Genomic DNA, 72,089 nt, shown 5'->3' with positions numbered 1-72,089 from the left:
GCGGCAATCTCCCTTGCCAAGGGGTAGGTGTTCCGCAGTCTGGCATTTTTTTTTTAGGAAAGTGCGGACGATAAAAGAATAGACATTTGCAACTTGTGCCGTACCAAAATGAGCAGGGGTGTGAACTCTAGCAACCTCACAACCACCAGCATGATCCACCACATAGCATCAAAGCACCCAAATAGGTGGGCCGAACGCCTGGGTCCACAACCAGTGTCTGCGGGTCACACGCTCTGCCTTCTCTTACCCTGTGTTACGTGCTGCCCAGTCCCCTGTCCAAGGCGCAGGCCCGGATGCCTCCTGCCATGCACCTGGACCTTCACAAGCGCCATCAGCTAGCACATCCACTTCTGTTTCACAGATGTCTATACCCCAGGTCTTTGAACAAAAGCGCAAATACCCAGCCACCCACCCACAAACCATAGCACTAAATGCGCACCTTTCCAAATTGCCTGCCCTGGAAATGTTGCCATTTAGGCTTGTGGACACTGATGGCGGCGGCTGTCCCACAGTACTGTGTCCTCAGATGCCAATATTTTTCCCGGTGTGCAGTCCGAGCCGTACACCAGCATGTGCCCCATAACATCACCCGTGCCCTGACCAACGCAGTTATTGGGAAGGTCCACTTAACGACTGACACATGGGCAAGTGCTTTTGGCCAGGGATGCTACATTTCCCTGACTGCACACTGGGTGAACGTTGTGGAGGCTGGGAGCGAGTCATACCCTGGGATGGCACAGGTGCTAACGATGCCAAGGATTGCGGGCCCTCCTTCCATCAGGGTTTTCCGCCGTCACCTACGTTAGTGGCTGCAACCTCCCCTTCTCCTCCTCTGCCTCCTCCTCCACTTCCACCTCTGAATTATCATCTTGCAGCACCAGTCAGCCATTAGCTGGAAGCAGTGTAGCACTGCAGTGGGAAAGCGGCAACAGGCCGAGCTTAAACTGATCTGCTTAGGTGACAAACTGCACACCGCCGCAGAGCTGTGGCAGGGGATAAGGGACCAGACTGAGTTATGGCTCTCGCCACTCAACCTACAACCAGACATGGTTGTGTCTGATAATGGCGGTAACTTGGTGGCGGCTTTGGAGCTCGGCAAGCTCACACACATACCATGCCTAGACCACGTGTTCAACCTAGTGATTCAGCGGTTTCTCAAAACCTACCCCAATTTGCCTGAGCTACTGGTGAAGGTGCGCCGCGTGTGTGCCCATTTGCGCAAGTCATTGACAGCTTCCGCCGGTCTGGCAACGCTGCAGCAGCTCTTGCAATTGCCAGCTCAGCAACTGTTTTGCGACGTGAGCACGCGTTGGAACTCGATGTTCCACATGTTGGCCAGGCTTTGTGAGCAGCAGAGGACAGTAGTAGAATACCAGCTGCAACATGGTCATTGCCTTTCCAGTCAGCTTCCGCTCTTCACAAGCGATGAGTGGGCATTGATGTCTGACCTCTGTGAGGTTTTACGCTACTTTGAGAAATCAACACAGATTGTAATCGGCGATAACGCTATTATCAGCGTAACCATCCCACTTCTGTGTCTACTGGAAAGCTCGCTGCTCACAATTAAGGTGGACGTTTTGCATTTGGAAGAGGTGGAAATGGGGGAAGAAAGTACACAGGGTGATAGCCAGACCACCCTATGTTCGTTTTCTCAGCGCGAATTGGATGATGATGAGGAGGATGAGCAGGAGGCGGTTAACTCCGCTACAGATTGTAGTACCCATGGAAGTTTTATTCCATCTGTTCAGCGTGGATGGGTAGAAGAGGAGGAAGAGGATGAGGATATTGAGAATCATCCTCCTGATGAGGACAGCAAAGTCTTGTCTGTTGGGACTCTGGCACACATGGATGATTTTATGTTAGGCTGCCTTTCCCGTGACCGTTGCGTTGTCCGCATTTTGGCCAACACTGATTACTGGTTATTCACCCTTCTCAACCCACTCTACAAAGAGAACTTCTCATCTCTCATTCCTGTGGTGGGGAAGATGAGCAAAATGGTGAAATACCAGAAGATCCTTGTGGAAAAATTGCTCCAAAAATTTACAGCTGACAACGCTGGCGGCAGAGTACGTAGTTCCTTGGGAAACTGAGGAGGAGAGATGAGGGGAACACACAGCAGTTTCAACGGAGGCAGGGCAACACTCTCCAAGGCCTGGGACAGTTTCATGACACCCCGCCAGCACCCTCACCCTGATACGTGGCCTACTTTTACAAGGAGGGAAACATTTTGGAAGATGGTGAAGGAGTACGTACAGTCAGGTCCATAAATATTGGGACATTTACACAATTCTAACACTTTTGGCTCTATACACCACCACAATGGATTTGAAATGAAACGAACAAGATGTGCTTTAACTGCAGACTGTCAGCTTTAACCACTTAAGGACCACAGGATTATACCCCCCTAAAGACCAGGCCCTTTTTTACAAATCGGCACTACACTACTTTCACCGTTTATTGCTCGGTCATGCAACTTACCACCTAAATGAATTTTACCTACTTTTCTTCTCACTAATAGAGCTTTCATTTGGTGGTATTTCATTGCTGCTGACATTTTTACTTTTTTTGTTATTAATCGAAATTTAACGATTTTTTTTGCAAAAAAATGACATTTTTCACTTTCAGTTGTAAAATTTTGCAAAAAAAACGAGATCCATATAGAAATTTTGCTCTAAATTTATAGTTCTACATGTCTTTGATAAAAAAAAAATGTTTGGGTAAAAAAAAAATGGTTTGGGTAAAAGTTATAGCGTTTACAAACTATGGTACAAAAATGTGAATTTCCGCTTTTTGAAGCAGCTCTGACTTTCTGAGCACCTGTCATGTTTCCTGAGGTTCTACAATGGCCAGACAGTACAAACACCCCACAAATGACCCCATTTCGGAAAGTACACACCCTAAGGTATTCGCTGATGGGCATAGTGAGTTCATAGAACTTTTTATTTTTTGTCACAAGTTAGCGGAAAATGATGATTTTTTATTTTTTATTTTTTTTTCTTACAAAGTCTCATATTCCACTAACTTGTGACAAAAAATAAAAACTTCTATGAACTCACTATGCCCATCACGAAATACCTTGGGGTCTCTTCTTTCCAAAATGGGGTCACTTGTGGGGTAGTTATACTGCCCTGGCATTCTAGGGGCCCAAATGTGTGGTAAGGAGTTTGAAATCAAATTCTGTAAAAAATGACCTGTGAAATCCGAAAGGTGCTCTTTGGAATATGGGCCCCTTTGCCCACCTAGGCTGCAAAAAAGTGTCACACATCTGGTATCTCTGTATTCAGGAGAAGTTGAGGAATGTGTTTTGGGGTGTCTTTTTACATATACCCATGCTGGGTGAGATAAATATCTTGGTCAAATGCCAACTTTGTATAAAAAAATGGGAAAAGTTGTCTTTTGCCAAGATATTTCTCTCACCCAGCATGGGTATATGTAAAAAGACACCCCAAAACACATTCCCCAACTTCTCCTGAATACGGAGATACCAGATGTGTGACACTTTTTTGCAGCCTAGGTGGGCAAAGGGGCCCATATTCCAAAGAGCACCTTTCGGATTTCACTGGTCATTTTTTACAGAATTTGATTTCAAACTCCTTACCACACATTTGGGCCCCTAGAATGCCAGGGCAGTATAACTACCCCACAAGTGACCCCATTTTGGAAAGAAGAGACCCCCAAGGTATTTCGTGATGGGCATAGTGAGTTCATAGAACTTTTTATTTTTTGTCACAAGTTAGTGGAATATGAGACTTTGTATGAAAAAAATAAAATTAAAATAAATCAGCATTTTCCACTAACTTGTGACAAAAAATAAAAAATTCTAGGAACTCGCCATGCCCCTCACGGAATACCTTGGGGTGTCTTCTTTCCAAAATGGGGTCACTTGTGGGGTAGTTATACTGCCCTGGCATTTTCCAGGGGCCCTAATGTGTGGTAAGTAGGTAAATGACCTGTGAAATCCTAAAGGTGCTCTTTGGAATATGGGCCCCTTTGCCCACCTAGGCTGCAAAAAAGTGTCACACATGTGGTATCGCCGTATTCAGGAGAAGTTGGGGAATGTGTTTTGGGGTGTCATTTTACATATACCCTTGCTGGGTGAGAGAAATATCTTGGCAAAAGACAACTTTTCCCATTTTTTTATACAAAGTTGGCATTTGACCAAGATATTTCTCTCACCCAGCATGGGTATATGTAAAATGACACCCCAAAACATATTCCCCAACTTCTCCTGAGTACGGCGATACCAGATGTGTGACACTTTTTTGCAGCCTAGATGCGCAAAGGTGCCCAAATTCCTTTTAGGAGGGCATTTTTAGACATTTGGATACCAGACTTCTTCTCACGCTTTGGGGCCCCTAGAATGCCAGGGCAGTATAAATACCCCACATGTGACCCCATTTTGGAAAGACGACACCCCAAGGTATTCAATGAGGGGCATGGCGAGTTCATAGAAAAAAAATTTTTTGGGCACAAGTTAGCGGAAATTGATATTTTTAATTTTTTTCTCACAAAGTCTCCCGTTCCGCTAACTTGGGACAAAAATTTCAATCTTTCATGGACTCAATATGCCCCTCACGGAATACCTGGGGGTGTCTTCTTTCCGAAATGGGGTCACATGTGGGGTATTTATACTGCCCTGGAATTTTAGGGGCCCTAAAGCGTGAGAAGAAGTCTGGAATATAAATGTCTAAAAAATTTTACGCATTTGGTTTCCGTGAGGGGTATGGTGAGTTCATGTGAGATTTTATTTTTTGACACAAGTTAGTGGAATATGAGACTTTGTAAGAAAAAAAAAAAAAAAATTCCGCTAACTTGGGCCAAAAAAATGTCTGAATGGAGCCTCACAGAGGGTGATCAATGACAGGGGGGGTGATCAATGACAGGGGGGGTGATCAATGACAGGGGGTTGATCAATGACAGGGGGGTGATCAATGACAGGGGGTTGATCAATGACAGGGGGGTGATCAATGACAGGGGGGTGATCAGGGAGTCTATATGGGGTGATAACCACAGTCATTGATCACGCCCCTGTAAGGCTTCATTCAGACGTCCGTATGCGTTTTGCGGATCCGATCCATCTATCAGTGCATCCGTAAAAATCATGCGGACATCTGAATGGAGCTTTACAGGGGGGTAATCAATGACAGGGGGGTGATCAGGGAGTCTATATGGGGTGATCACCACAGTCATTGATCACGCCCCTGTAAGGCTTCATTCGGACGTCCGGATGCATTTTGCGGATCCGATCAATCTATCAGTGGATCCGTAAAAATCATGCGGACGTCTGAATGGAGCTTTACAGGGGGGTAATCAATGACAGGGGGGTAATCAATGACAGGGGGGTGATCAGGGAGTCTATATGGGGTGATCACCACAGTCATTGATCACGCCCCTGTAAGGCTTCATTCAGACGTCCGGATGCGTTTTGCGGATCCGATCCATCTATCAGTGCATCTGTAAAAATCATGCGGACATCTGAATGGAGCTTTACAGGGGGGTAATCAATGACAGGGGGGTGATCACCACAGTCATTGATCATGCCCCTGTAAGGCTTCATTCAGACGTCCGGATGCGTTTTGCGGATCCGATCCATCTATCAGTGCATCCGTAAAAATCATGCGGACATCTGAATGGAGCTTTACAGGGGGGTGATCAGGGAGTCTATATGGGGTGATCACCACAGTCATTGATCATGCCCCTGTAAGGCTTCATTCAGACGTCCGGATGCGTTTTGCGGATCCGATCCATCTATCAGTGCATCCGTAAAAATCATGCGGACATCTGAATGTAGCTTTACAGGGGGGTGATCAGGGAGTCTATATGGGGTGATCACCACAGTCATTGATCATGCCCCTGTAAGGCTTCATTCAGACGTCCGGATGCGTTTTGCGGATCCGATCCATCTATCAGTGGATCCGTAAAAATCATGCGGACGTCACAATGGAGCTTTACAGGGGGGTAATCAATGACAGGGGGGTAATCAATGACAGGGGGGTGATCAGGGAGTCTATATGGGGTGATCACCACAGTCATTGATCACGCCCCTGTAAGGCTTCATTCGGACGTCCGGATGCGTTTTGCGGATCCGATCCATCTATCAGTGGATCCGTAAAAATCATGCGGACGTCTGAATGGAGCTTTACAGCGGGGTAATCAATGACAGGGGGGTAATCAATGACAGGGGGGTGATCAGGGAGTCTTTTTAGGGTGATCAGGGGCTAATAAGGGGTTAATAAGTGACGGGGGTGTAGAGTAGTGTAGTGGTGCTTGGTGCTACTTTACTGAGCTACCTGTGTCCTCTGGTGGTCGATCCAAACAAAGGGGACCACCAGAGGACCAGGTAGCAGGTATATTAGACGCTGTTATCAAAACAGCGTCTAATATACCTGTTAGGGGTTAAAAAAAACACATCTCCAGCCTGCCAGCGAACGATCGCCGCTGGCAGGCTGGAGATCAACTCTATTACCTTCCGTTCCTGTGAGCGCGCGCGCCTGTGTGCGCGCGTTCACAGGAAATCTCGGCTCACGCGAGATGACGCCTATTGGCGTTAGCGTAGCCTGGGGGAGCCGCCGCAATGACGCCTTTCGGCGTTAGCGTGGCGGCAAGCGGTTAATTTGAGGGTATTTACATCCAAATCAGGTGAACGGTGTAGGAATTACAACAGTTTGCATATGTGCCTCCTACTTGTTAAGGGACCAAAAGTAATGGGACAATTGACTGTTCAGCTGTTCGGTGCCAGGTGTGTGTTATTCCCTCATTATCCCAATTACAATGAGCAGATAAAAGGCCCAGAGTTCATTTCAAGTGTGCTATTTGCATTTGGAATCTGTTGCTGTCAACTCTCAAGATGAGATCCAAAGAGCTGTCACTATCAGTGAAAAAAGGTAAATATCTTTGAAATAGCTCACCGACTCCACAACCACAGGAGGTGCCACATCATCACAAATTCTTTTCTAGCAGACGAATGCCTAATTTTTGGGGCCTGTACTCCAGTGGCCTACAGTAAAAGTTGTATCCAGTGACCGCCTAATGCTCCTCCAGACACATCATCCCAAGTTCTGTTCTGTCAGGTTCATGCCTAATTTTTGGGGCCTGTACTTGCCTACAGTAAAAAAAATTCCAGTGACCGCCTAATGTACCTCCAGACACATCATCACAAGTTCTTTTCTTTCAGGTAAATGCCTACTTTTGGGGCATGTACTGGCCTACAGTAAAAATTTTGTCCAGTGACCGCCTAATGTACCTCCAGCCACATCATCACAAGTTATTTTCTGTCAGGTGAATGCCTAAATTTTGGGGCCTGTACTTGCCTGCAGTAAATTTTTTATCCAGTGACTGCCTAATGTACCTCCAGCCACATAATCACAAGTTCATTTCTCTCAGGTGAATGTCTAATTTTTGGGGCCTATACTCCAGTGGCCTACAGTAAAATTATGACTTTGACACACATACACCTACCTCCTGGAGAGTGTTCTTGATCTGGCCAACTGTTGTGAAGGGTGTTTTCTTCACCAGGGAAATAATTCTTCGGTCATCCACCACAGTTGTTTTCCGTGGTCTTTTGGTTTTGCTGAGCTCACCGTTGCGTTCCTTCTTTTTAAGAATGTTCCAAACAGTTGTTTTGGCCACGCCTAATGTTTTCGCTATCTCTCTGATGGGTTTGTTTTGTTTTTTCAGCCTAATGATGGCTTGTTTCACTAATAGTTGTCAATATAAGATTGGCACACTCATACATGCGGAGCCCCACAGAGTTGGAACAATTTATTATAACTGTACTTAATTAAAATATAATAAAATACAATAAAATGCACATATGATAAAATATCAAAGAATAAAAATGAATTAAACATGAATTAAACAGTAATTTCAGTTACTCCTATGTTGTTCAGGTGTGCTTATTGCAGACACCTGGAGGTGCAGGTGTCCGAAATAAGTACAAATGCCCTGGATATTTCTTTGGCTTATTCTACCAGTTACAATTGCACATAGATTATGGATACTTCTTACAGACATGTAGTTTCTTTATGTCTAGATGGTATATATCACGTAATAAAGATGCACTCATTTGTAAGTATCTACTGAATTTCAGTGGCGAAACACCAGCATACAAATATATAGTACTTCTAATCAGTGTAGTCCATATATTTCCCAAATATTCAGTAGTTAATTTCTCATGGGAATCTTCACATAGACTTTCGGTAAAATTTTCCAAGTTTTCCTAAAAAAATATTTGAAGGTTTCCTAAAAAAATTATTTCGAAAGATTTTTTCACATAACCTCTCGTTTATATTTCCATTCGAGACAACGGCATCAAAGAGTTAGTACAAAGATCACATGCGATAATTCTCTGCAGGCAGGAACAGTACTGGTGATTTTTCGCAAGATGTAAGTTAAAGTCAGTACCAATAACCCACACTTGTGGGCTTACCTTTCCTTTTTGTTCAGCTGGTTTCTTTCGAGTAATTGTTAGTTCCGATTGCAGGCCGGCGTCCCGGATTTTGCTGTGTCGGCGTCTCGATAATCTGTATATCACATAGGTTGTGCTCCCAGTGATAGCTTTCAGCTGATTAAAGGTAGGTATGTGCAGAGCGTCTTTCTTGAATCCTCGATATCCTTTATAGTTGTAACAGTGCACTGTCCGATCGGGGTTCAAGTCTTTCAGCGGTGAAACTTTCGCCAGACGTATTTCGGGGATAACTCTCCCCTTCCTCAGTGGCATCACCCCTAGAAGTGAATGGTGGGTTTTTATACCCTTCAATGGTCTCATGAGAAAAAGAGTATCATGGAAAAAAAAAAGAGTATCATGGGAAAAAGGTATCATGGAAGAAAAGGAGTCTGGATTCCTTCAATGTGGATCATTCCCATGTATAATTATTTTCTCAATATTGAGGATATTTCTTCTTACTTCAAATGCCCATAATTGTTTCAAAGTTCATAAATAATATGATTTTATCATTTTCAAGTGTTTTTTGTACATGCGGTTTTTTGATGCGGTTTTTGTGCATTTTTTCTTATGATGCGTTTTTTCTCTATTGATGCGTTTTTTTGATATTTATTGCATCTATTAGTACTGAATCAACTGTATATCATATTTTCTTAAAATAACATTCTAGTTATAAGACAGTTTCTATGACTAAGTGTCTCTCCTTCAAAAATCACTATCTTCAAAGTCAGGCCAAATGTTGGCCAATTAGTAATATGTCTGACACATTCAGACGCTACATCGACGACGTTATCTTCATTTGGAGAGATGGTGAAAATGGATTACAACAATTTATGCAGGACCTTAACAAAAATCTATATAACTTGTGTTTCACGGCAGGCATAAATGGAGAGAAGGTAGACTTCCTATGTATACAAATAACAAAAAAAGATAATAAATACCTGTGTAGCACCTATCACAAACCAACATCCAAGAACGGGTTTATTTTTTTCTCTAGCTGCCATTTACCAAAATGGCTCATAAATGTCCCCCTCGGACAGTTCCGCCATATCAGGCGTAACTGCACTGAAAACAAAAATTTTGAGGAGGAGGTTACAAAAATGAGTCTGCAGTTTAGAGAAAAGAATTACCCTGTAAAAATACTAGAGGAAGCATTGGGAAAAGTGAGACAGCTGGACAGAAGATCCTTTTTTGAAACTAAATCCCCACAGGACTTTGATAAAGTTCAGAATAATTCTGCCCTATAATGCTCAATCAAGACAAATATCACAGTTGATTAAACAACACTGGCATCATGTGTTATATGATAAAATAATTGGCCCTATATTACCGGCCCAACCACTTATTACCGGCCCAACCACTTATTACATATACCAAGGCTCCAAATTTGGGTATACAGATAGCCCCCTCAATAAAAGACAAAAATAAAAAAACAAGTACATTAGGTTGGCTGAACCCCAATGGTTTCTTTAGATGCGGGTCGTGCATAGGATGTAGGAAAACAAAATTTCCTAAAAAAACAACAGAAATTTCCTCAACTCAGAACGCCTTCTCGATGACTGTAAAACAATCTCTGACATGCAATTCCTCCAGCGTGGTCTATCTGATCCAGTGCCCCTGTTCTAAACAGTACATTGGCCAAACTAAAAGACAGCTCAAATTTAGAATATCAGAACATCTCAATAACATCACAAAAGGATGTGAGAATAACCCACTATCCAAACATTTTAAAGAGATGTATAATAAGAGCTGTACAGGCCTGTCATTTATGGCGCTGGAGAAGATAGACACACACTGGAGGGGGGAAACCACATAGAAAAAATGTCAAGAGCTGAATCTAGGCGTATCTATGACTTCGGGAGCCAATGGGGCTAAACTCAGAGCTGGAAATTTTCGGCTTTCTGTAGATATAGGGTCGTCCACCCATGTGTTCACAGAGGATCACATGTCTGGCTGTGTATCAGCGCTGTGATCCTCTCTGTACTGTGGGTGTGCGTCACCTGATTCTTCCCTGAATGTGTCAGACATATTACTAATTGGCCAACATTTGGCCTGACTTTGAAGATAGTGATTTTTGAAGGAGAGTCACTTAGTCATAGAAACTGTCTTATAACTAGAATTAGGAATGTTATTTTAAGAAAATATTATATACTGTTGATTCAGTACTAATAAATGCAATAAATATCAAAAAAACGCATCAATAGAGAAAAAAACGCATCATAAGAAAAAACACACAAAAACCGCATAAAAAAACTGCATGTACAAAAAACACTTGAAAATGATAAAATCATATTATTTATCAACTTTGAAACAATTATGGGCATTTGAAGTAAGAAGAAATATCCTCAATATTGAGAAAATAATTATACATGTGAATGATCCACATTGAAGGAATACACACTCCTTTTCTTCCATGATACCTTTTTCCCATGATACTCTTTTTCTCATGAGACCATTGAAGGGTATAAAAACCCACCATTCACTTCTAGCGGTGATGCCACTGAGGAAGGGGAGAGTTATCCCCGAAACGCGTCTGGCGAAAGTTTCACCCCTGAAAGACTTGAACCCCGATTGGACAGTGCACTGTTACAACTATAAAGGATATCGAGGATTCAAGAAAGACGCTCTGCTCATACCTACCTTTAATCAGCTGAAAGCTATCACTGGGAGCACAACCCATGTGACATACAGAGTATCGAGACGCCGACACAGCAAAATCCGGGACGCCGGCCTGCAATCGGAACTAACAATTACTCGAAAGAAACCAGCTGAACAAAAAGGAAAGGTAAGCCCACAAGTGTGGGTTATTGGTACTGACTTTAACTTACATCTTGCGAAAAATCACCAGTACTGTTCCTGCCTGCAGAGAATTATCGCATGTGATCTTTGTACTAACTCTTTGATGCCGTTGTCTCGAATGGAAATATAAACGAGAGGTTATGTGAAAAAATCTTTCGAAATAATTTTTTTAGGAAACCTTGGAAAATTTTACCGAAAGTCGATGTGAAGATTCCCATGAGAAATTAACTACTGAATATTTGGGAAATATATGGACTACACTGATTAGAAGTACTATATATTTGTATGCTGGTGTTTCGCCACTGAAATTCAGTAGATACTTATAAATGAGTGCATCTTTATTACGTGATTATTACCATCTAGACATAGAAACTACATGTCTGTAAGAGAAGTATCCATAATCTATGTGCAATTATAACTAGTAGAATAAGCCAAAGAAATATCCAGGGCATTTTTACTTATTTCGGACACCTGCACCTCCAGGTGTCTGCAATAAGCACACCTGAACAACATAGGAGTAACTGAAATTACTGTTTAATTCATTTTTATTCTTTGATATTTTATCATATGTGCATTTTATTGTATTTTATTATATTTTAATTAAGTACAGTTATAATAAATTGTTCCAACTCCGTGGGGCTCCGCATGTATGAGTGAGCCAATCTTATATTGACAACTATTAGTGAAACAAGCCATCATTAGGCTGAAAAAAACAAAACAAACCCATCAGAGAGATAGCGAAAATATTAGGTGTGGCCAAAACAACTGTTTGGAACATTCTTAAAAAGAAGGAACGCACCGGTGAGCTCAGCAACACCAAAAGACCACGGAAAACAACTGTGGTGGATGACAGAAGAATTATTTCCCTGGTGAAGAAAACACCCTTCACAACAGTTGGCCAGATCAAGAACACTCTCCAGGAGGTAGGTGTATGTGTGTCAAAGTCATAATTTTACTGTAGGCCACTGGAGTATAGGCCCCAAAAATTAGGCATTCGTCTGCCAGAAAAGAATTTGTGATGATGTGGCTGGAGGTATATTAGGCAGTCACTGGATAAAAAATTTACTGCAGGCAAGTACAGGCCCCAAAATTTAGGCATTCACCTGACAGAAAATAACTTGTGATGATGTGGCTGGAGGTACATTAGGCGGTCACTGTACAAATTTTTTCCTGTAGGCCAGTACAGGCCCCAAAAGTAGGCATTTACCTGAAAGAAAAGAACTTGTGATGATGTGTCTGGAGGTACATTAGGCAGTCACTGGAATTTTTTTTACTGTAGGCAAGTACAGGCCCCAAAAATTAGGCGTGAACCTGACAGAACAGAACTTGGGATGATGTGTCTGGAGGAACATTAGGCGGTCACTGGATACAAATTTTACTGTAGGCCACTGGAGTACAGGCCCCAAAAATTAGGCATTCGTCTGCCAGAAAAGAATTTGTGATGATGTGGCTGGAGGTATATTAGGCGGTCACTGGATAAAAATTTTACTGTTGACCACTGGAGTACAGGCCCCAAAAAATAGGCATTCACCTGACAGAAAAGAACTTGTGATGATGTGGCTGGAGGTACATTAGGCGGTCACTGGATACAAATTTTACTGTTGGCCACTGGAGTACAGGCCCCAAAAATTAGGCATTCACCAGATAGAAAAGAACTTGTGATCATGTGGCTGGAGCTATATTAGGCGGTCACTGGATAACATTTTTACTGTAGGCCAGTACAGGCCCCATAAATTAGGCATTCACCTGATAGAAAAGAACTTGTGATTATGTGGCTGGAGGCATATTAGGCGGTCACTGAATAAAAATTGTACTGTTGGCCACTGGAGTACAGGCTCCAAAAATTAGGCATTCACCCGATAGAAAAGAACTTGTGATGATGTGGCTGGAGGTATATTAGGCGGTCACTGGATAACATTTTTACTGTAGGCCAGTACAGGCCCCAAAAATTAGGCATTCACCTGACAGAAAAGAACTTGTGATTATGTGGCTGGAGGTACATTAGGCGGTCACTGGATAAAAATTTTACTGTAGGCCAGTTTAGGCCCCAAAAATTTGACATTCAACTGACAGAACAGATCTTGTGATTATGTGGCTGGAGGTACATTAGGCGGTCACTGAATAAAAATTGTACTGTTGGCCACTGGAGTACAGGCCCCAAAAATTAGGCATTCACCCGATAGAAAAGAACTTGTGATGATGTGGCTGGAGGTATATTAGGTGGTCATTGGATAAAAGTTTTACTGTTGGCCACTGGAGTACAGGCTACAGGCCCCAAAAATTAGTAAATCGCCTGATAGAAAAGAACTTGTGATGATGTGGCTGGAGGTACATTTGGCGGTCACTGGATACAAATTTTACTGTTGGCCACTGGAGAACAGGCCCTAAAAATTAGGCATTCGCCTGACAGAAAAGAACTTGTGATGATGTGGCTGGAGATACATTGGGCGGTCACTGGAAACAAATTTTAGTGTAGTCCACTGGAGTACGGGCCCCAAAAATTAGGCATTCACCTGACAGAAAAGAACTTGTGATGATGTGTCTGGGGGTACATTAGGCCTTCACTGGAAAAAATGTTTACTATAGGCCAGTACAGGCCCCAAAAATAAGGCATTCACCTGACAGAAAAGAATTTGTGATGATGTGGCTGGAGGTATATTAGGCGGTCACTGGATAAAAATTTTACTGTAGGCCACTGGAGTACAGCCCTTAAAAAGTTGGCATTCATCTGACAGAAAAGACCATTCATGCCGCTGTATATACACAAGACAAGGACCATTCTTTGTTCTGATTGGTGGAGGATATGTGTGGGCTGGCATGAGGAAATTCAATTACATGTGGTCGTCACAGGTGTTGAATTCCTCTGAGATCAATGCCTTATTCATTTTTAGAAATGTGAGGTAGTCCACACTTTCATGAGCTAGGTGAGTGCACTTATCGGTCACGATCCCCCCTGCTGCGCTGAACGTCCTTTCGGACAGGACATGAGGGGGGAGTCGCAGAGAGCGACGAGGAGAAAGCAAAACTGTTAAATATTTTTTTCTCCAGTGTATTCACTGAGGAAAATAAACTGTCAGATGACATGCAGAATGTAAAAATAAATTCCCCATTAAAAGTGTCCTGTCTGACCCAGGAAGAAGTACATCAACGACTTAAAAAGATAAAAATAGACAAATCGCCAGGACCGGATGGCATACACCCCCGTATCCTAAGGCAATTAAGTAATGTCATAGCCAGACCCTTATTTCTGATATTTGCGGACTCTATACTGACAGGGAATGTTCCACAGGATTGGCGCATGGCAAATGTGGTGCCATTATTCAAAAAGGGTCCAAAAACAGAGCCTGGAAACTATAGGCCGGTAAGTTTAACATCTGTTGTGGGTAAACTGTTTGAAGGTTTTCTGAGAGATTCTATCTTAGAGCATCTCAACGCAAATAAGCAAATAACGCCATATCAGCATGGCTTTGTGAGGGATCGGTCATGCAAAACTAATTTAATCAGTTTCTATGAGGAGGTAAGTTCTAGACTTGACAGCGGCGAATCAATGGATGTCGTATATCTGGACTTCTCCAAAGCATTTGACACTGTACCACATAAAAGGTTAGTATATAAAATGAGAATGCTCGGACTGGGAGAAAACGTCTGTATGTGGGTAAGTAACTGGCTCAATGATAGAAAACAGAGGGTGGTTATTAACGGTACACACTCAGATTGGGTCACTGTCACTAGTGGGGTACCTCAGGGGTCAGTATTGGGACCTATTCTCTTCAATATATTTATTAATGATCTTGTAGAAGGCTTGCATAGTAAAGTATAAATTTTCGCAGATGACACTAAACTGTGTAAAGTAATTTACACTGAAGAGGACAATATACTACTACAAAGGGATCTGGATAGATTGGATGCTTGGGCAGATAAGTGGCAGATGAGGTTTAACACTGACAAATGTAAAGTTATGCACATGGGAAGGAATAATGCAAGTCACCCGTACATACTAAATGATAAAACACTCGGTAACACTGACATGGAAAAGGATCTAGGAATTTTATAAAACAGCAAACTAAGCTGCAAAAAACAGTGTCAGGCAGCTGCTGCCAAGGCCAATAAGATAATGGGTTGCATCAGAAGGGGCATAGATGCCCGTGATAAGAACATAGTCCTACCACTTTACAAATCGCTAGTTAGACCACACATGGAGTACTGTGTACAGTTCTGGGTTCCTGTAAACAAGGCAGAACTAGCAGAGCTGGAGAGGGTCCAGAGGAGGGCAACTAAAGTAATAACTGGAATGGGGCAACTACAGTACCCTGAAAGATTATCAAAATTAGGGCTATTCACTTTAGAAAAAAGGGGTCAGTATAGAGATCTATCCCATCATCTATTTATCCCCAGAACTGTGACTGTGACGAGGGGACATCCTCTGCGTCTGGAGGAAAGAAGGTTTGTACACAAACATAGAAAAGGATTCTTTACGGTAAGAGCAGTGAGACTATGGAACTCTCTGCCTGAGGAGGTGGTGATGGTGAGTACAATAAATGAATTCAAGAGGGGCCTGGATGTATTTCTGGAGCGTAATAATATTACAGGCTATGGCTACTAGAGGGGGTCGTTGATCCAGGGAGTTATTCTCATTGCCTGATTGGAGTCGGGAAGGAATTTTTTATTTCCCTAAAGTGGGGAAATTTGGCTTCTACCTCACCGGGTTTCTTTTTTGCCTTCCTCTGGATCAACTTGCAGGATAACAGGCCGAACTGGATGGACAAATGTATTTTTTCGGCCTTATGTACTATGTTATGTACTATGACACTTGACGAGGGGCAAGCCAAGAGTTCCATGGCAAATTGTGCCAGCTATGGCCACAGGTCAAGGCTGCACACCCAGTAGTTCAGGGGTTCTTCGTTTCTAAGAGCATCCACATCGGCCGTTAACCCGATGTAGTCGGACACCAGTCGGTCTAAGTGTTCCTTGAGGCTGGAACAGGAGGGCGGCTCTTGATGGGTTGGCTGCAAGAATTATCTCATATCCGAAGTGACCAACACATGTTCAAACCGCCCTCTTCTTGCAGGCATGGTAGGATTGGTGGGTAGAAATTCCTCTGCCAGTGCCAGCAACAGCAGAATGCAGCATCTCTCGCAGCAAGGCCTGGAAATGATGCATTCTGCCAGCCCTCTGTGATGCTAGTAACATGTCTGCCATTTTGTGTTTGTACAGGGGGTCTAGGTTTGTTGCCTTCCAGTACTGGTCCTAACTCTTTATGCTTTTTATACAGGGGTCCCTCTTAAAACACTGGAGCATGAAGGCCCCCATTTGCACTAAATTGGAAGTGGTGGAGCGCCCTGGCTCCTGCTCATCGCCCAGGAGAATGTCATCCTCAGTCTCCTCCCCCCAGCCACGGACACCAGGGATCCTTGAAAAGTTTAAAGTCCCCCTTAAAGCCTGCTCTTCTTCCTCCTTCTCCCCCCAGCCACCATCCTCCTCTGACTCATCTGCAGACTCCTGCTGACTTGTCTCAGATGGAGTAGCCCTCCCTGGGAATTCATTCAGCATAGGGACTTCCTCATCTTCCAGCTCCTGCTCCTAGATAGCTTAATCAATGACACAACGCAATGCACGCTCCAGAAAGAAGGTGTAAGGTACGATGTCACTGATGGTGCCCTGGCTGCAACTGACCAGTTTGGTGATCTCATTAAATGGCCACAGAAGTCTGCATGGGTTGCCCATGAGTAGCCACTGGCGCGGTGAAAAGAAACTTAGCTCCCCAGAACCTGTCCTGCTGCAGAGTTCGTACAGGTAGTCGTTAACGGCACGTTGCTGCTGGAGCAGCCTATCAAGCATATACAAGGTGGAGTTCCAGCGCGTCAGGCTGTCACAAATCAGACATCTGACGGGCAAGTGGTGTCGCCGCTGAACGTCAGCTAGGCGAGCCATGGCCATGTAAGATCTTCTAAAATGGCCAGAGATTGTCCTGGCCTGCCGCAAGACGTCCTGGACCCCGGGTTATTTGGCAACGAATCGCTGCACGACTAAGTTCAGGACGTCTGCCATGCATTGCACGTGTGTCATTTTGCCATGTTTCAGTGCGCTCAGCAGATTGGCACCGTTGTCGCATACCACTTTACTAGTGATGAGCGTGCTTGGCCGAGTACTGGTTCGGCTCGAGTATCGCTATGCTTGGCAGATCCGAGCGCTCGGCCGAGTACCACATGTGCTCGAGCGCCATGCTCGAGTCTCCTCCCCACATGTTTTGCTCCTTCTAAGCAGACACTAAACATGCTGTTAAGTATTGCCATCACTGTAATGCCATTAGCCATGTTTTTCCTGGCATTACAGTGATTGGCTGGCCGGAACACGTCATCGGGTGCTATATAGCACCTGGTCACGCGGGTTCAGCTCATTGCGAGTCAGGGAGAGCTGCTGTTAGGAAGGGACAGACAGAGTAGGGAGATTGGGATCGCAAATTACTTTCTTTCTCAAGACGTTTCAAAGACCCAAAAGTCCTTTTAAGGACTACTGTGTGTGTTGGCAGCAATTTAAAGTGCAGATTTGCAATTTTTTTTTTGTTTTCATTTACAAAAAAAATCGGTTCATTGGATATCTTAATAGAAGGTGTCTGCAGTGACTTCAGACATCTGTGCAATACCTTCTGTGTATCAGGGGCATAGATAGGAAGAATATCAGTGAAAACAACACCCAGTTTTTTGGTCTGCGGCATAAACCGTTTATTGCAGCGCATTGCATTTCTATACCGTCTGAGTGCTTCAGGCCCATATATTGGGAAAAAGTGAAAATCAATATATATACAAATTTCACTGAATCAGCACCCAGTTTTTTTGTCTGCGGCAGAAACTGTTTATTGCAGCGCATTGCCTTTCTATACCGTCTGAGTGCTTCAGGCCCATATATTGGGAAAAAGTGAAAATCAATATATATACAAATTTCACTGATTCTGCACACAGTTTTCTTGTCTGTGCTAGAAACCGTTTATCACAGCGCATTGCATTTCTATACCATCTGAGTGTTCAATCCCATATATTGGGAAAAAGTGAAAATAAATATATATACAAATTTCACTGAATCAGCACCCATTTTTTTTGTCTGCGGCAGAAACCGTTTATTGCAGCGCATTGCATTTCTATACTGTCTAAGTGCTTCAATCCCATATATTGGGAAAAAGTGAAAATCAATATATATACAAATTTCACTGAATCAGCACCCAGTTTTCTTGTCTGCGGCAGAGACCGTTTATCGCAGCCCAGAGGAAGGTTTCCACCGAAACGCGCTTCGGGGTGTGCGGTCTTCCTGTGGAGATATTAATTTTACAACAGTATGTGGTTACTTGTATACACTATATACTATTTGGTAGTTATCTGGTAGGGTAGGGATACAACCTCTGTTGTATAATAGGGCCTGTCTTTGCACTTCATCTATATGGCACTTTTTGCACTTTATATGGTTGGATGCCCATTCAGTAGGTTAATTTTAGTATCCTCTTCCTACATTCCTCTTTATGCCATACCCATAATTTATATCTCCCAGAGGTGTACCACACTTTGTATTTATACGTTTGTCATCTCGTTTTGGATGTTTTTTAACATGCATCTCAATAAAATATATATATTTTTATAGCTAATTAGTCTCAGTGTTTTGTTATAGGTCTTTCCATGTTGCTGAGCTAGCTTTGCTAGAGGGATTTATGTTACTTGTTGCTTTTTGTGTTTTCATGTAACCTAGTTTTGGTTCTCAATCAATATTTTATACACGAGGAGTCTTATTCGACTAATTATGTAACTAGGGAGCTTAATTGGTTGCACCAAACCTTATTCAGGCATTTCATAACAAAGGGGGTGAATACATATGGTTATTTTTCAAACAAGGTATTTTTCATTAAACTGTAACAATTTAGGCTATTTTGTCAGGTTCAAAGAGAGAGTTGAACGACACTCTTCTAGGATGAAGGTGGTGCTCAGTGGTAAACTGGATTCCCATATATTAAAAAATCCACGGCACTCTATAGTTCTGTTGCATAAACTTCTTATTTTATTTTTAATCCATCTGGAAAAATTATATTCAGCCACTGGCCAACGTTCACGGCCTTGTTCACAGCCTGGTGTTTGCATAGACAAAAGTCTATTTTAGGATACATTCGATACATTCGAGAAAGATAATGAATGATAATATAATGTAATTAAAAGGCGTAACATGATTTTGTTGCGGAAATTATAACATGATTACAAGAAGAATATGATTGTTACATTGCAGATGAATTCACAAAGAGATACATGATTGACATAAAGATAGCAGTATAATATAATGTGATTTAGGCCTCCTGCACACGGCCGTTTTTTTTCCCCGTTTACTGGCCGTTTTTTGCGTTCCGTATACGGTCCGTATACGGACCCATTCATTTCAATGGTTCCGCAAAAAAAATGGAATTTAACATAGAACATGTCCTATTATTGCCCGCAAATCACGTTCCGTGGATCCATTCAAGTCAATGGGTCCGCAAAAAAAACGGAACACATACGGAAATGCATCCGCATGTCTTCCGTTTCCGTTCCGTTTTTGCTGAACCATCTATTGAAAATGTTATGCCCAGCCCAATTTTATCTATGTAATTACTGTATACTGTATATGCCATACGGAAAAACGGAACGGAAAAACGGAACAGAAACGGAAACACAACGGAAACAAAAAATGGAACAACGGATCCGTGAAAAACGGACCGCAAAACACTGAAAAAGCCATATGGTCGTGTGCAATAGGCCTTAATATGATATCCCAGGGTGGTCAGCTTGAGGCTATCTTTGAGCTAGGTAATGGGGGCAATGACGATAGAGATCCCTGTGGGTTCGAAATTGGATAAGTATCACAGATACATACAAAGGAAAGCTTATGTGACAAGAGCTTAAATATAGATGGCATTAAGGCTAGGTCTACACGATGATTTGTTGCACAACATTTTGTTGCACCGATGTCGGGCAACAATTTTTATAATAATAGTCTATGGTGTCGCACTGCGACATGCTGCGACTGCGACAGCCACAAAAAATCTATTCGAAATGGATTTTTCTGCGACTGTCGCGTCGCAGTCACAGCATATCGCATGTCGCAGTGTGACACCATAGACTATCATTATAAAAATTGTTGCGCGACATTGGTGCGACATCAATATCGCGCGACACATGTTGCAGTGTAGTTGTGCCCTATGTGTCGCGCGACACATGTCGTCGTGTAGACCTAGCCTAAAGCATTTAAAGCAATTGTCTAAATTAGTAAACAGTTGACCAGGTCAATGTATCCTAAAAAAAAATTATTTGATGTTCTTGACTTTTATCTATGCACACACCAGGCCATGAACAAGGTCTAGTTTGATGTATGCTGTGGCTATTATCATCCAAATTGCCATTCCTAAGACATTACACAACCATTCTCATTATCTGTTTATTATCCTGCTTTGTGATCTTACAGCTTTTGGATGCTTTCCACAGTGCACTCAGTTAAATTTATGTGTCACACATGTATACTATACAATTCTATTGTTTCCTTCCTTAATATTCTGTTGGCTCAAGTCATTAAGTGCTATACGTTCAGCCAAAAAAATTTGAACTACAGTATAATCACAAGAGCAAAATTAAAATCTACTACTGTTTGTGTTGCCAATATATGATAATTTCTTCTCATTTTACAAAAGATTGTATACAGTATTACAATGGAGCAATATATGGCCTTATACCCTATTAACATAAGAGCTTTATAGAACATTTTTGTTAATAATCTGTTTAGTAATTTTAAACATCGCAAAGTTAATCTAAAAACATTATGGAATTTTAACTTGATCTGCTAGATCTCTGGCTATTTTATAGTTCATCAGGAAACCATTAGTAAATGGAGCCTTTGCACATTACTAAGTTTTGTAAAATCAGCAACTTGTTGTTTTGGTCACTTTCGCTTGTTTTTGTAGAGAATGGTCTGCTTTCTATTAGTTGTATGATTGACAACAAACAGTTCCACATATGCTTTATACGTCTTCAACCATTAAAGAATAGAAACCATCTACTTCTCCACTCCATGATATTTGTAATGTGGTTTACAAATTTTATTAAAGGGATTCGTTGAATAATCTCTGCTTGTTAGAAGTGTCCCTTGACAATAAGCTGATAATAAAGTGTCCTCCAACTGAAGTCCCTCAGCAATGAGCTGTAATCTATGATTAAACCTGTCAGGAAAGCAGTTTATCTACAGCTCCACCACTGTACATATTATTACTGGACATAGTTCCCATTCATGAAGGGAGCGGTGAGAACGGTGACACTTTCCTACTGAATGGGAATGAGACATTTCGGACAAAGAGCTGTCTCAGCAACCTCTAATTAAATTGGAGGACAGGTAGGTTAGCCATGGAGGAAGGAGTTTAGCAGTTGTGCAATACAGACCACTGCTGAAGTGGTGTAGTCAAGAGCATCGCTGGCATTGGTGGGATTAGTTCTGGCAGGAGAGCCTATTTTGGGTGTTGGGGTTGTGTCAGCCTGGAGGGAAGCAAGCAGAAATGTCAGTGGTGCTGACCTCAAAACCAAGGATACTGTTTGAGGGAGAAGTTGGGGTTGTGCCAACATAAGACTGGTTGTCTATAGGCCTGGGATGTAGCTGAAAGGTTTCAGTTGCACAGCATAATTGCAGTAAATAATAGATTCAGTTACATGGGTGAAGCTCTTCAGAATCGGGGCCTAATTCTGGGATGTGGTTTGGTTGTCATTGGGAAGTAAGTAGAAGTTAGGGGACAGCTGGACCTGGTTGAAGTGAACAGGGGCTGGGAATTGGAAATCACAACAGATTTATCACAGTGCCTCATGCAGGATGATAAATTTGGTGCCTAGCTAAGCACATTTGCCTATACAACTCTATACAAACTATTGGTTGGCTTAGGCTACCTTCACATCTGCGTATTTCATTCCGGCAGGCTGTTGCACCAGAGAACAGCCTGCCGTATTGAATTGGATTCGGTGCTGCCAGATGCAAACAGAATGTCAGCCGGCCCCATTAAAGTATAATGGGGTCTGGCAGATATACTGTTCGCTTCCGGCTGACAAGCAGATAACCCACCACAGAGAACAGGCTACTGGAGCACTGCTATTGCAGATGTGAAGGTAGCCTTAGGCCTCTTGCACACAAAAGTTTTTTTTTCTGTTTATGTTCCATTCTTTGCGTTCTGTATACAGACCGTATACGGAACCATTCATTTCAATGTATCCGCAAAAAAACGGAAGGTACGCCATATGCCTTTCGTTTCCGTATTTCCATTTTTCCGTTCAAAGATAGAACATGTCCTATTATTGTCCGCATAACGGACAAGGACAGTACTGTTCTATCAGGGGCCAGCTGTTCCGTTCCGCAAAAAACGGAATGCACATTTTTTGCAGATCCGTTTTTTTGCAGACCACAAAATACTGAAAAAGTCATATGGTCGTGTGCAAGAGGCCTTAGTCTGAGACAGAATTTTACATCAGAATTGTAGTACTATTTTGGTTCTAAAATTAGGCCACATGCCCTTTATGAAATAAACATTAATAAGGAAGGTGCCCTACTGTGGATGCAAACAAACAAGTCTGACTAAACTCTCAAACTGGTGTTAAAATTGAGAATTTAGCCAATATATCCTTGATATCCTTTAGGATATATTGGCTAAATTCTCAATTTTAACACCAGTTTAAGGGTTTAGTCAGACTTATTAAAGGGAACCTGTCATCAACTTTATGCTGACGTCACTGAGGGCAGCATAAGTTAGTGACAGAAATGCTGATGTCAGCGGTGTGTCACTCATGAGCTAAAAGTAAGTGATTGCTGAGAACCAGCATCTTAATCATTACAGCCCAGGCCTTGAAAAGAGTCAAATCTACATGAGAAGAGTCCTGGTTAGGCTACTTTCACACTAGCGTTCGGAGCGGATCCGTCTGATGTTTCATCAGACGGATCCGCTCCGATAATGCAGACGTTTGCATCCGTTCAGAACGGATCCGTCTGCATTATTACTTAGAAAATTTTCTAAGTCTGAAAGTAGCCTGAGCGGATCCGTTCAGACTTTACATTGAAAGTCAATGGGGAACGGATCCGCTTGAAGATTGAGCCATATGATGTCATCTTCAAGCGGATCCGTCCCCATTGACTTACATTGTAAGTGTGGACGGATCCGCTCGCCTCCGCACGGCCAGGCGGACACCCGAACGCTGCAAGCAGCGTTCAGGTGTCCGCTCACTGAGCGGAGCGGAGGCTGAACGCTGGCAGGCGGATGCATTCTCAGTGGATCCGCCTCCACTGAGAATGCATTGGGGCCAGACGGATGCGTTCGGGGCCGCTTGTGAGCCCCTTCAAACGGAGCGCACGAGCGGACACCCGAACGCTAGTGTGAAAGTAGCCTTATTCCTAATCTCCTGCCCTCCCCATCCATCTGCTGATGACTGGCAGTTCTCTCCTAGAGAGAAAGGGAGAAAACTTGGTAGAAGACTGCCAATCATCAGCAGGTGGGCGGGAGAGCAGGAATTCATGAATAACCAGGACTCCTCAGGTGGCCAGGACTCTTTTCCAGGCCCAGTCTGCAATGATTGTGATGTTGGTTCTCGGCAACCACTTACTTTTAACTTATAAATGACAGATCGCTGAAATCAACTAACCTGTCTCTGCTTTATACTGCCGTTAGTATGGACAGCATAAAGTTGATGACAGGTTCTCTTTAATGTTTATTTCATATAGCTATTTACATCCACACATTTTTCTATCTTGTGTAGGATGTCTTTTTTGTGGTACTTGTGGTCCGCTGCAGGCATTTTTGCTGGGGATCGCCATTAGCAACGGGCCACAAGTGCAGGAGATCTGCTCCCCTGGGTATAGATGCACTAATGCATATGGAGTTGAGCACTTCCTGCCATTAGACACCACGCCATTTTTTGTAGATTGTATATACACATGCCCTTTGACATAACGTCAACGTTTTTCTAGTAACCCACACCTCCTTGTCGGGATAGGTACAGAAAATTTCTCTAATGCGTCATTCACACGTCAGTGTTTTAGGCTACATGCACACGACCGTATGTGTTTTGCGGTCCGCAAATTGTGGATCCGCAGAAAAAAACGGATGACGTTCAGTATGGCATCCGTTTTTTTGCGGATCCGTTTTTTTTGCGGATCCATTGTAATAATGCCTATCCTTGTCTACAAACTAGAAAAAAATAGGACATGCACTATTTTTTTTGCGGAGCAACGGAACGGACATATGGATGCGGAGAGCACACGGTGTGCTGTCCGCGTTTTTGGCAGACCCATTGAAATGAATGGGTCCGCATCCTATCTGCAAAAAAAACTGATCGGACACGGAAACAAAATACGTTCGTGTGCATGAGGCCTTAGTCAGTGATTTCCATCAGTGATTTTGAGACAAAATCAGGTGCGGCTCTAAACACAGAACAGGAGCAGATCTTTCCCTTAGGCTCCATTCAGACATCCGTAGTGCATTTCGGATCCGCAATACACAAGGCAGGCACCCCCATAGAAATGCCTATTCTTGTCCGCAATTACGGACAAGAATAGGGCATGCTCTATTTTCTTGTGGACCGGAAGATCGGGGCCGCGCTCTGGAAATGCGGATGCGGAGAACACATAGTGTGTTCTCTGCATCTCTTCCAGCCCCATAGAGAATGAATGGGTCCACACCTGTTACGGATAATTGCGGAACAGATGCGGATCCATTCTACAGACGTCTGAATGGAGCCTTAGGGCTCATTCACACGAACGTGTTCTGCCCATTGCCGTATTGCGGGCCCCATTTGCGGATCCACAATACACGGGCACCGTTCCGTGTGCATTCCGCATCATGGATGCAGACCCATTCACATCAATAGGTCCTCAAATCCGGAGATGCGGAACGGAAGCACGGAACAGAACACTACAGAAGCACTACGAAGTGCTTCCTGGGGTTCCGTTCCGTGCCTCCGAACCGCAAAAAGGTAGAACTTGCTCTATCCTTTTGCGGAACAGACGGATCGCGGACCCATTCAAGTGAATGGGTCCCCTATCGCCATGCAGCTGGGCCATGGTCGGTGACCGTGCATTGCGGACCGCAATTTGAGGTCCACAGTACGGGCATGGGCTTCAACAAGCTCTTATACATTATGTCTGTGGAGGCTCCAATCCTGGTTTTGGCTCACAAGCACTGATGGAAATCACTGACCAAACACTGACGTGTGAATGAGGTTTAAAGCAAGATTCGACAAATTGTGACACATTTTGGCACAATTTACAGCAGAATCTATGTGCATTCATATTAGTTAATGATGGCCATTGTTCTTTGCTGCACTTTGTTAAATTAAACTTTGCATCTTTTGGCTATAACTATCTTTTGTTTATCCGTAACCATTACGAGTTTGAGCCTTCTTAAATTGACAGTACCTGGTAAGAGTTTGTACCATTCTGTTTGCAGTGATGTTCGGTGGAGTTGAAGTGCTTGCATGTGATCTGTCCTACAATTGTTAGCCACAAGTATTTTATGAATTTGCAAAAAAATAATATATATCTTACATTTGGTCATAAAATAATCTGAAAATACCCATGGGTGTAAAGTGTTGGTAAACATGTTCTAAGTCTATTTTTAGATAATATATAGGACCTATTTTATTAATTTCTAAAAAGTACCATATGTTCATTGTTCTGGCAGTGAAAAGGTTTATAAATCACTGCAAAAGGTGCACCACAATGATATGCAACTGACAATACTGGCTAATCCCTCAGGCTGATGTTAAAACGGAGACTTTAGCCAATGTATTGCAGTCAGGAACACAACAGAGCCCTTTTGCACCACCGTCAAGGTATCTCAGTGTGGCATGGGTCCTACCACTAGACTACCTATGGTGTGTGAACACGGTCTGAATAGTGCTAAGGTCTAACTCACGGCTCATTTAGGCCACTTTATTTTAGTGATTTTTCAGTGAAAAGGTTTAACCTGAATTCAGATTAAATATTGCACTACCTAATTGTACCTAGATTTCCAGACGTATTGAAGGAAATCTGTCAGCCTGATTTTGAACTATTATCTACAGTAATAAATACAGGAGGTGTGTTTTTTCTGCTGCAGCTCTTCTGTATTATAGCTCAGGAAGTGTGTCCTTTCTGCTGCTGCTCTCTACCTATCACAAGTCAGGGTATGTGACCTTTCTGCTGCAGCTCTTCTGTATTATAGCTCAGGAAGTGTGTCCTTTCTGCTGCAGCTCTCTACCTATCACAAGTCAGGGTATGTGACCTTTCTGCTGCAGCTCTCTCCCTGTAACTATCACATCTTCTAATAGATATAGCCGGTGGCATTTGAAAGATGGAACTGAGCATGTGTGACCACCCCAGTAGGAGGACGTGCACATTGTTCTACAGATTAAACACCAGAGGGCACCATTATAATAAAGTAAAGGGACTATCTCACAACTGCAGCATATTTGTAACAGCAAATAAATTACAAAAATAACTACTGGCAGTTAATAGTTATTCATGCTGAGTTATATTAAAATAACTTGACTTGAAGGGTCAGACCATCCCTGATGAAGGAGCCCGACGGCTCAGAAACGCGTCGGATGAACTTTGATCTCTGGGAGCACCAGTAGTACTTTGCGGTGACGTCACACGCACAGAAAATCCTGGACGCCGAAACCATAGTCTGCTCCCTCGCACCACGCAGCTACCGGCCGGAGCAGTGTGAATGCTAGCAGGTGAGCAGTGAAGTTCTTGCCTCTCTTCACACCCCTCTACACACAGGAACGGGAACTGTGCAAATATTTAAAGAACTTAGACTATTTCTCCAGCCCACATCCAGAGAAAAGGTAATTATCATTGCGGTGATTAATTCATTGGATTGTCAATGATATCCATCTTTTACTAAATCGGAATATTCATCCAGCCACTGTATTTTATGTGTCACATTTCTACCTACCAGCGCCAGTGTAAGCTTTTACCGTAAGGTAAATCAACATTTAATCAATTTTGTACCCTGGGCGTCAGCAGCAAAGCCCATTATATACACTGTGCAGCGGACCTTCAACTATAGGTTGGTAGATTTTTTTGTATGGGAGCGCAGGAGTGTTTTTGATTTTCTCTAACATTTTTATATTAAAATAACATTTAATGGTGACACAACCAAATCTAGAAAAATGTGGATGAAATATTATTATGTTCTGTTTAAATTAAAGAATGCATTACATCCCCAGTATTATTTTGATTTACACATCTACTTTTATTGCTTTAGTCGTATTTCCAGTCATTTTGCCTGATTTTGTGAGCAGGAAGGGCCAAATTCTCCCATTAATGAGGATGCTATGTACAGAAAGTACTGTAGCTTCTGATAGATCAGAGATGTCAAATGTTGATCTATGTTATCCTAAGATGTCCTGGTGACTTCGCTGCTCCGTGACTTTCAGCATGTGCTGACGGGACACGTCTTTCACAAAATTGGACAGGTCTTTCAAATACTTGTTAACAGACGCCAAGAAGCTATGACATACTCCTCATGCCATCCTGAAAAACAGATTGATAAATTGTACCCACCGCAAACTGAAGGAATAACAATACAGTCTGTCCCGAAGCTCATAAACAATATCATTATTTCAAAAGGCGCTTCAAACACAGTACTATATGGCATGACCTTGAAAGAATTAGACATCTCGCATACCACAGACCGCTTTATAAAGTACAATAACTTCCTGGAATTCTTAAGGTAGTGCAGACGGAGCCTTGCAATTCCTGTTTTCTTTGCATTGTTTCCTGAATGGGAATATAATGAGTCTCGCTAACACTTGTAACCATGGTACTGATATACAACTCACATACCTGACAAAGATTCATTTATCGTCCAGGTTTTTTGGGCTTCCCCTGATTGCAACAACTGCGTCCTAGTGTTACAACACTGCATCACTGGTCATTTCATCAACGCAATGACTGGACCAGAGGAAATACACACTTCATGTAGAAGTGATATTATTTTTTTGTCCAAATTTATTGTTTGTCCAGAGAATGTTAATTGCTAGTGTTGGGCAAGCATGCTCGGCCGAACACTAGTTCGGCTCCAGCAATGCGATGCTCGGCACATCGCGGTGTTCGGCCGAATACCGCAATGTGCTTGAGCTCGATGCTCGAGTCTCCTCCTCGCACATTTGTTGGCTGCTAGGCAGCCAATAAATGTGCAGGTAAGTACTGCCATTCACTGTAATGGCATAGCCATGTTGGCTGCTGGCATTTCCAGTGATTGGCTGGCCGGAACGCGTCATAGGGTGCTATATAGCACCCGTTGACACGTGTTCGGCTCAGTATTAGTCAGGGAGAGCTGGAGAGCAGAAGGGAGAGATTGTGTAGGGAGTGAAATAGCAATATTTTAGTTTTTATATTTGCTTAAGACCCAAAAGTCCTTTTAAGGACTATTGTTTTGTGTGGCGGCAATATATATATATTTAGCACAACCTGCGCTAAATTACTAAAACCTGTTAGAGACCCAAAAGTCCTTTTAAGGACTATTGTGTGTGGCAGCAATATATATTTTTAGTGCAACCTGCACTAAATTGCTAAAACTTGTTAGAGACCCAAAAGTCCTTTAAAGGACTATAATTGTATCTGGCAGCAATATATATTTTTAGCGCAACCTGCGCTAAATAGCTTGCAATTGTTTGGCCGTTGCAGACAGCAACATTATCTGTGCTACATCTCCTGTGTAACATGTGCGCAGCCTAAAAATATCTGTGACATCCAGTGTACTTTTTCTATAGACGGTGTCCGCTCAGACAGTTACATTAACTGCGCTACATCTCCTGTATAACATTTACGCATCCGAAATATCAGTGACATTCAGTCAAATTGTTTTGCTGCTGGTGGTAGCGACATTACCTACGCTACATCTCCAGTATAACATTAGCGCATCCGAAATATCAGTGACATTCAGTGTAATTTTTTTCGCCGCTCGTGACAGCGAAATTATCTGCACTACATCTCCTGTGTAACATGTGCGCAGCCTAAAAATATCTGTGACATCCAGTGTACTTTTTCTGTAGACAGTCTCCTGTATAACGTTTGCCCATCCTAAATATCAGTGACATTCATTCAGTGTCATATTTTATTAGGCGGTGGTGACAGCAACATTACTTGCACTATACCTCCTGTTTATCGTGTGCGCATCCTAAAAATATCAGTGACATTCTGTGTACTTTATTTGCGCATACACTTACAAAACCTGCGCTACTGTACGTGTGACATACTTGCAAGAATATATACCAGTTAATATGCTGATGGTGCACACAGAGGCAGTGGTGAAACTGTGCCTGCTGCCAGAGCACAAGAAACACACTCATCTATGATACCCAGCTTCATGCCCCAGTTTGCAGGGCAGCGCAGGACACTACTCTCGAAGTCAGACCAGTGCGACCAGGTGGTCAGTTGGATTGCAGTAGATAATGCTTCCAGTCGGTTAAGCACCACCCTGTCTTCCACAAAGTCCAGTCTCAGTAGCCAAGAGTATGGTCAACAGAATCCTCACCCTGATACTACTTCCACCCACCATGGAGAGTCTTGGAAAACAAGTGATCCCACACACGGATATTCCGAGGAGCTGTTTTCATCGCCATTCCTTAATTTGGGCTTCTCGCCAAGCCCTCTTGAAGAGGGACATGAGGAGATCTTGTGCCCTGATTCCCAAACTCTGGAGCATTCACAGTCAGAAGAAGATGATGGTGGGGAACGGCAATTAGTGTTTCACGAGGTGGATGATGATTATGAGACACAGTTGCCAATAAGTCAGCCGCAATTAGTGTCTCAAGAGGCTCATGATGAGGGTTGAGACACAGTTGTCAATAACTGAGGTTGCTGTTAGATCAACAAGTCAGGAGGATGGCCAGAGTGAGGAAGTGGAAGAGAAGGTGCTGGACGATGAAGTCACTGACCCAACCTGGGAAAGTGGCAAGCCGAGAGAGTAAAGCAGTACAGAGGGGGAGGGATCCACAGCACCCCACCCCACTGGAAGAGGCAGTTGGGTGGCAAAAGGGAGAAGGCGGGCCACACCAAACAGGCCTGCAACTAATCCCCGAAGCACCCCTTCGCGGCAATCTAGGTGTTCCGCAGTCTGGCGCTTTTTTGAGGAAAGTGCGGACGATTTGCAACCTGTGCCATATGCTGTAAACACTGTGAACACTAGCAACCTCACCACCACCAGCATGATCCGCCACATGGCATCAAAGCACCCTAATAGGTGGGCCGAACGCCTGGGTCCACAACCAGTGTCTGCGGGTCACACCACTGCCTCCTCTTCCCCTGTGTTACGTGCTGGCCAATCCCCTGTCCAAGACACAGGCCCGCATGCCTCCCACCATGCACCTGGACCTTTGCAAGACCTAGTGTTGATCGCGAATATTCGAATAGCGAATTTTTATCGTGAATATCGCCACTTCAAAAATGTGCAATTTTTTTTAATATAGTGCTATATATTTGTTAGATCAAATATTCAGCATTTTTTTCCATCTGAACACATGATACCTCTCTGCTTCTTGCTTCTGGGCCAATGAGAAGGAAGCAATGTCAAGTTCACAACAATACTTAGTGCACCAATCAGTAATCTGTAGTCAGACCTGCTAAAATGTGAAGTTGCACGTGAACGTTGTGGAGGCCGGGAGCGAGTCGTACCCTGGGATGGCACAGGTGCTACCGACGCCAAGGATTGCGGGCCCTACTTCCATCAGGGGTTCCGCCACCACCTATTTTAGTGGCTGCAACTTCCCCTTCTCCTCCTCCGCCTCCTCCTCCTATTCCACTTGCACCTCTGAATTATCATCTTGCAGCACCAGTAAGCCAGGACCATCTTTAATATAGAATGGACCCTGGGCAAGAATTTACTTGGGCCCCCTGGATCCCGCTTTCCCACACCCTAGCATGCAATCACGCCCTTCACCACAATATACACGCGCACGCAATTTCAGTCACTTTTGCATGATAAAAAACTGAATGGTTCCCAGATTCGAACCCGGACTTCTTCACTGAAGTTCGGGTTTGGGTTCAGTGTTCTGTAGATTTTATTATTTTCCATTACAACATGGTTATAAATTATAATGAAAAATAATAGCATTCTTTAATACAGAATGCTAAGTAAAATGTCCATTGAGGGTTAAAAAATAATAAGGATTAACTTATATTTGATGACTAGATTTGCGTTATGCGAAATTCTATACTATTGATTAACTGCCTGACTAAATAGAACGCTTAAAATAAAATTTTATTAAATACTATTTATTAAAAACTTGTGGCTCTCCACTAGATTTACAAAAACAGGTTCAATGTGAGAAGGCGGTGTTTGTCCACAAATTATAAGGACACAGCAATCATCTCACTGTTATCTCTCACACATTAGTATATAGTTGTCCACTGTGGGAGATGTGTGCCAATATTGTTAATTTACAGTGTCAGTGTATATCAACACACAATGTATCACTTTCCCTTTAAAGTGGTGTCTATAAGATACAATGGGATGTTGTCCCAGGATCACTCATTCATATGCAAGCGCTATTGTTTTATGTGCAAAATTTGGCCACCAGCACCATACATTATTAGATCCCTGGTCACATCCTGGATGTATGGTGCTGGTGGCCAGATTTCACACTTTCATCTTCTTTCTTGCAAAAGGACCTTCGATGACATCATCGCGCTCACCACGTGCTCGCACACATACCATGCCTAGCCCACGTGTTCAACCTAGTGGTTCAGCGGTTTCTCAAAACCTACCCCAATTTGACTGAGCTACTGGTGAAGGTGCGCCGCATGTGTGCCCATCGACAGCTTCCACCGGTCTGGCAATGCTGCAGCATTGCTTGCAATTGCCAGCTCAGCGACTGTTGTGCGACATGAGCACGCGCTGGACCTCGACGTTCCACATGTTGGCCAGGCTTTGTCAGCAGCAGAAAGCAGTAGTGGAATACCAGCAGCAACATGGTCGTCACCTTTCCAGTCAGCTTCCGCTCTTCACAAGCGATGAGTGGGCATTGATGTCTGACCTCTGTGAGGTTTTACGCAACTTTGAGGAATCAACACAGATGGTGAGCGTCGATAACGCTATTATCAGCGTAACCATCCCACTTCTGTGTCTACTGAAGCGCTCGCTGCTCACAATGAAGGAGGACGCTTTGCATGTGGAAGAGGTGGAAATGGGGGAAGAAAGTACGTAGGGTGATAGCCAGACCACCCTCCATTCGTCTTCTCAGCGTGAATTGGATGATGATGAGGAGGAGGAGCAGGAGACGGTTGCCTCCTGCTACAGAGGGTAGTACCCACAGCAGGTTTATTCCATCTGTTTAGCGTGGATGGGCTGAAGAGGAGGAAGAGGATGAGGAGATTGAGAGTCATCCTCCTGATGAGGACAGCGAAGTCTTGTCTGTTGGGACTCTGGCACACATGGCTGACTTTATGTTAGGCTGCCTTTCCCTTGACCCTCACTTTATATGCATTTTGGCCAACACCGATTACTGGTTGTTAACCTTTCTCGACCCCCACTACAAAGAGAACTTCTCATCTCTCATTCCTGTGGTGGAGAGGATTAGCAAAATAGTGCAATACCAGAAGGTCCTTGTGGAAAAATTGCTCCTAAAATTTCCAGCAGACAACACTGGATGCAGAGTACATAGTTCCTTGGCCAACCGAGGAGGGGAGGCGAGGGTAACAGACAGCAGTTCCAACAGAGGCAGGGCAACACTCTCCAAAGCCTGGGACAGTTTTATGACATCCCGCCAGCACCCTCAACCTGATGCACGGCCAGGTGTCACAAGAAAGGAAAAATTTTGGAAGATGGTGAAGGAGTACGTAGCAGACCGTGTCAGCTTCCTCAGTGATCCCTGTGGGACTTACAACTATTGGGTGTCCAAGCTGGACACGTGGCCCGAACTGGCACTCTACGCCTTTGAGGTGCTGGCCTGCCTCGCCGCCAGCATTTTGGCAGAGCGTGTACTTAATTCTATTGGGGGCATAATAACTGATAAGTGCATCCGCCTGCCAACTGAAAGTGCTGACCGGTTGACTCTTATAAAAATGAACAAGGCCTGGATTGCCCCTGACTTCTCTACTCCACCAGAGGAAAGCAGCTGAACATAAAGGCACTCTAAATGTGTCTTTTATTGTGTATTGTATTCCAATGCAACCCTTCCACCACTAAAAAGGGTATACGGTTCAATCTCCCTTTTCTCGTCCTCCTCCTCCTCCATCATATCAACATGCCTATTAGGCTGCCCTAGCTCCTAATGTTTTAGAGGGTCAGCTCAGCAGCAGGCCCTCACCCATAATGTTTTAGAGCAGGGATCAGCAACCTCCGGCACTCCAGATGTTCTGAAACTACAACTCCCAGAGTGCTCCATTCACTTCTATGGGAGTTGTGAGAACAACCGAGCATGTTTGCATGCTGGAAGTTGTAGTTTCACAGCAGCTGGAGTTGCTGTTTTAGAGGGTCACCAGCAGGTCCTCACCGATAATATTTTTGAGGGTCACCAGCAGGCCCTCAACCATAATGTTTTTAAGGGTTTAGCTAAGCAGCAGGCCCTCAACCATAATGTTTTACAGGGTCAGCTCGGCAGCAGCCCCTTGGCCACAGAATGTTTTAGATGGTCAGCTCGGCAGCAGGCCCTCGCCCACAAAATGTTTTAGAAGCTCAGCTCGGCAGCAGCCCCTTGCCCACAAATTTGTTTAGATAATCAGCTTGGCAGCAAGCCCTCACCCACAAAATTATTTAGATGAGCAGCTTGGCAGCAGGCCCTCGCCTACAAAATTTTTAGATGGTCAGCTCAGCAGCAGGCCCTCGCCCACAAATGTTTTTAGATGGTCAGCTCGGCAGCAGGCCCTTGCCCACAAAATGTTTTAGATGGTTAGCTCTGCAGCAGGCCCTCGCCCACAAAATTTTTTAGATGGTTAGCTCGGCAGCAGGCACTCGCCCACAAAATTTCTTAGATGGTCAGCTCAGCAGCAGGCCCTCGCCCACAAATTTTTTAGATGTTCAGCTCGGCAGCAGGCCCTCACCCACAAAACTTTTTAGTTGGTCATCTCGTCAGCAGGCCCTCACCCACAAAATTTTTTAGATGGTCATCTCAGCCGCAGGCCCTTGCTCCTAATGTTTTTGAGGGTCACCAGCAGGCCATCAATCATAATTTTTCAACGGCATGTAATAAAGGGTGTATTGGAGTGCCGGTTCCTTGTAATTTTTGGCAGCCCTCTAACTTAGTGCATAGGCTTTATGAGTGTAGGAGTACCACTACCTAAACAATTGTACCCCAATGTGAATGAGGCCCTCCTTTATGTGATATACAGGTTGTATAAGAGTGCCTCTTCCTTGTAATTTTTGGCAGCACTTGCACTTTATATACATGTACATATACAGGAAAGAATGTTTCCTAACAATTTTTTTCCTCTAAAATCGATTTTATCTTCGGTTTTGTGCGTATTATTGTCAGTCTGTAAAAGTCGCGTACTACTCGGACAACATGGTTCCCACATGGTTCCCAGCAGCGACCTAGGAGTCTAAAATGCATCCAGACATCCTCCCCATGCTGTTCCCAAACCATTTCAGTGGTGTTTTCATCAATTTCTGACCTTTTCATATGAACCAGACACCCTCCCCTCTTCAGAGCAGGGGGTGCCTGGTTTAATGCTCGGGTTCTCCCATTGACTTCCATTGTGCTTGAGTGCTCGGTAGAGCACCCGAGCATCCTGAGTTGTTCTACTCGAGCACCCGAGCACTTTGGTGCTCGACCAACACTATTGATTGTAAGATAATGCCAAGTCACGTGTATCTACTAAAACAACCTTAATCCCTGAAGAACGTAACCAATTTAGGACTTAAGGACACAAAGAACCTTTTGTTTTTACCTCACCACATTCCACCAGTCTTTTGTTTTTTGCAAGATTAGATGTATATTTTATGACATATACTTTCTGACATGTATTTAATAAAGATTGTTAAATATATATGCATATATAGGGGGGAATTTTTTGAAGTCAGTTTTGCTTGAGTCTGTGTTGGAGTACTTTGTCCCACATGTATCAAATGTCTCTTGTTACTTGATAAATTTGGCTTGTCCTTAGACCTAACACTTCTGTCTAGAGAAGCTACTCCAGTTTTCCTACTCCACCCTCCTCCTGGAGGGAGATTGCTACTTTTTCTGCAACATTTTAAAAAAGTCGCAATAATAAATCTGGAGTGAAACACATTAACCACACCCACTTTTCCACCCACATTGCAAAACTAGAGTGAGTGGTGTAAAAATGCAAAAAGTTGCAAAATTTTGTGCATGTCAGTGTAATAAGTCGCAAGTTTTTGCGCAAGCGCTTACATTTTTCACGATCGAATGCAAAAAAGTCCTATTTTGTGACTTTTTGATGCCAGAATTCTGGAGTGAAGGTATGATAAATCAGGGCCATAATGTTATATATGTTATCTGCATAGCCCTAGCAGCCATGGCAATCACATTGTCAAGTATGAAGGAGGACTAAATAAAAAGAGATGCGTCGTTTTAAAAGGCAGTATCTAAGGGGTGAAATGCTTGGGATAGAAGTTTTTGTTAGTACGGAAAGAAAAATCAGCATACGAACAGCATGGATATTGTGGCTAGATAGCACCTCAGCATTTCCAAGATGACTATTAGTGAGCAGCACATAGCAGTTTCTAACTTCTTTTTCTGCCTAATAGAAATATCAGGATGATCCTTTCATTTTCCAAAAGAGCTCTAAAAAATAAAATCTCATTGGTTACTATTAGAGATGTGCAAAGTTTGACAACAAATTTGATTTGTTACGAATTAATTCATCATGAATCGCTATGTTAAAACCCCATTCAATCTATCAATCAATGGGATCGTTTTTACAGCAGTTAAAACGGTAATACGCTACTGCAATATGGCCTTTTGGGTTTAAAAAAGAAATCACTCACCTCATCCACTTGCTCGCGCAGAGGCAGGCCGCTCCTCTCTTGTTTGAAAAAGACCTTCCGAAGGACCTGACGTCATCACACTCAGCACAGTTCCTTCAGCAGGTCTTTTTCAATCAACAGAGGAGCGGACTGCCTCTGCGTGAGCAAGTGGATGAGGGGAGTATTTTTATGTTCTTTCTAAAAGGCTACTTTCACACTAGCGTTCGGGGCTCCGCTTGTGAGCTCCGTTTGAAGGCTCTCACAAGCGGCCCCCGAACGCATCCGTACTGCCCCAATGCATTCTGATTGGATGCGGATCCGCTCAGAATGCATCAGTCTGGCAGCGTTCAGCCTCCGCTCAGCAAGCGGACACCCGAACGCTGCTTGCAGCGTTCGGGTGTCCGCCTGGCCGTGCGGAGGCAAACGGATCCGTCCAGACTTACAATGTAAGTCAATGGGGACGGATCCGTTTGAAGTCGACACAATATGGCTCAATCTTCAAACGGATCCAGGGGCGTAGCTATAGGGGGTGCAGAGGTAGCAGTCGCTACCGGGCCCAGGAGTCTGAGGGGCCCAAAGACTCTTGTGCCACATAAGAAGACACCGGTATTATATCAATAATTTGGCATGGAGGGGGGGGGGTGCCGTTTAAATTTTTGCCTGAGGCAGTACGAAGGCTACGTGCTTCCCTGCTCCTGGCCACAAAGCACTGATGGAAGGGGGGCCCAAGCTACACTCTTGCACCAGGGCCCATGAGCCTTTAGCTACACCACTGAACGGATCCGTCCCCCATTGACTTTCAATGTAAAGTCTGGACGGATCCGTCTGAACAACTTTCACACTTAGAATTTTTTCTAAACTATAATGCAGACCGATCCGTTCTGAACGGATCCAAACGTCTGCATTATAGGAGCGGATCCGTCTGTGCAGACACCAGATGGACCCGCTCTGAACGCAAGTGTGAAAGTAGCCTTAAGACAACTCCAGCTGCCATTTTAGGAAATGGAAATTTGATTTAGTTTAGAATCAATTTTTTCCTAAAATGTGGACTGAATTCCACTTCGGATGCTTCGCTTTACTCAACACAAGTTGCTATGGATAACTGAACTAGTTTAACTTTACAAGAGTTTTGATATATCCCAATCCCCCCAATGAGTTTCCAAAACTCTATATTATGAAATATGTATAGTAGGTAAGACTTACCACACTTACTGTGTTTAAATGTGTGGTTTGTTTGACAGGCCACTGTGAATGCCAGGAGGAGCCCAAGGTCTGGGAGAATGAAGTTGCCTCATGGTGGTACCAGGGTAGAGGCATCAAGAAGGTAATTGGAAGTTGAGTTAACAGGAAGGGTGCAGAGTGTGGCTATGACTTTGTGCACAGTAAACAGTAAGGCCCCTTTCACACGGGCGAGTATTCCGCGCGGATGCGATGCGTGAGGTGAACGCATTGCACCCGCACTGAATACCGACCCATTCATTTCTATGGGGCTGTTCACATGAGCGGTGATTTTCACGCATCACTTATGCGTTGCGTGAAAATCGCAGCATGCTCTATATTCTGCGTTTTTCACGCAACGCAGGCCCCATAAGAAGTGAATGGGGTTGGGTGAAAATCGCAAGCATCCGCAAGCAAGTGCGGATGCGGTGCGATTTTCACGCACGGTTGCTAGGAGACGATCGGGATGGAGACCCGATCTTTATTATTTTCCCTTATAACATGGTTATAAGGGAAAATAATAGCATTCTGAATACAGAATGCATAGTAAAACAGCGCTGGAGGACTTAAAAAATAAATAAAAAAATTTAACTCACCTTAGTCCACTTCATCGCGATGCCGACATCTCCTTCTGTCTCCTTTGTTGAATAGGACCTGTGGTGAGCATTAATTACAGGAACAGGACCTTTGATGACGTCACTCCGGTCATCACATGGTACGTCACATGATCTTTTACCATGGTGATGGATCATGTGATGACCGGAGTGACGTCATCAAAGGTCCTGTTCCTGTAATTAATGCTCACCACAGGTCCTGTTCAACAAAGGAGACAGAAGGAGATGACGGGCTACGCGATCAAGTGGACTAAGGTGAGTTAAATTATTTTTTATTTTTTTTTAACCCCTCCAGCGCTGTTTTACTATGCATTCTGTATTCAGAATGCTATTATTTTCCCTTATAACCATGTTATAAGGGAAAATAATGCAATCTACAGAACACCGATCCCAAGCCCGAACTTCTGTGAAGAAGTTCCGGTTTGGGTACCAAACATGTGCGATTTTTCTCACGCGAGTGCAAAACGCATTACAATGTTTTGCACTCACGCGGAAAAATTGCGGGTGTTCCCGCAACGCACCCGCACATTTTCCCGCAACGCCCGTGTGAAAGAGGCCTAAGAGAGACCTGTGCAGGTGCTTTAGCAGAAGCAGACCTGACCCAGCCCTTGTGAAAGGAGATTGTGGGAATAAGAAACTCATGGACAGTAAGGAGAGGACATCTGTCTTAGGCCTCATGCACACAACCGTGCCTTTTTTTTGGGTCGCAAACCGCAGATCTGCAAAAAACGGAAGCCGTCCGTGTGCCTTCCGCAATTTTTGCCTATTCTTGTCCGCAAAAAGGACAAGAATGGGACAGGCTATATATTTTTTGCAGGGCCACGGAACAGTGCAACGGATGCGGACAGCACACGGAGTGCTGTCCGCATTTTTTGCGGCCCCATTAAAGTAAATGGGTCCGCTGCAAAATATGCGGATCGGATGTGGACCACAAAAACGGTAGTGTGCATGAGGCCTTAGGCTACTTTCACACTGGCGTTTTACGGATCTGTTTAAAACGGATCCGTCACAAAAATGAAATAACGGAGGCAAACGGAAACCATTTAAACAGATCCGTTCAAATTGATACATCTGTAAAGCGGATCCGTGTGTCACGTTTGTTTTCGTTTTGGCGGATCCGTTTTTAAGGAGGAAGTGTGTCTCAAAGTGTACACCCACTTTTACAGTGTATTTAAGCAGGGAAACCTCCATTTAGGCTCTTTGTGTTTTGGGACCATGTTGCCTGCACACATTTACGTCTGCGATTTAAGGTTACTAACCCTGAAAGCGAGATGGAGAAGACGTGCCCAAGAAAGAAGAAGTCCACCCAATAACTTCCAAACAGATGACCAGAGGCGTTTTTTCCATCCTGTATTTGGAGCTTCGGGTGCATCCAGAATTTTTTTTCTACTATATGCGCATGACTGTCGAGGTATGACCAGCTACTGCAGCGCATATCTACACGAATCGAAAGACAGGATACCCGCTTCAGAAGGGCAATTTCTCCTGCAGAGCGGCTAATGGTGACAATAAGGGAAGGATTGTCCTAATGTTTTTTTGGTACAGCCGTGTATATGATTTTTAAAAATATTTATTTATATTTTTTCTTTTTTTCACAGGTTTCTTGCTACGGGAGAAAGTCTGTCATCGTTGCATTGCCAGTATCGGATGTGAATTTTGATGATCTCCAGTATAGTCCGCGATACTTGTCGTGCTTTGTGGGAGGTATTACATGAGAATTACATCCCACATCCAACTACAGAACAGTGGTTTCAGATTGCAGACAAGTTCCTGGAAATCTGCCATTTCCCTAATTGTAAAAATTTGTGTAAAAGGTAAAAGATTAATGCATATAAAAAAATTAACATAAGAATAAAAATAAACACACAATTTAAAACAATAGCAGCTATCATTAGGTATAAATGGTATATATGGCACATCAAACCCTATATTCATATAAAACGCATGTCCAAGCGGATAGACACATATTCACACCTAAGGTGCATATACACGTGCAGAAGTCGCAAAAAAGACAAATATCTGTAATTTCCATAGTATCTATAAGGTTCTACATATAACAATTCAGGACAATAAGGAAAATTATGAACATAATACACAGTATAATGTGTCCAGACCAGTACGTAGATGCAGAGGGGGAGATTGTGAGGTGTGATTATTTGTCTATTCGCTTGGACATGCGTTTTATATGAATATAGGGTTTGATGTGCCATATATGTAGTAAGGCTGAAGCTCAGCCTGTGTTTGTGGGAGGGGCGAAGGAGGTCTATTTAGCGCCGCCTCGCTCTCCCATCATGGACGCCGCGCTCTACTGTGACGTCCCATTACTTCCGCTTTCGGGTTCGCACGCTGCCGCTCTACCCTCGCTGCCGCTTCGTACCTGCCGCCGCTCTGAAGGTTACCACACCGATTCGATCCTCTCTCCTCCGGTAAGCTAAGCGGCGCCTTGAGCTGCTCCCCGTCTTGGGAGCCTCGGCGCCGTTCTTCCTGCGCTTCCAGCTACAACCAGCTAGCCGCACATGTTCTCGCAAGACTGGGCCCCGACTCTCCTGCACTGGTCTCCTGGGCAACGCTGGACGCTCAGGTCACCACTTGCTTCCTGTTTGTTCGAGTTTCACATGCTCCATCTGCGCACTGGCCTGTCAGTTCACATGTTCACAATTTGAACTCAGGCCTTCACTCCATCCAGACACTGCATTATATTTTAAACAATACCATGTGCTTAAACCACCTAGGCTTGCTGTAATATCATAAAGTCCGGCTACCCCTCTGAGGTCGGTTTGGCAACCACTGCATTCAATTCACAGAACACATGTCATGCACTCTTGCCTGTATCACATGTCTGTCCCCCAGGAGCAATCACTGATTCATCATTTTCTCAGGGGGTCGTCCCATGCTTGGTGTAGGCAACGGACGGACATGTGGCACAGGCCGATCTCCTGGCAGACTTGGGGTCGGCCCGGCGCCTCACATAGAAAAAAAAATATATATATATATATATTTTTCGTTTGTTCTGTCACACGGTAGATTCATGTCTTTGTTATTGCCCTCACACACCAGGTCCATCCAGTCTGCCTCGCAGCAGGTTCATGTCATTCCATATTTTCCCGACGCGCATTAGGGTCATCTGATCGTCCGTCTACCGTGCGGCAGATTCACCTCATAATTTACTGAGACGCTTGGGGTTGTCCTGTCGTTTCTCTGCCGCGCAGCAGATTCATGTGATTTTCCAGAGACGCATCGATCTTATCCGTTTACTTGTCTGCCACAGATTCATGTGATTTTTTCCTGACACGCATCAGGTTTTCATCCGGTCAATTGTCTGCCACGCAGCAGATTCATGTCATTTTTCCTGACACGCATCAGGTTTTCATCCGGTCAATTGTCTGCCACGCAGCAGATTCATGTCATTTTTCCTGACACGTAACAGGTTTTCATTCGGTCAATTGTCTGCAACTCAGCAGATTCATGTCATTTTTTCCTGACACGCATCAGGTTTCATCCGGTCATTGTATGCCACACTGCAGATTCATGCCATTTTTATTGTCCTGATACGCATCAGGTTTTTATCCAGCCATTTGCATGCCACGCAGCAGATTCATGTCATTTCATTTTTTCCTGACACGCATCAGGTTCATTCGATCTTTTGTCGGCCACACAGCAGTTCATGTTTTTATTTCCTGACACGCATCAGGTTCATTTACCGCCCTGACCACGCATCAGGGACAGGTTTTTCTTCATGCACTAGCCACGCAGCTAGTTCACGAGCGCTCGACCACCTGACACGCATCAGGTCATTCGTTTCGCTCTCTGGCCTCACATGTATCAGGAGCGGTTAAGTTCCTTGACATCGCGGGCTCCCGCTCCCTGATCCACGTCAGATTCTACTTTATCTCCAGCATCTCTCAAGCCTCACCCCATGTTTTCCAGGGTCATCCCAGAGGTCTGTCTGGTTCAAATTTTGCTTAGGTGATTTCCTCCAGGTACCAGTTTCAGGTCCCTTTCCATCCAGGTCATTCCAGTTCTACGTTTCATATGCCAAGTACAGGTAAGTTCGGTTTTCACTTCCTCGTCCTTTAGGATCTGTCCGGAATCATGTATGTTGCCTTTCTTTCAGGTCATCCAGGTCAGCTCGTCAGGTGGGTCAGCCCTTTACCCCTCTTCTTGGTGACGGTTGTCTGTCACACTTCGGTGTTTATTGGCAGAGGGTTCCACAGGTTCACTCGTTGGTGTCAGGTGGCCCTACCACCCTCCTTACTTTCCGTCATTTATTCCACAGCACGATGTCCCATGCGTCCGATATTGCCGAGACTCGCTCCATTCCGGAATCACCCAGCTCGGCCCATGGAAGCGAGCTTTCGTTCAGGCAGTGGACCATTCCAAAACTAATGACCGAGCTAACTAGGAGAGGCATCCGCTATCCTGCCTCGGCTCGCAAAGCAGAGTTGTATCGACTACTTACTGCTGAGCCCGAGCCTATCTTAGCTGCGGACGAGCAAGTGTCCCTGTCCACGATCCAGACAGCGCTGGCCCAGCTTCCCTCAACTATCAACACTCTTGCCAGTTCAGTGTCTGACATCCAGGCCAGGTTGCTGGTTGTGGAGACCAGGCCGTCAATTTTGAACATTCCTACCTCTCCGGTTCCAGGCCCCTCCGCCACTCAGGCCCCAACCCCAGGTAGGGCTTCCAGCTCCTTCACCATTGCCCCATCACACTTCGTTCCTGATAATATCCGGAAGGACATTTTGGCAGGTAAAGACATAAACCTGGCTTCCATACTCATTTCCACCCACGATTCCAACGAAAACAAGACCATTGCATGCGGAGACGTGTCAGTGGTTCTTAAATCCAGAGATGCCCGGCTGCACAAAAAACTCTCCATTCCAGAGTTTGTGCTGGCGTTCAGCCTATTCCGGGATATCCTATGCTCTGCCCAACCACACCGTAGGGAGGAACTCGACACCTACCTTTACAGGGTCACTGATTTGGGACACAAGTATGGAGGTCATGCTTTTTATGACTACCATCGCTCGTTCTCTGCCAAAGCCGCTGCTGCTCTGTCCCAATTCCAGCACATCACGGATTGGTCCACACTAGACATGGAGCTGTTCTGCAGGCATTTTGCGGGACTCAAAGCACCCACCTGTGCCACCTGTCAGTCCATCTCGCATTCCTCCGACTGGTGTCCCAATTCAGGATCTCTGGCCCAAGGTAGAACCTCTGCCATCCCTTCCGGTTCTTCAAGTTCAGGGCAGAACGTCGACAAATGGGGCAGGCCCATAGTGTTTTTAGGCAGAACTCACTGTTTCAGGGCCCATCCCCAGTCGTCTTGTCCGCAAAGATCCTCCAAACATCTATGACTAGCTGGAGTCAACATCGATCTGCTGGCCGCCCTCCTTTTGCATCATCACGACCCTACATTCGTGCAGTTTTTGATTTCTGGGTTTTCACAGGGGCTCCACATAGGGCTAGTTTCCTCCCCGCAGACAACATGGGAAGGCTCCAATCTCCGTTCCGCCTTGGCAGATCCAGAATTAGTGGACTCCCTCATCCAGTCCGAGATCAGCAAGGGTTTTCTCCTGGGTCCATTCGCAGTTCCCCCCTTTGACATCTGGAGGGTCAACCCCATTGGTCTGGTCACGAAAAAAAAATTCTAATAAAAAAAGTCGGATATTCGACCTTTCTGCTCCTCATGCTTCCAGCACACCTAGCTTAAATTCGCTTATCCCTTCTGAGGACTTCTCCATGCAGTACTCTTCCTTGGATGAAGCCATTCGGTTGATTCTCCAGCTGGGATCAGGCATCTCCCTCTTCGTCCCTCCGTGGGACCACAATTCACCCACAGTCTTTTCCGACGCAGCAGCTTCAAAAGGGTTTGCAGCCATATTTAACACCCACTGGTTCGCGGGTCCTTGGCCGCCTCAGATTTCTTCCGTTCAGTGTTCCATTAAATCCTCTCCACTTTTAGAAATCCATCCCATCGTCGCAGCTGCCCAGATCTGGGGGGAGCTTTGGAGGAATAAGCCAGTCATCTTCGTCACAGACAATCAGGCAGTCGTAGAGATCCTCAGCAAAGGCCGTTCCTCTTCTCCACAAATCATGCCTTTTGTCCGCAGACTAGTCTGTACAATTTCCATTTCTCATCTAGGTTCATACAGGGTTCAGCAAACACGGCGGCCGATGCCCTCTCTCGTTTTAACTTCCCTGTTTTCTTTCAGGTAATGCCAGATGCAGATCCATCAGGGGTCCCTCCACCCACCCTAGAGACACTGACGATGGATTAAGCAAGCATGTCAGAACGGCTAAGTCACTCTTCCATAACTCCTTATCGAGACATTCATTCCGCATAGGGGCGGCATCCGCAGCATCAAGTCATGGGGTCCCAGCGCACGTCATCCAGAAAATGGGCAGATGGCAATCTTCCTGTTTCACGCACTACGTTCCAAACCCGCAGGTTGAGATAGCCAAGGCCTTCACCAGCTTAGCTTTATGAGTTCCGCATTAATCTTTCCTACCCGATTGATTTTTGCCCCTCATTTAGCTCGCACACGGCCATGGCTTCCGGCACACCTCAGCCATTGATAGTTGACAGTCAAGTCACCCCTCCCCAACTCAGTTCGTCCACTCTGTTCCCACCGTAGCCAGGACCACAAGTAGTAAGGCTGAAGCTCAGCCTGTGTTTGTGGGAGGGGCGAAGGAGGCCTATTTAGCGCCGCCTCGCTCTCCCATCATGGACGCCGCGCTCTACCCCTCCCACCCTTCCCCTTTCTTCACCTCTCTCACCATCAGGCTTGCCCCTCATTTAGCTCGCACACGGCCATGGCTTCCGGCACACCTCAGCCATTGATAGTTGACAGTCAAGTCACCCCTCCCCAACTCAGTTCGTCCACTCTGTTCCCACCGTAGCCAGGACCACAAGTAGTAAGGCTGAAGCTCAGCCTGTGTTTGTGGGAGGGGCGAAGGAGGCCTATTTAGCGCCGCCTCGCTCTCCCATCATGGACGCCGCGCTCTACCACTCCCACCCTTCCCCTTTCTTCACCTCTCTCACCATCAGGCTTGCCCCTCATTTAGCTCGCACACGGCCATGGCTTCCGGCACACCTCAGCTATTGATAGTTGACAGTCAAGTCACCCCTCCCCAACTCAGTTCGTCCACTCTGTTCCCACCGTAGCCAGGACCACAAACCATTTATACCTAATTTGGTTTAATATATACTATATTTTTTATATTAGTCTAGATGTTTTATGAGAATGAAGAGGTGTAAGGTGTTTAACCACCTCCGGACCGCTGTACGCACAGACGCGTCCTGGAGGTGGTTGTTTCATTCCGAGTGGACGCGCCGGCGCGTCCTCTCGCGAGACGCGAGATTTCGGTCACAGCCGGCCTGCGCATGCGCATCGCGGGCCGGCAAAAGTTCGAGGAGAATTGCATCAGCAACCTGCCAGCCAATGATCGTCGCTGGCAGGTTGCTGATTTTTAAAAAATCGAATCACAAGCCATATAACAGATCATATTAGTAAATATGATCTGTTATATGGCTTCTCTGCTCCTGTGCTGGTCCTTTTCGTCGGTTGGATCCAGCACAGGAGCAGACTGAACTGTGAGTAGCACCAACACTACACCTTAGCCCCAGATAACCCCCCTGCACCCCAATTAACCCTATGATCACCCCTTTGATCGCCCCTGTCAATCACTAGTGAAAGACAAAAAGTGATCAGTGTAAACTGTCACTTTTTTTTTTCACTAGTATTGGCTGTTAGGTTTTAGGGAAAGTTTAGGCCCCTTGGTTAGGTAGTTAGCGTCAGTTAGCGCCCACCCCACCGCACCGCAGTCACTTTTATTCGCTGATTAGCGTATCGCTAATCAGCATTTGTACTTTTATAGTATCTGTAAGTGATCAAAACTGATCACAGTCAGATCTATAATAGTATTAGTGTCACCTTAGCTCGCCCTCCACCCAAAACGCAGTGTTTGCCCGATCAGGCCTGATCGGTCGCCCACACGTGCGTTCACCCACGCCCGCCCCACCGCAGTGACAAAAAATTATTATTTTTTGATCACTGCACATTCACTTTACACGCACTGCGGCGATAAAAAAATCAGTTTTGATATTTTTTATCAACCGCAGCGGCCTCCGGTACTTCGCTAGCCTCCCCTTTGTAAGACAGGTTTGCTTTTTTTCTTGGGTAGTCTCAGGGAATACCCCTAAATTTAGTAGTCCAAAATGTCAAACAGGGGGTATTCTTCTGAAGAGGCCTACAGGATTCTGACCCAGTCGGATGAGGAATGGGAACCCTCATCTGACGAATCTAGCGGGTCAGAATATGAACCTGTAGAAAGCAGTGGCTCTCTGACCCAAAGTTCGGACGAGGAGGTTGAGGTCCCTGGCAGCACCAGGCGTACCCGGCCCCGTGTCGCTAGACCACAGGTTACGCAGGATCCGCTTCAAGAGCAGCAGAGTGGGGCTGTCGCTGCCGGATCACGTGGTGAGGCATACACCAGCAGCGCAGCCCTTCCTGGACCTAGTACTAGCACTGCCGTACAACCTGGTGAAGTAGCGAGCACCAGAAGGGCAGTTGAAGCTGGTACGGTGGCACGTGCAGTAGTTACCCCGTCACAGCCACCGCGCAGACAGGCCCGTAGAGCCCCTAGAATCCCTGAGGTGCTGGCAAACCCTGATTGGCAGTCACCAACTTCAGCCGCACCTGTAGTTCCCCCTTTCACCGCCCAGTCTGGAGTTCGGGTTGAGACGGCTCAAATCGGTTCGGCCCTGGGATTTCTTGAGCTGTTCTTGACTGCGGAGCTCTTGGACTTAGTCGTGGCAGAGACAAACCGGTATGCCACACAATTTATAACCGCAAACCCGGGAAGCTATTATGCCCAGCCTTTCCGGTGGAAACCAGTCCAAGTTTCCGAACTTAAAATTTTTCTGGGCCTTCTCCTCAACATGGGCCTGACAAAAAAGCATGAATTGCGGTCATATTGGTCCACGAACCCGATTCATCACATGCCCATGTTCTCTGCTGCTATGTCCAGGAGGCGATTTGAGGCCATCCTGCGTTTTCTGCATTTTAGCGACAACACCACCTCCCGTCCCAGAGGCCACCCAGCTTTTGACCGGCTCCACAAAATTCGGCCCCTCATAGACCATTTCAACCAGAAATTTGCAGATTTGTATACCCCTGAGCAAAACATCTGCGTAGACGAGTCCCTAATACATTTTACCGGGCGCCTTGGCTTCAAACAATACATCCCAAGCAAGCGTGCCCGGTATGGGGTCAAATTGTATAAGCTCTGTGAAAGGGCCACAGGCTATACCCACAAATTTCGGATCTATGAGGGAAAAGATCAGACCCTGGAGCCGGTCGGTTGCCCTGACTACCTGGGGAGCAGTGGGAAGACAGTCTGGGACTTGGTGTCACCCTTATTCGGCAAGGGGTACCATCTTTATGTGGACAATTTTTACACAAGTGTGGCCCTCTTTAGGCATTTGTTTCTAGAACGGATTAGCGCCTGTGGCACCGCGCGAACTAGTCGCGTGGGCTTCCCCCAACGGCTTGTAACCACCCGTCTTGCAAGGGGGGAGAGGGCTGCCTTGTGTAACGAAGAACTGCTCGCGGTGAAATGGAGAGACAAGCGTGACGTTTACATGCTCTCCTCCATTCACGCAGACACGACAATCCAAATTGAAAGGGCAACCCGTGTCATTGAAAAGCCCCTCTCAGTCCACGACTATAATGCGCTCATGGGAGGGGTGGACTTCAATGACCAGATGTTGGCTCCCTATTTAGTTTCCTGCAGAACCAGACGCTGGTATAAGAAGGTATCTGTATATTTAATTCAATTGGCGCTGTATAATAGTTTTGTTCTCTACAGTAAGGCTGGGAGAACAGGATCCTTCCTCAAATTCCAGGATAGATCATCGAGAACCTCCTTTACCCAGGAGGTTCCGTGGCCTCATCCACCAGTGTAGTTAGCCGTCTACACGAGCGACATTTCCCCAGTGTCGTTGCTGTTACCTCAACCCAACCGCCACCCCGAAAAAGATGTCGTGTCTGTAGCAGGAGTGGAATAAGGCGTGACACCCGCTATTTCTGTCCTGACTGCCCTGACCACCCTGCCCTATGCTTAGGAGAGTGTTTCCGGAAGTACCACACACAGGTACACCTAGCATAGGGATTGCATCTCACAGGACAGGCACACAGGGCTATTAGGGCCCTTTTACTCACAGCTGCTGCAAACCTCTCCTTTCACCTGGGATAAAGTGCATAACGTACTTTGCCACATCTTTGGGCGCTTTGCACATTGTCCCATGGGGAAGGAGAAGTTTGTTCTATAAAGGTAAAAAAAACTAAACAAAAAAAAAATTACCGGTAAGTAAAAAAGTTAAAAAAGTTTAAAAAAGTTAATATGTTCTGTTCTAAAGTTAATAAAGTTATTGCTTTGCGGCCTGGTTTTTTCTTTTTTGTTTTGTTTTTTTTACCTTCCAGGTGGACCAACCGATCGACTAGCTGCAGCACTGATGTGCATTCGGACAGAAGCATTGCGCTGCTGTCAGATTACACGCAAGTCGGTGTATGCGGCGCTGCAAGACGAGATTTCTCCTCTGCAGTAAAAGATACGTTTGCCGAGGCATATGAGCTGAGGAGGTGGCGGTGCTCATATACTTTGGCAAACACTTTGTATATATTAAAAAAAAATCCCGGCAATGATTTATTCATCCACATCGATTGATGTGAATGGAGAAATCGGGTTTGCCAGGGCATACGAGCTAAGTGGGTATGGATGTTGGGCGGAGCTCCTATGTCCTGGCAGATGCCTTTCCCCTCCTTTTTCTTTTTTTGGCAGAGATTTTTTCATCCACATTGATCGATGCGAATGAAGAAATCTGTGCCGTTCATTTTTTTCTTTCAGCCCAGAGGCTGAACGGAAAAAAAAAATCTCATTACCTGTATGCTCAATATAAGGAGAATAGCAGAAACTCCTAATGCTGGGCATACATGTAATGATTGCGGAGACCCTCAAATGCCAGGGCAGTACAAACACCCCACAAATAACACCATTTTGGAAAGAAGACACCCCAAGGTATTCGCTGAGGGGCATAGTGAGTACATGGAAGTTTTTATTTTTTGTCACAAGTTAGTGGAATATGAGACTTTGTATGAAAAAAAAATAAAAATAAAAATCATCATTTTCCACTAACTTGTGACAAAAAATAAAAAATTCTAGGAACTTGCCATGCCCCTCACGGAATACCTTGGGGTGTCTTATTTCCAAAATGGGGTCACATGTGGGGTATTTATACTGCCCTGGAATTTTAGGGGCCCCAAAGCGTGAGAAGAAGTCTGGTATCCAAATGTCTAAAAATGCCCTCCTAAAAGGAATTTGGGCACCTTTGCCCACCTAGGCTGCAAAAAAGTGTCACACATGTGGTATCTCCGTATTCAGGAGAATTTGGGGAATGTGTTTTGGGGTGTCATTTTACATATACCCATGCTGGGTGAGATAAATATCTTGGTCAAATGCCAACTTTGTATAAAAAAATGGGAAAAGTTGTCTTTTGCCAAGATATTTCTCTCACCCAGCATGGGTATATGTAAAATGACACCACAAAACACATTCCCCAACTTCTCCTGAATACGGCGATACCACATGTGTGACACTTTTTTGCAGCCTAGGTGGGCAAAGGGGCCCACATTCCAAAGAGCACCTTTCGGATTTCACAGGTCATTTACCTACTTACCACACATTAGGGCCCCTAGAAAATGCCAGGGCAGTATAACTACCCCACAAGTGACCCCATTTTGGAAAGAAGACACCCCAAGGTATTCCGTGAGGGGCATGGCAAGTTCCTAGAATTTTTTATTTTTTGTCACAAGTTAGTGGAAAATGATGATTTTTTTTTTTTTTTCATACAAAGTCTCATATTCCACTAACTTGTGACAAAAAATAAAAACTTCCATGAACTCACTATGCCCATCAGCGAATACCTTGGGGTCTCTTCTTTCCAAAATGGGGTCACTTGTGGGGTAGTTATACTGCCCTGGCATTCTAGGGGCCCAAATGTGTGGTAAGGAGTTTGAAATCAAATGGGGTGTCTTCTTTCCAAAATGGGGTCACTTGTGGGGTAGTTATACTGCCCTGGCATTCTAGGGGCCCAAATGTGTGGTAAGGAGTTTGAAATCAAATTCTGTAAAAAATGACCTGTGAAATCCGAAAGGTGGTCTTTGGAATATGGGCCCCTTTGCCCACCTAGGCTGCAGAAAAGTGTCACACATCTGGTATCTCCGTACTCAGGATAAGTTGAGGAATGTGTTTTGGGGTGTCATTTTACATATACCCATGCTGGGTGAGAGAAATATCTTGGCAAAAGACAACTTTTCCCATTTTTTTATACAAAGTTGGCATTTGACCAAGATATTTATCTCACCCAGCATGGGTATATGTAAAAAGACACCCCAAAACACATTCCTCAACTTCTCCTGAATACAGAGATACCAGATGTGTGACACTTTTTTGCAGCCTAGGTGGGCAAAGGGGCCCATATTCCAAAGAGCACCTTTCGGATTTCACTGGTCATTTTTTACAGAATTTGATTTCAAACTCCTTACCACACATTTGGGCCCCTAGAATGCCAGGACAGTATAACTACCCCACAAGTGACCCCATTTTGGAAAGAAGAGACCCCAAGGTATTTCGTGATGGGCATAGTGAGTTCATAGAAGTTTTTATTTTTTGTCACAAGTTAGTGGAATATGAGACTTTGTAAGAAAAAAAAAGAAAAAATAAATCATCATTTTCCGCTAACTTGTGACAAAAAATAAATAGTTCTATGAACTCACTATACCCATCAGCGAATACCTTAGGGTGTGTACTTTCCGAAATGGGGTCATTTGTTGGGTGTTTGTACTGTCTGGGCATTGTAGAACCTCAGGAAACATGACAGGTGCTCAGAAAGTCAGAGCTGCTTCAAAAAGCGGAAATTCACATTTTTGTACCATAGTTTGTAAACGCTATAACTTTTACCCAAACCATTTTTTTTTTACCCAAACATTTTTTTTTATCAAAGACATGTAGAACAATAAATTTAGAGCAAAATTTATATATGGATGTCGTTTTTTTTGCAAAATTTTACAACTGAAAGTGAAAAATTTCATTTTTTTGCAAAAAAATCGTTAAATTTCTATTAATAACAAAAAAATGTCAGCAGCAATGAAATACCACCAAATGAAAGCTCTATTAGTGAGAAGAAAAGGAGGTAAAATTCATTTGGGTGGTAAGTTGCATGACCGAGCAATAAACGGTGAAAGTAGTGTAGGTCAGAAGTGTAAAAAGTGGCCTGGTCTTTCAGGGTGTTTAAGCACTGGGGGCTGAGGTGGTTAAATAATGGAATTTTGCAGCAGGGTGAGTCATGTGACGCTGGCCACGTCACATGACCCCTGTTATTCAGTATTTAAACAGGCAGCCTGCTGGCCACAGGTTGCCTGTTATTTAGGTTCCTGCTGTGAATTTGCATTACCTGGCGTACTTACCTTCTGCTATTTCCTGACGATCCTCTGCCTGCTCCAGGTGTACTTTGCTGCTCTTATGGAATTCTTACCCCGGCTTCCTCCTGACGATCCTCTGCTGACTCAATTGGTACTTCTCGACTCTCCTGGTATTTATGACCCCGGCTTCTCCTGACTATTCTCTGCTTGCTCCATTTTTACTTCGTTGCTCTCCTGGTATTGACTCGGTCCGTTCACATTCTGTTGTTTGTCTGGTCTGTCCTCCCAGCACTTATTCTAAGCTAGGGATTGCCGTCCAGTTGTCCCCTGTCATTAGGACTTGCGAGGCAAGTGGTAGGGCCGGGGGTGAGGGTGGAGCGCAGTGGTCACTTTCCTCCCCCCTGTGTGTGTGTGTGACGCAACTGTTACAGGTGCAAGCAAGGACCATTGGAAACATTGGAAACTTACCGCTGGATTGAAATAATTGATTTATACACGAAGGTGCCGCATTCCCAGTAGGTCCTTGCAGGTCAGAGGAGCAGTACAGAACGCGGACTACTACAGCGGGGTGGAATGGTAAAGTACCGAACCTCCAGTCGTGATTAGAGATGTCCCGAACTATTCGTCGGCGAACAGTTCCCTGTTCGCCGCGGCAGGCGAACATATGCGATGTTCGGTCCGCCCCCTATCTCACAGTCAGCAGACACATTCCAGGCAATCAGCAGCATACCCTCCCTCCCAGACCCTCCCACCTCCTCTACAGCATCCATTTTAGATTCATTCGGAAGCTGCAGTCTTAGTGAGAGGAGGGACAGTGTAGCTGCTGCTGATTTAATAGGGAAATCGATAGCTAGGCCAGTGTATTCAGTGTCCACTCCAGTCCTGAAAGACTCATCTGATCTCTGCTGTAAGGACAGCGTCCTGACAGCACCCCAAAAAGCCCTTTTTAGGACTAGTACATCAGTCTGCTTTTTATTTTTTTTCTCTGTAATCTAATTGCAGTTGCCTGCCAGCGTGTGTGTCAGGCTCACAGCATATACTGTGCCCACTTGCCCAGTGCCACCACTAATATCTGGTGTAACAATAGCTTGCATTTAAAAAAAAACAACTATTTTGACTGTAATATAATAACAGTCAGTTGCCTGCAAGCGTGTGTGTTTCAGGCCCTGCCAGTGCACAGTGTCACACCAGTGCAACTCATATCTGGTGTCACAGTAGATTACATAAAAAAAATATATATTTATTTTGACTGTAATAGAATAGCAGTCAGTTGCCTGCAAGCGTGTGTGTTTCAGGCCCTGCCAGTGCACAGTGTCACACCAGTGCAACTCATATCTGGTGTCACAGTAGATTACATAAAAAAAAAACAACAACAATTTTGACTGTAATATAATAGCAGTCAGTTGCCTGCAAGCGTGTGTGTTTAAGGCCCTGCCAGTGCACAGTGTCACACCAGTGCAACTCATATCTGGTGTCACAGTAGATTACATTAAAAAAATATATATTTATTTTGACTGTAATAGAATAGCAGTCAGTTGCCTGCAAGCGTGTGTGTTTCAGGCCCTGCCAGTGCACAGTGTCACACCAGTGCAACTCATATCTGGTGTCACAGTAGATTACATTTAAAAAAACTAAAACAATTTTGACTGTAATAGAATAGCAGTCAGTTGCCTGCAAGCTTGTGTGTTTCAGGCCCTGCCAGTGCACAGTGTCACACCAGTACAACTCATATCTGGTGTCACAGTAGATTACATTTAAAAAAAACAACAACAATTTTGACTGTAATAGAATAGCAGTCAGTTGCCTGCAAGCGTGTGTGTTTCAGGCCCTGCCAGTGCACAGTGTCACACCAGTGCAACTCATATCTGGTGTCACAGTAGATTACATTTAAAAAAATAAAATAAATTTTGACTGTAATAGATTGAATAGCAGTTAGTTGTCTGCAAGCGTTTGTGTCAGGCCTACAGCGTCTACTCTGCCAACTTCTGCCAGTGCACAGTACTACTCATATCTGGTGTCACAGTAGCTTGCACGCATAGTACAACTAAACAAATCTAAAAAAAATTACAGGCAGAGGCAGGCCACCCCGAAGGGGCCGTCGTGGTGCTGTGATTCCCTTTGGCCCTAGAATAATGCCCAGTGTTCAGAGGCCACGTACCCTGAACTCAAAAAGTTCTGAGGACATAGTTGACTGGCTAACACAGGACACCCAATCTTCTACAGCTTCCGCTCGGAACCTTGACGCACCATCCTCCTCCAGCTCAGCTTCGGGCACCTCTCAAGTTACCACTTGCCCGCCTGCCGCCACCACCAACACTAGCACCACAGCTGCTTCACTTGATCTGTCAGAGGAGTTATTTACACATCAGTTGGAAGCAATGAGTGATGCGCAACCATTATTGCCAGAGGATGTAGATAACAGGGATCTGTCTCAGTCAGGCAGCATTACACACATGGACGTACGGTGTGATGATGATGATGTTGTACCCGCTGCTGCTTCCTTTGCTGAGTTGTCAGATACAAGTGAAGCGGTTGATGATGACGATGTGTCCATGGATGTCACGTGGGTGCCCGCTCGAAGAGAAGAAGAACAGGGGGAAGGTTCAGATGGGGAGACAGAGAGGAGAAGGAGACGAGTTGGAAGCAGGGGGAGGTCGTCGCAAGGAGCTAGTGGCATAGTCAGACAGCATGCATCAGCACCCGGGGTCAGCCAGACAGCACGCCAATCAATGCATGCTATTGCCACCACCAGAATGCCATCATTGCAAAGCTCAGCAGTGTGGAATTTTTTTTGTGTGTCTGCCTCTGACAGTGATGCCATTTGCAACCTGTGCCAAAAGAAACTGAGTCGTGGGAAGTCCAGCACCCACCTAGGTACAACTACTTTGCGAAGGCACATGATCTCAAATCACAAAGGCCTATGGGATCAACACATGAGTACAAGCAGCACACAAACTCAAAGCCGCCATCCTCCTCCTGGTCCAGCATCTTCAGCCATGTCAACCACTGCTGTCCTCCTTGCCCCCTCTCAACCATCCACCACTCCGTCTCTCGCCTTGAGCAGTTCTTGCTCATCTGCCCACAGTCAGGTGTCTGTCAAGGACATGTTTGAGCATAAGAAGCCAATGTCACAGAGTCACCCCCTTGCCCGGCGTCTGACAGCTGGCTTGTCGGAACTCGTAGCCCGACAGCTTTTACCATACAAGCTGGTGGAGTCTGAGGCCTTCAAAAAATTTGTAGCTATTGGGACACCGCAGTGGAAGGTACCCGGCCGAAATTTATTTTCACAAAAGGCAATCCCCAACCTGTACTCTATTGTGCAAAAGGAAGTCATGGCATGTCTGGCACACAGTGTTGGTCTGGTCTGCAAAGCACGGTCAGGGCAGGTATATCACCTACACTGCGCATTGGGTAAACCTGCTGACGGCTGCCAAGCATGTAATGCGTGGCTCTGCAGATGAGTTGGTGACACCGCCTCGACTTGCACGCTGCCACCTCCTCTACACCTCCTACTCCATCCTCTTCGATAACCTCCTCGGTTGAGTCCTCTTCTGCTGCTGCATCTTGCTCCACATCAACTGCACCCCCCCAGCTCCCCAGGGGCTATTCCACATCCCGGATACGACAGTGTCACGCCGTCTTGGGGTTGACTTGCCTGAAAGCAGAGAGTCACACCGGACCAGCACTCCTGTCCGCCCTGAACGCACAGGTGGATCAGTGGCTGACTCCGCACCAGCTGGAGATCGGCAAAGTGGTGTGTGACAATGGAAGTAATTTGTTGGCGGCATTGAATTTGGGCAAGTTGACACATGTGCCGTGCATGGCACATGTGTTGAATCTGATTGTACAGGGTGGGCCATTTATATGGATACACCTTAATAAAAATGGGAATGGTTGGTGATATTAACTTCCTGTTTGTGGCACATTAGTATATGTGAGGGGGGAAACTTTTCAAGATGGATGGTGACAATGGCGGCCATTTTGAGGTCGGCCATTTTGAATCCAACTTTTGTTTTTTCAATAGGAAGAGGGTCATTTGACACATCAAACTTATTGGGAATTTCAAAAGAAAAACAATGGTGTGCTTGGTTTTAACGTAACTTTATTCTTTCATGAGTTATTTACAAGTTTCTGACCACTTACAAAATGTGTTCAATGTGCTGCCCATTGTGTTGGATTGTCAATGCAACCCTCTTCTCCCACTCTTCACACACTGATAGCAACACCGCAGGAGAAATGCTAGCACAGGCTTCCAGTATCCGTAGTTTCAGGTGCTGCACATCTCGCATCATCTGAAGGAAATCGTCTATGCTGTGAAGATACAAGATGTGCAGCACCTGAAACTACGGATACTGGAAGCCTGTGCTAGCATTTCTCCTGTGGTGTTGCTATCAGTGTGTGAACAGTGGTCAGAAACTTGTAAATAACTCATGAAAGAATAAAGTTACGTTAAAACCAAGCACACCATTGTTTTTCTTGTGAAATTCTCAATAAGTTTGATGTGTCACATGACCCTCTTCCTATTGAAAAAACTAAAGTTGGATTCAAAATGGCCGACTTCAAAATGGCCGCCATGGTTACCACCCATCTTGAAAAGTTTCCCCCCTCACATATACTAATGTACCACAAACAGGAAGTTAATATCACCAACCATTCCCATTTTATTAAGGTGTATCCATATAAATGGCCCACCCTGTACAACGCTTTGTGTATAAGTACCCAGGCTTACAGGACGTCCTCAAGCAGGCCAGGAAGGTATGTGGTTATTTCAGGCGTTCCTACACGGCCATGGCGCACTTTTCAGATATCCAGCGGCGAAACGACATGCCAGTGACGCGCTTGATTTGCGACAGCCCGACACGTTGGAATTCAACACTCCTAATGTTCGACCGCCTGCTCCAACAAGAAAAAGCCGTCAACGAGTATTTGTATGACTGGGGTGCTAGGACAGCCTCTGCGGAGCTGGGAATTCTTTTGCCACGTTACTGGACGCTCATGCGCAATGCCTGTAGGCTCATGCGTCCTTTTGAGGAGGTGACAAACCTAGTCAGTCGCACTGAAGGCACCATCAGCGACATCATCCCATTTGTTTTCTTCCTGGATCGTGCCCTGCGAAGAGTGCTGGATCAGGCCGTAGATGAGCGTAAAGAGGAAGAGGAAGAGTTGTGGTCACCATCACCACCAGAATGGGAGCAACGGAGCTGGGCGCAGCCTGGGCGTAGTGCTCTTTGACTTGGGGGGAAGTTCAGGCAGCTGAGGGTTAAGGTTAGGTCGTGGGGAGGGGCCTCGGTCAGCTATTTTCCCGGGCAGTATATGAAGGGAATGGGGGGCGGAGTTTATCAGACAGGAGCTTGTGAAGAAGCAGGAAGGTTTTTTAAGGTTTGGAAGGATTTTTTACTGGGAGTTATGGAGTCTTTGGACATTTTATTTGATGCGGTGAAGGCAGCGGCGGAGAGACATGGGGCCGATTGGTTGCAGCAGAGTCTGCAAGCTGTATTGGCGGGTCCGGTTCCCACACCGGCCGCCCCTGCTGCTAGGCCTAGGGCTAGGAGGTCTGTGCCCCCAGAGAGGCTGAGCCCTGAGGCTACCCCACAGGTGCGGCGGCGCTTAAGGAGCCCCAGCAGGGACCCTTCGTTGCAGGCGGTGAGGGCTGTGAGCCCTGCGCCTCGCCGCCGCAGCGGGAGGAATCCTGGTCGGCGCCGGGCACCAGCGGGAGAGAACCGGGCTGCGCCCGTCGCCTCGTCCTATTCAAGGCGTTGGAGGAGTTATGCAGGTGCGGCGTCTCCCCTTGTGGCCTTGTCGGACGGGGAGCGAGCCAGGCGTCGGCCCTTACCTGAGGAGCGGGCGGCGAGTCGACCACGGCGGGGAGAGGAGCGTGCGGCCCCACAGCCTTCCGGTGGGGGCCTGGATCCTGGAGTGAGGTCAGCAGTGGTGTGTGTTGCGCCGCGGCCCTTGTCGCAGGGCCGGCGGCGTTCTTCAGTGAGACTGCAGAGGAGCCGGCGGAGCGCGGCAGCGACACCGGTGGCTTTCCCCGGTACTGCAGCTGGATTTGTTCAGGAGGCTGAGGTTGCTGTAGGAGCTGGACTAGGAGGTGCTGCAGTACTGGACGACTGCAGTGATGGAGGTATTTCGGATGCGGCTGCCGGTTCCCCTGCCGGTGAGCCTGGACGGAGATGGTTTATGTCGGTTGCCGGGGGCGACGAGAGACGGCGGCCGCCTGTCGGCGGGCCTGGACAGCAGGCGGAAGTGGAGAACGGCGAGGTGAGCCAGGACGACTCTGGAGCTGACGACGGGCGGATGGACGAGGATGGAGCCGGTCCGGCGGCAACGCAGCTGAGCGGACCATCGATGGCGGGAGTGTCCGGGCGGACCATGGCTGCTGGGAGGATACCTCAGGGCCGGTCAGGTGAGGGGCCTTCGGGTCAGCAACGGGCTCCTGTTGAGCAATCAGTGGGGGGGGGGGGGGTTTTGCAGGGCCAGGGGTTGGCACAGGAATTGCTAGAGGGGATGATGTCGCTTTTGTCTAGGTTGGGGTCGGGTGTGCGGGAGTCACCTGCGGCGGTATGGGCTCCAGAGGTGTCCGGTGTTACGAGGTGTCAGTCTGGCGGGGTTGGCTCGAGTAGCGTTGGGGCGGATGTGGAGGCGCCGGGGACTGGGGATGTGTCGGACGGTGTTGGGGAGAAAGGAAAAGTCGGGGACGAGGTGCGGTTGGCGGATGCAGCTAAGGGCGAGGTCTACGTCTGTTTTGAGGGGCCGCTGGGGGCTCATTTGAAGGCGGAGGTTAAAGAGAAGATCTGGAAGGACGAGTATGTGGAGATATTCTCTTTGCTTCAGTTGGAAAAGTTTAGTTTGGATAGGGTTAGGCCTGATGAGTCCAAAAAGGAGGAGGAGGAGAAGCGGCGGTATCGGTTGATACCGCGGACGTATTTGAATTGGCTGCAGGCTTTTGCCATTCTGGCAAGTGTGGTGGGAGAAAAAGCGCCGGAGCACTGTTCCGCGCTTTTCTGTTACATGGATGCCATTGGTGAGGCCTATAGGACGTATGGGGGTGTGGCATGGTTGAGGTACGACGAGCAGTTTCGTCAGCGGAAGGCGGTCCGGGCGAGTATTCGCTGGGATCACAAAGATATCGGTCTTTGGATGCGGCTTATGGCGGCTCCGAAGGTGGGGCATCAGTCCTTTCGTGGGGCAGCCGGGGGTCCCTCGGCGTCCGAGCCTGGTGTTGGGCAAAAGAAGGGTTGCTGTTGGCAGTTCAATGAGGGTTATTGCAGATACCTCGCCGACTGTCGGTTCAAGCACGAGTGTTCCGGATGCGGTGTGGCGCACAGTCTGTCACGGTGTTTCAAGCGGGGGCGAGGAAAAGGAGTTGATGGGGCGCAGAAGAGGGGTGACGCCGGTGAAGGTGGAAGAGATGTTGCCGTGGTTAGAGAGGTACCCAGATAGGGCTGCAGCGGCTTTGTTTTTTTTTTTTTTCAGGGATGGTTTTCGGATCCCGTGTTTTTCGGTCAGCCCGGTTGTGGCTCCCCGTAACTTGACGTCGGCTTTGCGTAGGCCGGACGTGGTAGCGGAGAAGATTAGTAAGGAGATCGCGGCGGGGCGGGTCGCTGGCCCATTTGCGGAATCCCCGTTGTCAGGTTTGTGGGTGTCACCGTTGGGTTTGGTCCCAAAAAAAGGAGGCGGGCAAGTTTAGGCTCATACACGACTTGTCGTTTCCTGAGGGTAGTTCTGTTAATGATGGTATTGCTGAGGAGCTTTGTTCGGTTTCGTATACTTCATTTGATGAGGCGGTTCGGTGGGTGCGTCGTTTTGGAAAAGGGGCTTTGTTGGCGAAGACGGATATAGAGGCCGCTTTTCGTTTGTTACCCATTCATCCGGACAGTTTGCATTTGTTGGGGTTTAAGTGGGAAGGCAGTTTTTATGTTGATTGTTGTCTGCCGATGGGTTGTGCAATTTCATGTTCTTTGTTTGAGAAGTTTGCTTCCTTTTTGGAGTGGGTGGTGAAGCAGGAGGCGGGTTGGACTTCTGTTTTACATTATCTTGACAACTTTTTGTTTCTGGGACCTGCTGGGTCGCGAGTTTGTTCGGTGTTACTTCACACGATGGAGAGCATAGCTGGTCGTTTGGGTGTCCCGTTGGCACCGGAAAAGACGGTGTTAAATTTTTGGGTATAGTGATAGATAGTGTGGCCATGGAGTGTCGGTTGCCGGAGGAGAAGGTGGCGGACTTGCGTGAGGATATTGCCTTTTTAAGGAGGGCGAAAAAGGTGCAGTTGCGGCATGTGCAGTCGGTTCTAGGGAAGTTGAATTTTGCATGCAGAATTCTACCAATGGGCCGGGTGTTCTGCAGGCGCTTGGCCATGGCGACGGCTGGGGTGCGGAGGCCCTTCCATTTTTTGCGGTTATCATCTGAGGTTCGGGATGACCTGTTGGTGTGGGAGCGTTTTCTGGAGGAATTTAATGGGCGTTCGGTGTGGATGGAGGCGCCTGTGTCCAGTTTTGATTTGGAATTGCGTACGGATGCGTCGGGGTCTTGTGGTTACGGGGCCTTTTGCCGGGGGCAGTGGAGCGCTGGTGCCTGGCCGGAGGTTTGGGTGGAGGCAGGTTTTTTGAGGAATCTGGTTTTGTTGGAATTGTTTCCGATCATTTTGTCTGTTGAGTTGTGGGGGGACGTGCTCAGGAATAAAAGAGTGAGATTGTGCTGTGACAACATGGGGGTGGTTCAAGCGATTAACAGTCAGTCTGCTAATTCGCCCCCGGTGGTGCGCTTGCTTCGCCATTTAGTGCTTAGTGGCTTGCGGTTGAATGCCTGTTTTGTGGCTGTGCATGTTCCAGGTGTTGATAACGACATTGCTGATTCACTTTCTCGCTTTCAGTGGGATCGTTTTCGCGGGCTGGTGCCGGATGCGGACGAGACCCACCACCTGATCCAACAACTGCTCCCACTGGGACCACACCGAAGAATACGCCAACCACGTACTCCTACTCACGGACCGGCGAATCAACTCAGAGGAGACCCCAAGGCCACGTTCCAGAGCCACTGAGGACATGATAGACCCTATCATGTCCTCAGTGGCTCTGGAACGTGGCCTTGGGGTCTCCTCTGAGTTGATTCGCCGGTCCGTGAGTAGGAGTACGTGGTTGGCGTATTCTTCGGTGTGGTCCCAGTGGGAGCAGTTGTTGGATCAGGTGGGGGGTTGTGAGGTAGTGGAGGATTTTCAGATGTTGTTGGTATATTTTATAGGTTTGTCTTATAGTTCGGGGGTGTCTGTTTCGGTGGTTTCCAAGCGAGTGGCGGGCGTCAATTTTTGGTTGCGGTTGCGGGGTCTCATGAATGTGTCTAACTGCTTTATGGTTAGGCAAGCTTTGAAGGGTTATAGGCGTAGTGCCGCGCGGCCAGACACACGTAGGCCGGTTTCGTGGGCAGTGTTGCAGTCGTTGTGGGAGATGGTTGGTGTGGTGTGTTTGACGCCTTATGAGGTTTGTTTGTTTAGGGCTGCTTTTTCCTTGGCCTTTTTCGGGGCATTCAGAGTGTCGGAATTGGTGTCGGGAAATCGGTTGTGTGGGGAGGTTTGTTGAGGCAGGATGTGTGTTTTTCTGGGGGAGGTTTGCGTTGCGTATTGCGTAGGTCTAAGACGGATCAGGAGGGCAAAGGGGTGGTTATTATATTGCGCCCTTTGGTTGGGTCGGTCTTGTGCCCGGTCAGGTGTGTGGAGGAGTTGTTGGTGGTTAGGCCGGATGAGGTGGGTTCGTTGTTGATGCATGCAGATGGGTCGGCATTGTCAAGGTATCAGTTTGTTGCAGTTTTTCGGAAGTGTTTGTTCGCAGCGGGTTACCCGGCTCAGGATTTTGCGTCCCATTCTTTTAGGATTGGGGCGGCAACGGAGGCGGCCAGATGGGGCATGGGGGAGGAGGCCATTAAACGTATTGGCCGGTGGGAATCTAGGTGTTATCAGTCGTATGTTCGTACTCACATGTTGTGAGTGCCAAGGGGATCAATGTTCGGTTGTCTATACAGTATTTTATTACGCTGACTGGTGAGTTAGGTTTTAATTTTTTGTGTTTACAGGATCGGCTTGTATGGCTTGGATCTTCGGATACTCCTACGTGTACTGGGGAGCATTGCGGGCGGACGTGCGGAGGAACGGACGGCAGTTGGGGTTCGACCCGGCTGACATGCAAGTGCGCTGGATCGGCATACGGGGCCTGTTGTGGGGTAGGGTGCTCCCGGAATTTCATGCTTCAGTTTCGTTGGATAGGTCACCTGATATTGTTGTGTTGCACGTTGGGGGGAATGACCTGGGTGTTCGCAGTACTAGGGAGGTGATTCGTGATATGAAGCTGGATCTTTTGCGTTTGTGGTCGGATGTTCCGGGTTTGTTGGTGGTTTGGTCCGAGGATGTGGCTCGGAGAGCCTGGCGTTTTGCGAGGTCGGTTGACCGGCTTAATAAGTCCCGGGCTAAACTTAATAGGGAGGTTGGACGTTTTGTGAGGCGCCATGGTGGAATTGTGGTGCGGCACCGGGAGCTGGAGGCGGCATCGCCTCAGTTCCTTAGGTCTGATGGTGTTCACCTGAATGAGGTGGGTATTGACATGTGGGCCTTAGGGATTCAGGAGGGTCTGGAGACGGCTTTTCGGGTGTGGCAGGACTCCCATAGGTGAGGTTTCTCCTATGGTCGTTCGTGGCGTGGTAATGGAGGGTCCTGGAAGGCAATGATAGGTTTAAGAGGTGCATGCCAAGGTGGAGTGTGCATCTCAGGAGGTTTGGTAAGCTTGTGCATGGGGCTCCTGTGGGCAGATGGGCCTACAGGGGAGACTAATTACAGTTGGAGTATTCGGTGCTCTCGGGTCGGTGACCGCGGCCGAGGGTAAGTCGATATTACAAGTGGAGGTGAATGGTGGAGAACACAGCTTACCTGTTGCCTTCTAGGATCCTATTCAATGGTTCAGATGTTATGATAATTGTTATGGTAATTGATATGTTATGCGTGTTATTAGGTATTTTCTGTGAAGTGATAATTAATGTTGTTGAATAAATTGGCCGAGAAGGCTCTTTTCCCAAGAAGATGTTTCTGTGTGTTAATTGGGGCACAGGAAGGGGCGGTAAGGTAGATGGGTGGTTTATTGCCTGGGTATCTTCCATCCTTTAAGTCATGGGAGCAACGGAGCTGGGCGCAGCCTGGGCGTAGTGCTCTTTGACTTGGGGGGAAGTTCAGGCAGCTGAGGGTTAAGGTTAGGTCGTGGGGAGGGGCCTCGGTCAGCTATTTTCCCGGGCAGTATATGAAGGGAATGGGGGGCGGAGTTTATCAGACAGGAGCTTGTGAAGAAGCAGGAAGGTTTTTCCCGCCCGCCCGCCCGGTATATCGGCAGGGGGTTGAAAGGGTTTGTTGTGGCGTGGTAATGGAGGGTCCTGGAAGGCAATGATAGGTTTAAGAGGTGCATGCCAAGGTGGAGTGTGCATCTCAGGATGTTCGGTAAGCTTGTGCATGGGGCTCCTGTGGGCAGATGGGCCTACAGGGGAGACTAATTACAGTTGGAGTATTCGGTGCTCTCGGGTCGGTGACCGCGGCCTAGGGTAAGGCGATTATTACAAGTGGAGGTGAATGGTGGAGAACACAGCTTACCTGTTGCCTTCTAGGATCCTATTCAATGGTTCAGATGTTATGATAATTGTTATGGTAATTGATATGTTATGCGTGTTATTACGTATTTTCTGTGAAGTGATAATTAATGTTGTTGAATAAATTGGCCGAGAAAGCTCTTTTCCCAAGAAGATGTTTCTGTGTGTTAATTGGGGAACAGGAAAGGGGTTTAGGTAGATGGGTGGTTTATTGCCTGGGTATCTTCCATCCTTTAAGTCAACAGCCTTATCAGCATCGCTTGCTGGACCTGCGGCAACGCTGGAAGAGGAGTCTGAGGAAGAGGAGTCAGAGGAGGAATGTGGCTTTGAGGAGGAGGAGGAAGACCAACCACAGCAGGCATCTCAGGGTGCTCGTTGTCACCTATCTGGTACCCGTGGTGTTGTACATGGCTGGGGGGAAGAACAGACCTTCAGTGAGATCAGTGAGGACGAGGAACGGGACATGAGTAGCTCGGCATCCAACCTTGTGCAAATGGGGTCTTTCATGCTGTCGTGCCTGTTGAGGGACCCTCGTATAAAAAGGCTGAAGGAGAACGACCTGTACTGGGTGGCCACGCTACTAGACCCCCGGTATAAGCAGAAAGTGCCTGAAATATTACCGAATTACCGGAAATCGGAAAGGATGCAGCAGTTCCAAAATAAATTTAAAAGTATGCTTTACACAGCGTATAAGGGTGATGTCACAGCACAACGGGAATCTAACAGGGGAAGAGGTGAAAGTAATCCTCCTCCTACCACGACCACGCCGGCAAGGACAGGACGCTTTACAGATGTGTTGTTGATGGAGGACATGCGGAGCTTTTTAAGTCCTACACATCGCCACAGCCCTTCGGGGTCCACCCTCAGAGAACGACTCGACCGACAGGTAGCAGACTACCTCGCCTTAACTGCAGATATAGACACTCTGAGGAGCGATAAACCCCTTGACTACTGGGTGTGCAGGCTTGACCTGTGGCCTGAGCTATCCCAATTTGCAATAGAACTTCTGGCCTGCCCCGCTTCAAGTGTCCTGTCAGAAAGGACCTTCAGTGCAGCAGGAGGTATTGTCACTGAGAAGAGAAGTCGCCTAGGTCAAAAAAGTCTAGATTACCTCACCTTTATTAAGATGAATGAGGCATGGATCCCGAAGGGACTGACAGTGGGCGATACATTTGACTAAAAAAGGCCTGATGAGATGAGCTGCCTTGGGCTAAAATTGATCCACACGCTGCTGTATTTTATCTCTGCATGCCGGATGACTTGCATGACTTATCCGCCACCAACTAGGGTTCAAGCCGCAATGTTTTAGTGCACTTTCTGCCTGGAAAACATCAATACGGCTGCAACAATACCAGGTTTTTCAGGCATGTGTACATGCCTAATTTTTCTGGCCTCTGGTGCTGCACTGTGGCTGCAAAAACAAAACAAAAAAAAGGCACATACATGTGTCAATTCCCCTTTGTGATCGTTACCTTGTTGTGGTGAAGGCGCTTGCATATCACAATAAAGCGACCACCTCTATGATTGTGTTGGCAATGGCAATGTTGGCACACCCCAGATGATAAGGTCGTTGCTTCATTGTGAACAGACCAAAAGCGATCAGGCATCTTTTTCCATCTCCCGGTTCCTAAAATCTATTACATACACCGGCCCCTGATAGGGGACAAAACAGAGATTAAACTCTGCCTCTGCGGAGCTGGGTATTTTTTGGCCGCGTTACTGAACGCTCATGCACAATGGCTGTAGGCTCATGCGTCCTTTTGCAGAGGTGACAAACCTGGTCAATCAAACCCAAGGCAACATCATCGACCTCATCCCATATGCGTTTTTTCTGGAGCGTGCCCTGCGAAGAGTGCTGGATCAGGCCGTAGATGAGCATGAAGAGGAAGAGTTGTGGTCACCATCACCACCAGAAGCAGCCTTGTCGTCGTTGATTGCTGGACCTGCGGCAACGCAGAGAGAGGAGTCTGAAGAAGAGGAGTCAGAGGAGGAAGGTGGCTTTGAGGAGGTGGAAGACCAACCACAGCAGGCGTCCCAGGGGGCTTGTTGTCACCTTTCAGGGACCCTTGGTGTTGTACGTGGCTGGGTGGAGGAAGAGACCTTCAATGACGTCAGTGAGGACAAGGAACGGGACATGGCTAGCTTGGTATCCAACCTTGTGCAAATGGGGAGTTTGCGGTTGTGCAAATGGACTGTTTGCGGTTGTTTGTGGTGCACTAAACGGGGAGTTTGGTCTGTCAGAGTTTGGTCTGTCACTGTGAAGCGGGCGTAACCCTTGCACTACCTGATCGATACAACATCATACCTGATCGTATACACACACTGGATGTTTTAAAGCACGTTATTCCAAACAATTTAGGAATGTTAGGTGATTTATGCCATTTATGGATTAAAACCCGACTCTGCGTCAACTACGTAATTTTCCATGGGAGTTTTTCTATGGATCCCCCTCCGGCATGCCACAGTCCAGGTGTTAGTCCCCTTGAAACAACTTTTCCATCACTATTGTGGCCAGAAAGAGTCCCTGTGGGTTTTAAAATTCGCCTGCCTATTGAAGTCTATGGCGGTTTGCCTGGTTCGCCCGTTCGCGAACATTTGCAAAAATTCGCGTTCGCCGTTCGTGAACGGAAAATTTTATGTTTGCGACATCTCTAGTCGTGATACAGTTGATTGTATGCACACCTAGCACATTGATATTGATGTATGTACTCAGCACCGCATGATTGAGTGTGGACTATGTACTCAGCACCGCATGATTGACTGTGTACTATGACAGTACGAATATGAGAATGTCATAGGCACACATGTGGAGTGGCAAAGCTTTGAACCATTGACGTTTATGTATTCAGCTTGTACTCAGCACAGATGTGTATCCAGCACGTTTATGTATCCAGCCCGTACTTAGTACGTTTGTGTACTCAGCATACCGGTGTACCCAGCCTCTCTGTGTACCCAGCATTTCTGTGTATTCAGCGCACTGATATATTCAGCATATAAATCACACAATGTGCTGATTGTAATAGCCATCTAAGGTTTAAAGAATAACAATAACAATAAGCTAGGCAAGGCTCCTGATTATATAGGATTTTGGACATACCGGATCCCATATCGGATCATGCATGTGGACTTTTGAATAGGTGCCCCTTCAACAAAAAAAACTAAGTGCAGGAGTGGGCATCTGGTTACACATTGCAACAATTGATCGCATAAAGCTAGGACCAATTATCCCACAAAAAAGAGGGGCCATCCATACTGTATGATAGCTGCTATTGTTTTAAATTGTGTGTTTACTTTTATTCTTCTGTTCATTTTTTTATATGCTTTAATATATTAATTTTTTTACCTTATACACATATTTTTATTCTTATAGTCTATGATATGGCATTTTAATATTGCTAAATAAAGGTGTACTTTTTATCTATCAAAGTTCATGAACTTTTAGGTGTAGAGTGCCACTCATCTTTAGATTTTTACTGCTTTTTATGATTCACGGTATTGGGGGTATCGAGAGGTGAGCACCAATCCTTCCATTGGGATACAGGTAGAGCCGCCTATTCCAATACGTTTCAATTCCCTAATTGTGTCGGAGCTGTGGATGGGAAACACATTGTAACGGGGTGCTGAAGGCGCACTCGGTCTCCCATCAGCCGCAGACCTGCTGCTTAGCTTCGGGAGCGAGGATCTGTGTTTGACCTTGTTCCCAGGGCAGCTTTGCTAGCTGGGAGGCTCCCTGCTCCTAGGTCTGCCTTGAGCGCCGAGCTGATCACTCGGTGCTCGACTGGTCGGTCTGTCGGTCATGTGATGCTGACCACGTCACATGACCCTCACTCCCCACTATAAATACAGGCAGCCTGCTGACCACAGGTTGCCTGTTGATTTTAGGTATCTGGTGATTGTTTTGTTCCTGCATACTTACCTGATCCTGTGTTCCCTGACAATTCTCTGCCTGCTCCTCCTGTACTGCGCATCTCTCCTGGTATCCTGACCCCGGCTTCCACCTGACTATTCTTTGCGGACTCCTGTTGTACTTAGTTTCTCTCCTGGTATTTGACCTCGGCTTTTCCTGACTATTCTCTGCTCATTCCTTAGTACTGCGTAGCTCTCTAGGTATTGACCCGGTCCGTTCACGTTCCGTTATTTGTCTTGTCTGTCTTCCCAGCACGTATCCTAAGTTAGGGACTGCCGTCTAGTTGTCCCCTGTCATTAGGACTTGCGAGGCAAGTAGGCAGGGCCAGGGGTGAGGGTGGAGCGCAGTGGTCACTATCCTCCCCCCTGTGTGTAGTGTACGTTACCGTCACACACATAAGGATTTTAAAACATTCCAGAAGCAGCTCTAAATTCTATAACTACAAGAAATACTTTCCAATTATCTTGATGGCCGTTGCAGATGCCAATTGCAATGGGACGCCTCCTGTATTCAAAGGACTTTGGATTGCCACCTCCGAGACCTTTGCCAGGTACTGATGGACCTCCAATGCCATTTGTGGTAGTAGGGGACGAGACATTCCAAATGTGCGAGAACCTCATCAAGCCATACTCTAGCCGTGACTTTAACACTGCTGCATGTTTAACTACAGACTGACACGAGCTAGAAGACTGGTGCAGTACGCCAAAGCCATAAATCTTAAGGTTGAAACCGTAGACGATATAGTCAAAGCTTGTGTAGTTCTACATAACTATCTGTTATCAGAGGAACTACTTTGCCTGGACCCGCAAGAGGTTGATTGCACGCTCACCAGGCTGCAACATCTGGGATATCATTAAACCCTTGCCGTGGCCCGAATGATTACTTTGTTTCTGAAGTGGGCAGAGTGAGTTGGCAGGATACTGTTGTTTAATGTTGTTTAATTTGATCTTCTATTAAGTTTTTTTTTTTTGTATATACCTTGTGTCTTCTTCTTTTGTACTCAGCATTAGTGATATATTTTATTTTTTTCACACAAGCTAATGCCACCCCATGCCATAGTTTACGTTGCAGCATCACCCTTGTGAACATGCACACAGTCCTGATCCTCATGGGTGGCATTATCTTTTGTGAAATAAATGTGAAGGGTAGTAGCTACACATATGGTTATTAAAGGGGTTGTCTCATCTTAGATAATTGGTGCATATTGCTAGTATATGCCCCACTTATAGGTGTGGGTCCCAGCGCTGGGACCCACACCTATATCGGTGACATAGCCTCACAAGGTGTTGTCTGTTGGACTCCGGTCTGGCAACCACCCAGCGCTCTCTCCATTGAAGTCAATGAGAGTGCACCACACATGACCAGCCATTGCTTCCATTCACTTCTATGGGCTGGATGGAAACAGCCTATCCAGCGCTCACCTAGTTTTAGAGGACCCATAGAAAAAGAATGTAGGGAGGATGTGCTTGAGCTCACCAGCACTTTTATGTTCACGATATAGGTGCGTGCACAAGTGCTGGGACATGCAACTATTTGCTGGCATATCCTAGTGATATGGCCCCATCGTCTGTGTTGAGACAACCCCTTTAAGCTATTGGCCCTTCCTCAATATTGCATGGCACCATTGTGTTTTTCTTGTTTGACAACATCACACAATCTACCTTGTCACGAACAGTAATGCTAGTTAAAGGGGTTGTCTGGGTTCACAGCTGAACCCAGACATAATACTTATATTTTCACCCAGGCTGCCCCAAAGATGAGCTGAATTGCGTTGGCCAAAGTAATTTTATGGCGATCCGGTGATCTCCATAGGACTGCCAGGCGGAGGCTTATGCCCATCAGTGAGCCTGGTGATGTCATTATCACTGATCGGTGGGTTTTAGCGCTGCCCTAACCTTTAAAACGGCTATGGCAGCGCTAAAGCAGGGCCATCAGAAAAGGTGACGTCACCCATCACACTGCTTGGCAGAAGCCTCCGCCTAGCAGTGTGTTATTGTAAAGAAAAAAGGAATTGTTCTGCCCAATCCTGCTCAGGGCAAGGGATAGCATTGGAGCTTGAAATGTTCTGTTGCTAACATCTGTTGCTCCCTGGGTGAAATTCTGGGTATGTCTGCGTTCAGTTCTGAACCCTGACAACACCTTTAACAGCAGCGTGTCCCTTGTGCTAATTACGCTACTTATGTGAGAGCGTCATCTGGAAATCACTAACTAAAGAGTGAAATTGAAATTCAGCGCTCTGTAGCTAATGAATTCAGGATGATGCTGATTCACATGGACCGTGACTACCACAAGGGCTCATGTGAAAAGGCACAAGATTGACTGATGAACAAGCATTTGCTTGTTCATGTGCCAACCATAGTGAATATGATCAATAAGGAGATAAACGATAGCCCGTTATTGATCATGCAACATGAAATGTTCAAGGTTCAGCCACCTTTGGCACTATTGCCGCTTTGAAACTAAAACTCCCAAGGGCGTTATAATAATCGCAGAGTAGTGAGCCGATTGGAATTTCCCTTTCACACACAGTCAAGTAAGAATTTTTATTACTGAAAAATATAACTATATACTGTATATATATGTTAAGGCAGTTCACAGCCTGTAATTGTGGGAGGGGCGGAGGCTTATAAATTCTCACGAGCCTCACCCATCCATTGCGGGCGCTTGCCGTGCTGGTAAATATATTTCAAAATGACCCACTGGACCCAGGAGGTCAAAATATTAGTTCAATAGTCTGAGACTATAAATTCCTGTTTATGGTCTTTTATTAAAAACATAACTAATATTTCTTGTTTACAAACCCCAAAACAAAAAGGCACAGTTGAGAACATTTTAAAATACATATGGAGGGGTACTTGATAGGGGTACGGATGTGTGACGTACTGTCACTTAATGCAGTGAGATATAGGGGATATTATCATATCCACCTATAGGTAGTGTGTAGTGGTCTTGTATGATTATTAACTTATTGGTCTGCAGTGTCACCTGGCACCGGACCTATTATAGACTAAACTACACCCTATTAGCAGATCGACCATAAGGGGGTGCTTGTCGCTACTTTAGATTGTTGTCCTACCTAGGACTAAGTTATCTCCCCTGTCGATTTCTGCTAAATGCTCTAAATAAGTGTCTATTCTGCCCCTATCATATGAGCTTGTGCGCACAGCATCTGCAGATCGCTGTGCTAATGCTCAAAATTGCCCTACCATAATCTTTAAAATAGATTGAGACGCAGCTCTCCAGACATGTTTCACCTCTAGAAGCGGCGTCTTCAGGGGAAATGGAGCCACAGCCAACACGGATGTTTGCTATGAGAAGTCCTATATACCCATAGGGCAGATCTTTACAATCCCTAACCTATGAGTGTTCCCGTTTCGCATTAGCAGTCGTCTTTTAGGGCCAATCAAATCCACTTCTTGAATCATGATGTCAGTATTCTACGCCAATCCAGAGACTGGTTATCCGCATGCATTAGTGACTTAGAATTTTCCGAGTTCTAACTTGTTAAACGAGCATGCGCTATAAGTTAGACGTTTGAGTTCCAAATGTTCTATGTGCCTGCGCCGAGACTTAAATGTTCGAGACCTCAAATCCCACGGTTCACACGCATGCGTCAGGAACTTATACCGAATCCCAGTTCCGAGGGGTTAACGGTGCATGCGTTAGGACTTAGGAGGGTCGGGATCAACGCTTGTTCCTGTGCGCAGACGCAAGGACTTAGTCCACTTTACAACTTATTTACAATTTACAATGATTTATAGCGCATGCGCTGCAACTTAGAAGTTTTCGCTCTGCTCTCTGCATAGTTGGTACGTATATATTGGGGACTTAGAATTAATCCTAGTTCACTGTGCTAGATACGCGTGCACTGGGACTCACGATGCTATGATGCATGTGTATAAAGAGTCCATCTGAGAAGGTGAGGTTTACCCAGCGCATGCGCCAAGACATAAAATAAAAAAGTTTTTACATAGATGGATAATACTATGCGGATATGTGGAGTTATAATCTTTCCATATGGATTGGAACTTTCTCCAGGTGTTTAAATATACACATCATGTTGCATAAGTTTGTAAAGTTTTCTTCAAATATCTCTATTATCATCATCATTGATTGTATACTACATTCATCATGATATTAAGGATTTGTTGCCCTATTCCTTCTCAATGTTCTCGCTTTTTGCTACTTTTTTACTGGTGATATTTTTACTAGTTTCTTTTTAGATTTTTTAGAGAACAGAGAGAGAAGCATTATCAATGTAACTACAATCCCAGCCAATAGAGCCTAGGGAGATTCCTCTCCCTGACTCTCTTCATATGAATGCTGTGAAAGAAAAGCCTTCATTTAGTCCATTTGGACTCATGGTATTGAGCCTTTGAATCCATCGTGCTTCACACTGTAGGAGCTTCCTGTCTAGATTTCCTCCTCTCGGGCCTAGACTTAACTTCTCAATACCCCAGAAACGCAGGACTGATATTTTATTGTCATGTACATATTTAATGTGTCTCGCGATTGGGGTGTCCTTGCCCGTCTCAATTGAGCTCAGATGGCCTGAGATACGACGTCTCAACTCCTGTGTGGTTTTACCCACGTATAGCTTAGGGCATGGACAGGACGCTATATATACAACCCCTTGTGTTTTACATGTGATCAGTTGTCTCAGAGGCGGCTCTAGACTTTGTGAGGCCTTAGGCGAAACTCGAACATGAGGCCCCCACAAAGATTGTTGGGATGCTCGTGATCTCCTGTACGGCGCCCCGCCTCAATCCTCAAGAAATAAGCTGTGTCAACCACCGCACGGAGCGGTGGTGTGGTCAACACTCCCCCCTCCATGTATCTCTATGGAGGACTCGGAGATACACAAGTGTTGTTTCTGCGGCTCTCCCATAGATACATGGAGAGGGAGTGTTGACCACCGCTTTGGGCACAAGGAGATCCGGAGTACCATACAGGAGATCGTGGGGGATCCCAACGACCAGACCCCCCTGATCAGACACTTGTCTTCTATCCTTTGGATAGGGGATTTATTTTCCTATCCCGGAGTACCCCTTTAATATGCAGTGACATC

The 72,089-nt window shown here is 45.8% G+C and overlaps 1 long non-coding RNA gene across 1 annotated transcript; it reads left to right on the top strand.

The window, feature by feature from the left end:
- The first annotated feature begins 23,779 nt into the window (after window positions 1–23,779).
- LOC121000730 lies at window positions 23,780–40,521 on the top strand. The gene is made up of 3 exons (XR_005778886.1): window positions 23,780–23,974; window positions 30,818–30,825; window positions 40,511–40,521. It is a non-coding gene; the product is annotated as an uncharacterized LOC121000730 (long non-coding RNA).
- The last annotated feature ends 31,568 nt before the right edge of the window (window positions 40,522–72,089 follow it).

This window comes from Bufo bufo, chromosome 5 (genome assembly GCF_905171765.1).
Source record: "Bufo bufo chromosome 5, aBufBuf1.1, whole genome shotgun sequence".
Classification (NCBI taxonomy): domain Eukaryota; kingdom Metazoa; phylum Chordata; class Amphibia; order Anura; family Bufonidae; genus Bufo; species Bufo bufo.
Note: the sequence above shows the minus strand (reverse complement) of the source record. Positions and strands in the feature narration are given on the sequence as shown.